A 67,127-nucleotide genomic window follows, 5' to 3' on the forward strand; every position below is an offset into this window, starting at 1 on the left:
CTTGATGACGTGGATGGCCTCCAGGTTGCCGGAGCCCTTGAGCCGCATCACGGCCTGCACCGCCAGCCGGGCGAAGTGGTCCTTGTGGTGCGTCAGCAGCTTGGAGGAGAGCGTGGTGCGCGCGATGTTCAGCAGGTCCACCTGGAACTTCTGCTCGTCGTTCCTGAGGAGACACACACACACACTTACACACCTGCTCACACGCTAGGGGCGGATCGCAGTCGATCATGTGATCGCCACACGTGTGATTCGCAGATTAACTGCTAAATTTAACCATCATAGAGGGAAGTTTATCATTTGGATGCGTTGCCTTGCCAATGTACACATCCAAACGCAGAACACGAGGTGAAAATCAGGACTTGCGCGCACACACACACACAGCATTACCCATGATCCACCGCTGCCTCCCTCAGGGCGTCGCGGGCCGCTTGCGTGGCCTTCCTCCAGCCGGAGATGATGATCTGAGGATGGATCTTCTTGGCGATCAGCAGCTCTGCTTCCTGAGACACAAACACACACACACGATCAAGCTTGTGCCACGGCCGGAGGGAAACAGTGTGTGTGTGTGTGTGTGTGTGTGTGTGAGAAAGAGAGAGAGTCGTACCCGCAGCAGCTCAGCGGCCAGAACCGTCACAGAGGTCGTGCCGTCGCCCACCTCGTCATCCTGAACCTTCGACATGTCTGTGTGTTCATCAGCACAGGTTACACACACACACACACACACACACACACTACTGTGAGCCATCAAGTACGGTTTGTTTAGGAAATGGCAATAACAGTACTTTACAGGAATTAATCTCTGCTATTGCTCGTCATTTTAGTCGAGAAAAAAAGTATATATATTTAAAAAAAGAGAAAATCTTAACCTCAGAGTGTTACACACACGATGTTGAAAAACCAGTCTTAGATCATCTCTAAATATAAGCCCATAATTAAAGCCAGTACTTGTGTCGGCACCACTGTTCTCAGCAGCTAAACTGGCAGCATCTACTGGTGTAGCTCAACAGCTGACAGATATTCAACATAACTCATCCGAGAGACCGTCTAAGTGTGTATTCACACCAGGAAAGTCCACTTTGTGTAAGTGAACCACAATGTGTACACCAAACCACACGCGTGCTAAAGTCGTCCATTCACTGGACAGACGTTCTCAAGCAGGAAGTGCAGACCAGCATGGGGATCTTCCGCAGTGCACTATTGATCCTCTTACTGATGTGGTGTTATCAGCTACTAACGCAATATGAAGAAACCTCATATCACACAACGTCTTCTATAGGATGTTGTGATTGCGAAGACGAAGACGGCTCTGGCGGAGAACGCTCGCTCTCACTGACACAGTTCACACGTTACTAAACTAGTGAACAGTCAGTAATACAAGAAGAACAAACAAATACAAGCAGAGATGAAAACAATCATCAACGATCAAACTTACAAAGACCCGCCCCCCCTTAGTTACTGTTGCTATGTCCGACAAGCTACGCCGCTCTCACGCCACAGTAGTGTTGTCACGGTAACAAAATATCAGTATTCGGTACCAATACCAGTGAAAATCCACGGTTCTCGGTACCAAAGCTTAATTTAGGTTAATTTTACATATATTAAAGTGTGTATCACAGTTACAGAGATGAAAACTGTAGTATTAAACACACTTTACAATAGGATCCCATTTGTTAGATAACATTAGATAAAAGGACCTAACAATAAACAATAGTTATAACAATTATTCTCCTTGGGGTCATTTAAAAATGTACTAATGCATGTTTAAAATCAAAAGTTTTGTGTTCACTATTTAATGCACAATTGATGAAGTGAACAAACATGATCAATCAAGTGTTTGTATTAACATTCACACACATTAATGAATGAAAGAGTAAAATATATTGTTCACTCAATGTGTTGATGTTAGAAAAGCATTAAGTAATGCTAATGAATGCTATCTTATAGTGATCGACCGATATTTGAAGCATTTCCCATAATCGGGTATCGGTTTTGTAATATCGGATTCACGATAAACGGCGCCATCTTGTGGGTGTTTTGAGAACATTGCAGCATCCGCGCGTGCGCCTCATGAAGCGCATGCAAGACTTTTTTACCTCATCACAGCTTTTATTTTTACACAGACACTTTAGTAACAGTGCACTTCATGTTCTGCCCTCAGACCCCTCTATTTATTGGTGTATAAATATTATTATTTTTTGTATACAGGAGGGAGTGATTGTAAATAAAATGGCTTGTTCAGTTCAGTTGTGTTGTAATAATTGTGTCAAAAACAGAAGTATAACAGTAAATCAATATCGGTTATCGGGCACATAAATATGCAAATAATCTGTATTTAAAAAATCAATATCGGTCGATCACTAGTATCTTATTGTAGTGTTAACCTTTCCGTAACAACATGGCCGAACAGCTCGGCCGAACAGCTGATCATCGATACTCATGGAGAGCGCAGTGTGCACCGCTTTCTCCTTACACAAGCGCGTGCTTTCTCGTTGCGTCTGCAACAAGCGGCAACCTCCCTGTTTCTCTCTTGAAACCAACACGGAAGTGAATTAAACGGCAGTTCATCGACTGGCCGCTTGAGGCTGGCTGCAGAAGGGAGTCAAATCTGTATCTCCCGCATGTTAAAATGCGAGCCCCTGTGCAGTCGCAGACTTGGTACTGTGAGTAGCATATAGCATTAGCTCCCAAGCCTGAGCTAACCATGGAGCTAACTCCATAACGTCGCGCTAGGTGGGCGTGGTTTCAGATAGCCCGGCTCCTCAGCTCCGCCTCTTTGCCAATATTCTGTTATCCGGGAGTGACGAGCGGTGACGCGAGGCCAAGATGGCGACGGCCGGCTCCGCCCACTTTAGGCTTCAAAAATGCTCTTCAGAAACCTACGGGTGACGTCACGGACACTACGTCCATATTTTTTTACAGTCTATGGTCTGCAACCATGAACGGCCCCTTATGGCAACGTGATGTTAGCCTATCCAAAATATTCACACCTGTGGCTCTTTCCTCCTTAACAACAAGTGGAGTCAGAGCCGTCGCATTAGGACTGCGCATTAATAACCGGATTAACCCGGTACTAAGAAAAGCTGGTACCGTAACCGTTTCATTTTTTTTTTGTCCCGAAGTACCGGGGCTTTTGCCAACACTACGCCACACCATGTTCTCGTGGAGCAGAGACAGACATGGCGGATGGCGAAGTATGATTGGTCAGATCACCTGTCACTCAAGCTCCCTGCGAAGGGTCAATTCTGGCACAGAAATTAATAATGAAGCCTAAATGTAAAATAACACGGTTTGTTCACTGTAGACATCTTTGATAAAGCTGTATTTTGTTGCTTTATTAACATTAATGGCACAGACAACAGCAGAATATTAGTTTCTGCTCGGACCGAGAAAAAGTGACAAACATCTGGTTTCTTTTTCAACTATGACATCATAACCGAGAGAAGACTTGCAGAGAGTCTAAGACGAGTCCGTCTCAAGGAAACACAAGAGAGAGGAATCAGTTCAGTGTTCGAGTAATTATAGTATAGGATATCTCTCTCTCTCCCTCCCTCCCTCCCTCACACACACACACTCTCTCTCTGTCTCTCTCTCACACACACACACACACACACACACACTCACCCACGAGCACTTTGGCGGCGGGGTTGTCGACGCCGATGGCCTTGAGGATGGTGGCGCCGTCGTTGGTCACGGTCACCTGACTGTCCCTGCCGCCGCCCAGCAGGATCTTGTCCTGTGAGGTCAGAGGTCATTAATGAGCAATATTCACCGGCTATGATCGCAGCGGAGCGGCCGGCACACGTACCATGCCCTTGGGTCCCAGAGTGCTTTTCACCAGATCCCCGATGGCAATGGCGCCGATGAAGGAGGACTGAAAGCAGAGAGAGACATCTCGTTAGCCATGACCACGGTTATTAATAATCACGGTTATCAATAATCACGCTCACCAGTCGAGCCGTCTCGGCCTTCTCCTCGTCCGCTCCTTGTCTGAAGATGTTCATGGGGGCCATCGATAGAGACGCCTGCACACACACACACACACACACACACACACACACACACAGTTATGTCGTATTATCATGCAGCTCATCTGAATGATTCAGTCAGTGTCCCTCAGAAACTCTTCATAACAATAATGCTGGAAACCCCATTATAGACACGTGACTTCATGCTGATTTATTATTCATATCTTCATCTCCATAAGTATATTAGAAAGCTTTCTAGAGAGATTCATTCTAGTCATTGGGATTTTTATTATTATTAATTTCGTTATTATACTAATATATTAGACACTAAATCATGATACTACCATCTTTTTAATAACGATCCGTGTAAATGTAACGGCGCTCTCGTATCAGTGACGTCAGAAGCCACGCCCTCCACAGAAAGCGCTAGAAGAACTCGCTGATGATGATCCGCTATTGTATGTACACCATCCATCACAACACAAACTATCGAAACACACACGGGTGAACTCCTCGCACAACAAGCAAATCAAGGAGATGTGTTAGTGAAGGCAAACGCGTCCATTAAAGCATCTTAACGCAGTCGGCTGAACTCATTGTTCGTGTTCACGCGCATGCCGCGCACAAACCCTCACTCGTTCAGCGTGAACAAAGTGCGAACGCGGCGGCAGAATCAAACTGCTGTCAACGACCGTTACACGCGCTGCACTGCATCATATCTCGCTCATTAGATCTCCGCTGAATTATGATTTAACCACATAATCGCTCACCATGATGATTTTAGGATGTGCTGAAGAGACGCGCACGAGACAGGAAGAAGTGAGCAGGGAAGCGCGCGACAGATCAACCGCTTCCTGTCTGCTCTGCGCGCGAACACCTTTCAACTTAAAAGTCCCTGCAGTGCGCTTACGTTTGAGCCGTTTCAAAACAGTTTTAATTAGCTATACATAATATTTTATAAATGCTTTAATAAGCTATTTTGATGATTTAATAAACGTATTTTCATGATAATAAAATGAAAAGAGAAGTATTTCGCGTTAAATAAGTCGTTTTTGACTATTCCATTGTTCGGACATATTACATATTACAGACAGTTAATAATTTTAATTATAGGGCTATAATTCATTGTATAATTGACCTAAATAGTTCTGCTTCAGATATTGTGCAGAGAAGCCGTGATCATCCTACATCCTAGTTAACACATTCCCCTAACGTTAGCTTTTGGTTCTTTTTGGGGAACCAAAAAGGCTACTAACGTTAGGTTAACGTTCTTTATAGGTTTTATTGTATGTAAAATAAAACAAAATAAACAATCTAAAAATAACTTATAAAGACGAACGTTCCCTATTGGTTGTTTTTAAAGTAATGTTGTTTTTAATGGTTGTTATTATGTAACTATAAAACAACGTTCACAGAGCGTTGCTAGAAGGTTATTTTTTGAATAACCTAAAAACAACTTAAAAATAACCATTACTATTGTACTAGACGATAGATAAATGTGGGAAAATAAATACTCTGAACCCCTAGTAGATTTACACAAACTGAGAAAGTCACAAATCAATGAATATGGTTATACGATTATGATCTTAATCACATTAGTTAGATCGAACTAATATTGTGTTTACACGATTAAGTTAAAATTTAAATCGCAATATTGCCAAAATCCCATTATAATCGCATTATGTAAACGCACTCAATGTGTAGGCCTAAAGAAACTGGTTTATACGTAAGGAACAATCGACCAAAGAAATGAAAATAAGTCTAGTCGCATATTTATATGAATTTAATTACTGAAATATATAAGGGAGAGAATACTAAACCATGAGCGTTAATATATAGGCCTATTCCGCACTCAAGCGCACGTAAGGCTTTCCACAGAGAACCGGCAAAGGTAGATTTGTAGACAAAAAGATTGTGCATGAGACAAGGAGGTTTCAATAACCGTTCAATAAGGTGGTTTCACCAGAGAATGTCTAGTAAGGGGAGAAGGTTCACTCTCGCTACACTTCCGGCTTCTGACTGGCTGCAGTTCCACTCTGGCTCCACATGAGGGCGCTCACAGGACGAGTGCAGAATGAATGGAGGTCTATGGAGCTATACCCCTCAAAATCCACTTTTCTCAGGATATAATTTTTTGTCTAGTAATTTGAATTAAAGTGAAATGAGCATTTGCCTTCTCCTCCGCCAGCAGAGGCTGGACCTGCTCCACACTGAGAGATGAAGATGAGAAGCAGATACACACTGATGACCAAATAAAGTGTGAATACTTGGTGTGAATAAAGTGTGAATCTATTGATAAAAACATGTAAATAAATACTGAGAGTCAATGTTCAGAAATTATTATTTTGATTTGAACTATGCTGTATAGTTGTGTTTTCCGGTGTGTTTGTTGTCAAACTCAAATTTGTTCAAATTAATTTTAAAAGTTAATAATTGTATTTTATTGAGAAAATATTTTGGTTTGACTTATTGACTATATTTTTCAAGCAGTCATATGGTGATGTTACAATGTGCCCCACCTATGGGGAAGGACATAAGACATGAGACATGTTCGCCAAGCAGGGCAGCGAAGCAAGTGCATTCTGGGAGTTGTTGTCTTTCATCCACATGAGCATTAAAATACATTTTCTGGCTTTTCTCAGTCTAGAAGGCACCAACTTCTAAAATAATTTCATATTTCTACTACGTACAGTACACGACCCAAATGAAATACACATTCATCTTGCCAGCGGTGAAGTATCCCTTTAAATACAGACACTAACTCATCCTCTAACTGTGTGTGTGTGGCAGATATACACATATATTGGGTGTCCTCCATTAGAGTATATAGAGTATATAGAAGCTGATAGAAGTTAACACACAACGCTTCGAGTCAAACAGAAGTTGCGTGACGTCATGTGAATGGGGCTATTGGTGCAGGTGTGTGTGTGTGTGTGATCCGAGTGTGAGCGGGAGACTGTTGCTCGTCAGAAATCAAATACTGCCATGTAAAAAAACACCCAGTACACTAACAGAGTTGTGATTGCAATCCGTCTAAATTCTCATCTTTGTCGCTTCTTCTTCTGGTGTGAGCGTGATTTGAACTCGAATAACATCCTGTCGTCCAGTAACTTCTTATGGGAAAAGTTTAATGTAACAAAATTACCTGGAAAAATATTACACGGTAAAAAAACTGTCGCTCCAATATTGCATAAAAAAAAAAACTAACTAACGGTCATTCCCGGAAATTACATCACAGTAAATATTGTTATGGAACACAGACTCGGAAGCAGTGAGATAAAGATTGTTTTTGTCATTATTTTTTTTCTTATTTATGGACATTGTTTGGTCCTTGTGTATACACATTTTAAAACTCATTGTAAAACTCAAGAAAATGTCCCCATGGGGATAATGAAGTAAACAACAACAACAAGATGATCACCGGTAAGTGCTTTACTGCATCCTGCATTGTTAATTAACTCTGCACCTATATGAGATTAATCAGATACACACCAAATAGCCATAATATTACAGCTTACAGTGGCACAAAAGGCTGCGAATCCACATATGTTTTCTTAAAGTAAAACACACGTTGTTATTGAAAACCCTCAGATCCTTGACATGTCCTCATTACCAACTGTTTAGATACTACACAGTATATCATAAAGTACACAAAGTTGTTGGTTAACAATCAAAATGACATTGTTAGTTATGAGTCAGTCGGCCTGGCTACTGTAAGGCTGGAAGCTTACGCTGCTATTTTGAACCAATCATCGCAACAAAAGACAGTTGAAGGATGACGTTGTCACGATCCACACTCAAGGAAACAGGGGTAGATCCAAGTGCAGTGTTTAATGGGTCATCCGTAATCATAAACCAGTCCAGGCAGGGGTCAAAACCATAAGGACAATCCAAACATAAAACAAGAACAGAACAAGAAACCAGGACTCCGAAATGGCGTGATAATGGACAAGGACTCCGTCACACATACTAAAACAGACAGGGTATAAATACACAGGGAATAGACAATGATAATGGGGAAATGGCTGAGTGCAATGATCAGTGATAAGGAACCAGCCGAGTGCAATGAGAAGACAAGGATCGTGGGAAATGTAGTTCACTAGTGTGATGGACACCGTGAGGAAGGAGGACATCTAGTGGTGACCCAAGGAACATAAACCAGACACTGTGACATAATCCTCCCTCTACGGAGCGGCTACCAGACGCTCCAAGACCCACAAAAAACACACAAAACAAGAGTCCAGGCGGGAGGTGGCATGGTGGAGGATCAGGGGGAGGGATGGAGGGCCAGGACCATGAAGGGGAACAGGAACAGGGGATGACAACTTAATCGGCGGCCGTGGCGAAGCAGACAGTCCATCGGGCGGCCAGGGCGGAGACGACAGTCCATCTGGCGGCCAGGACGGAGAGGACCCCTCGGGCGGCCACGGCGGTGAAGACCCCTCGGGTGGCCACGGCGGAGACGACCCCTCGGGTGGCCACGGCGGAGACGACCAGGGTGAAGCCGACCACTCGGGCGGCCATGGCGGTGAAGACCAAGGCGGAACAGAGACAGACCCTGGCTCAGGAACTGCAACAGACACCACCGGCTCAGGAACTGGAACAGACACCACCGGCTCAGGAACTGCCACAGACACCACCGGCTCAGGAACTGCAACAGACACCACCGGCTCAGGAACTGCAACAGACACCACCGGCTCAGGAACTGCAACAGACACCACCGGCTCAGGAACTGCAACAGACACCACCGGCTCAGGAACTGCCACAGACACCACCGGCTCAGGAACTGCAACAGACACCACCGGCTCAGGAACTGCAACAGACACCACCGGCTCAGGAACTGCAACAGACACCACCGGCTCAGGTACTGGAACAGCAACAGACACCACCGGCTCAGGAACTGCAACAGACACCACCGGCTCAGGAACTGCAACCGACGCCACCGGCTCAGGAACTGCAACAGACACCACCGGCTCAGGAACTGCAACAGACACCACCGGCTCAGGAACTGCAACAGACACCACCGGCTCAGGAACTGCAACAGACACCACCGGCTCAGGAACTGCAACAGACACCGGCTCGGGAACTGGCTTGACGTAAAGCTCAGGCTCGGCAGACGTGACGTGAAATCCAGGCTCGGCAGACGTGTGTCCCCTCCATGCATGCAGTACTGCCAATGTATAGAAAAGGAAAACAGCCCTCTTGGCCATGGCAGGACTTACGGGAACAGCGTCTGGCACAGGAACCGTCTCTGCATCGGCAGACGTGACGTGGACAGTCTCTGGAACGGCCGACGTGACGTGGACAGTCTCTGGAACGGCCGACGTGCTGTGCCTCCTCCACGCATGCAGTACCGCCACCGTATAGAAGAGGAAGACCGCTCTCTTGGCCGTGGCAGGACTGATGGTGGGCGGCTCCGAGACAATCTCCGGGACGACAACGGGCTGCTCGGAGGGGACGGCCTCCGGGACGACAGCGGGCTGCTCGGAGGGGACGGCCTCCGGGACGACAGCGGGCTGCTCGGAGGGGACGGCCTCCGGGACGACAGAGGGCTGCTCGGAGGGGACGGCCTCCGGGACGACAGCGGGCTGCTCGGAGGGGACGGCCTCCGGGACGACAGCGGGCTGCTCGGAGGGGACGGCCTCCGGGACGACAGCGGGCTGCTCGGAGGGGACGGCCTCCGGGTCCTTGGGGAGGCTGAAGGTCTTCCTCCTCCGCCGTTTCTGACGAAAATGTGCCGGCTCTGGACTGGACGGGCACCACGGCGAACAGAGCTCTGGGCTGGGCGAAATCAGCGGTGGGTGGAACTCTGGGCTGGATCTCACCAACCCAGGGCCGAAGGGGGGCCAAGGTGGAGGGTGGTGTTGGCCTTGTTCTCGACCACCTCCTCCTCCTCTGTGACCTCCCCGGGTCCCACGAAAAATAACCAGACGGGTCCCCTTAAAACAATCCCTCCTCTCCCGCTCGATGGCTGGGGAAGAGAAGCTGGAACTCATACTGCTGGATCTAGGCTTGACGGAGTCCTTCTGTCACGATCCACACTCAAGGAAACAGGGGTAGATCCAAGTGCAGTGTTTAATGGGTCATCCGTAATCATAAACCAGTCCAGGCAGGGGTCAAAACCATAAGGACAATCCAAACATAAAACAAGAACAGAACAAGAAACCAGGACTCGGAAATGGCGTGATAATGGACAAGGACTCCGTCACACATACTAAAACAGACAGGGTATATATACACAGGGAATAGACAATGATAATGGGGAAATGGCTGAGTGCAATGATCAGTGATAAGGAAACAGCCGAGTGCAATGAGAAGACAAGGATCGTGGGAAATGTAGTTCACTAGTGTGATGGACACCGTGAGGAAGGAGGACATCTAGTGGTGACCCAAGGAACATAAACCAGACACTGTGACAGACGTGTATAATTCAAATAATTATCTGACACCAATATAATTAATTTGACTCCATTAAAGTTGTTGTTATTCTTTAACCTCTTATTCTTTAAAGGTCTTTCTTCGAACTGATAGGAAAACGTAGGATTTAATCTGATCGTTTAGATAACGAAAGTTATAATCACTTTAGCTTTAAACATCATCAGTGATAAAAGGAAAGATTCTCAAAGCCTTTAAAGCAGGCAAAGTTATTTATTAAGTTACATGTTTAAATATACAGACAGAATAATGGAACAACATACTGTATAGAAAACTTAGTTGTAACAAATAATGCACGTTTGTGCAAACGAGGCCGTAAAAGCCTTTCTCATAGTATGAGGTTACGCACATCAAAATATCATCATCTGAAATAAAAAATATAAAAAAATAATCTGGTTTTGTATAAACGAGATTGGGGACTCAGACGGTAGCCAGATTTTCACTGTTTTCTGAGCAAAGCATTGTTAACCCTCTGGGGACGAATTGGGCGGTACCGCCCAAAATGGCATACTTTTACAAATGTGCAATTATCTTCAAAACTATTAATGATAGAGAGGTGCGGTCTTTTTTGCCGTCTTCCTCAGATTCCGCTGAAAACAGTGATGTCCCGTTTGTATTAGACACACACTTCGCTGTTGCGCAATAACACTGCATAAAAAGGCCAATGAAATCGATGTTGTTAGGCAAACTCTACCAATGGAAAAATTGCCGCTGGGAGGATTTTTTTTTTTTACCCAATCAGAGGAAGGTTACCATGACGTATTCTAGCCAATCAGAGGACTCTGTAGCCTTCAACATGTACAAACAAACAGCGTCATGTGGACGGAGAATGAGACAGATAGCGAACGGAGCGGAGTATTACAGAGCGCACAGAGATCTATATAAGAGAGAGACAGAAGAACTTAAATAGCATTATTATTGTATTGTTTTAGCACTTTTATGATGGCAAGCAGAAAGATTTACGGCAAGAACAAGCTCTGGAACAGTTAGTGGAAAGTAAATCTGCCAGGTTGTGAGTGTGTCTGTTCTTCAGAGCAAGCAGTTCTCATTTAGTTCGAAGCAGACGCTTTTTCACGCCTGGGACTGTTTGTAAAAAAAGTTCCTCATTTCATTGTTCTTAAAACATTTGATTAAACAATTACAAGTGGCTGTCAAGCAAAGGGTTTGACAAATATTTTTTTGGTTCAATAACTGTTCACTATTGTTGTGTGAGGTGTGATTTTCAGTAATAAATGACAAAAATCAAATTTTCGTTTTTGAAATTCTCTCGGTTATTGTACATTTTTCACTCATACTTCCTTTATAAACACATAACATGCATTATTATGTTAGCTTAGGGTCTTCTGAATCCATAGATACTAAACACATGGTGTTCCATCTCCATTACATATGGTTCATAAGCCCAAATGTAAAAATAGAGAAAACGGACCAAAAAGGGCTTAGTCTCCAGAGGGTTAAACATGAGTGGATACCAACACCGAAACCGACCGACAGGAAACCAAAAGATGAGGCAAATGGGTGGAGATCAAGAGGAGGAGAAGAACATTAACATTCTCCTCAATGCATGTTTAAGCAACAGTACCTAGATTGTACATTAGGATACTTTAATATCTCTATTAAGTTCACCACCATACATTTCAGTTTATAAGCTGTCCAAACATGGCATAGTTACATGTTAGAAGACACACTAGTAAATAAACAGTATGTAGTTGAAAGCATACGTCATGTGAAGCAAGTGGTACAGACGTGTCATTGAGGTGTACACGACTCTGTCTCTCCAGAAAGAACCGTCCTCTACCTGGAGTCTCCAACACTCCTCCATCCGCATATTGATGAAGTCCATTGCACTAGATAGGCATTAGCACACTGTGGTGATGATGAAGTCCACTGTGCCATGTTTAATTGTATAATGTCCTTTAAAAGGATTTGTGAAGTACTAAGGCAATAAGAGTTCTGCCCATATTTGCTCAGCCCTACACTACCAAGCTGTCGATGACATGAAACTGCCCACCAACATCACAATCAAACCTACGCCCTTGACCATTAGTATTCATGCAGTGATTTATTACATATTTATTACATAGAAAAGACTCAAATATTATAAAAAAATTTGCCTTAACCTCTACAGAGAATGTGTGAATCATACATTATGATTACAATAAGAGCTCAACATGGCAATACATTGGTAACTATTATGATTAAAGCTAAGATTAATATTTACTGTAGATTATAAGTAAGCATCTCTTTTAATTACACACGTAAGGCTGGAGACAGATGTAGTTTTTGCCATTGAAATCTTGTGAAGTCTGCACTGTAAACCAGCAGAACTAGCAGACTTTTATTTTGTACTTAAACATTTCAAGTTAAGAACAATTAAAATGTATGAGTCCACTAATTCATACAATTAATTTAAAACTTTCATGTAATCTCAATATGATCACTTTTATTAGTATAAACTTAGCTAGCTTTAACAAGCTAATCCACTAACATGCTAATTTGTTATCATATTAGCAATAGTATGTTATACAGAAGCAGTTGCTGTATGAGTGCAATAATATAAAGATTATATTTGCTCTCAAATGAAGCTGCATGCACCACTCGTCACCATGATGGTAACTAAACACATACAGTGCAACCAGTGTACTCTGATTCACAAACAAATCACTCTTTTGAGGCAGTTCTGTTAGTGAATTATTCAGACAGACTGTTTGAATCACTCAAAGGACACAAATCCTTCACTAATTCAACTCACTGAATCTGTCAGAGACGCTTTGGAAACATTGTTGGATCTCCTCAGTTGTTGTAAAACCAATTCATAAATAAAGCAAATAGAGATTGTAACTGAAAACATCCAAATGCATCATAATCAAACCAAAGTTACTCAAAGCGTTTGAGTTGGAACCGAACTGAATTGGTAAATGTGTATGAAGTGGTAGTGCTAGTTGTTGTAGCTGTAGTGCTAGTTGTTGTAGCTGTAGTGCTAGTTGTTGTAGCTGTAGTGCTAGTTGGTGTAGCTGTAGTGCTAGTTGTTGTAGTTGGTGTAGCTGTAGTTCTAGTTGTTGTAGTTGGTGTAGCTGTAGTGCTAGTTGTTGTAGTTGGTGTAGCTGTAGTGCTAGTTGTTGTAGTTGGTGTAGCTGTAGTGCTAGTTGTTGTAGTTGTTGTAGCTGTAGTTCTAGTTGTTGTAGTTGGTGTAGCTGTAGTGCTAGTTGTTGTAGTTGGTGTAGCTGTAGTGCTAGTTGTTGTAGTTGGTGTAGCTGTAGTGCTAGTTGTTGTAGTTGTTGTAGCTGTAGTTCTAGTTGTTGTAGTTGGTGTAGCTGTAGTGCTAGTTGTTGTAGTTGGTGTAGCTGTAGTGCTAGTTGTTGTAGTTGGTGTAGCTGTAGGTCTAGTTGTTGTAGTTGGTGTAGCTGTAGTGCTAGTTGTTGTAGTTGGTGTTGCTGTAGTGCTAGTTGGTGTAGCTGTAGTGCTAGTTGTTGTAGTTGGTGTAGCTGTAGTGCTAGTTGGTGTTGCTGTAGTGCTAGTTGTTGTAGTTGGTGTAGCTGTAGTGCTAGTTGGTGTTGCTGTAGTGCTAGTTGTTGTAGTTGGTGTAGCTGTAGTGCTAGTTGTTGTAGTTGGTGTTGCTGTAGTGCTAGTTGTTGTAGTTGGTGTAGCTGTAGTGCTAGTTGTTGTAGTTGGTGTTGCTGTAGTGCTAGTTGGTGTTGCTGTAGTGCTAGTTGTTGTAGTTGGTGTAGCTGTAGTGCTAGTTGTTGTAGTTGGTGTAGCTGTAGTGCTAGTTGTTGTAGTTGGTGTAGCTGTAGTGCTAGTTGTTGTAGTTGGTGTTGCTGTAGTGCTAGTTGGTGTAGCTGTAGTGCTAGTTGTTGTAGTTGGTGTAGCTGTAGTGCTATTTGTTGTAGTTGGTGTAGCTGTAGTGCTAGTTGGTGTAGCTGTAGTGCTATTTGTTGTAGTTGGTGTAGCTGTAGTGCTATTTGTTGTAGTTGGTGTAGCTGTAGTGCTAGTTGGTGTTGCTGTAGTGCTAGTTGGTGTTGCTGTAGTGCTAGTTGTTGTAGTTGGTGTAGCTGTAGTGCTAGTTGGTGTTGCTGTAGTGCTAGTTGTTGTAGTTGGTGTAGCTGTAGTGCTAGTTGGTGTTGCTGTAGTGCTAGTTGTTGTAGTTGGTGTAGCTGTAGTGCTAGTTGGTGTTGCTGTAGTGCTAGTTGTTGTAGTTGGTGTAGCTGTAGTGCTAGTTGGTGTAGTTGGTGTAGCTGTAGTGCTAGTTGTTGTAGCTGTAGTGCTAGTTGTTGTAGTTGGTGTAGCTGTAGTGCTAGTTGGTGTTGCTGTAGTGCTAGTTGTTGTAGTTGGTGTAGCTGTAGTGCTAGTTGGTGTAGCTGTAGTGCTAGTTGGTGTTGCTGTAGTGCTAGTTGTTGTAGTTGGTGTTGCTGTAGTTCTAGTTGTTGTAGTTGGTGTAGCTGTAGTGCTAGTTGGTGTAGCTGTAGTGCTAGTTGGTGTTGCTGTAGTGCTAGTTGTTGTAGTTGGTGTTGCTGTAGTGCTAGTTGTTGTAGTTGGTGTAGCTCTAGTGCTAGTTGGTGTAGTTGGTGTAGCTGTAGTGCTAGTTGTTGTAGTTGGTGTAGCTGTAGTGCTAGTTGTTGTAGTTGGTGTAGCTGTAGTGCTAGTTGGTGTTGCTGTAGTGCTAGTTGTTGTAGTTGGTGTTGCTGTAGTGCTAGTTGGTGTAGCTGTAGTGCTAGTTGGTGTTGCTGTAGTGCTAGTTGTTGTAGTTGGTGTTGCTGTAGTGCTAGTTGTTGTAGTTGGTGTAGCTCTAGTGCTAGTTGGTGTAGTTGGTGTAGCTGTAGTGCTAGTTGTTGTAGTTGGTGTAGCTGTAGTGCTAGTTGTTGTAGTTGGTGTAGCTGTAGTGCTAGTTGTTGTAGTTGGTGTAGCTGTTGTGCTAGTTGGTGTTGTTGTAGTGCTAGTTGTTGTAGTTGGTGTTGCTGTAGTGCTAGTTGGTGTTGCTGTAGTGCTAGTTGTTGTAGTTGGTGTAGCTGTAGTGCTAGTTGGTGTTGCTGTAGTGCTAGTTGTTGTAGTTGGTGTTGCTGTAGTTCTAGTTGTTGTAGTTGGTGTAGCTGTAGTGCTAGTTGGTGTAGCTGTAGTGCTAGTTAGTGTTGCTGTAGTGCTAGTTGTTGTAGTTGGTGTAGCTCTAGTGCTAGTTGGTGTAGTTGGTGTAGCTGTAGTGCTAGTTGTTGTAGTTGGTGTAGCTGTAGTGCTAGTTGTTGTAGTTGGTGTAGCTGTAGTGCTAGTTGTTGTAGTTGGTGTAGCTGTTGTGCTAGTTGGTGTTGCTGTAGTGCTAGTTGTTGTAGTTGGTGTTGCTGTAGTGCTAGTTGTTGTAGCTGTAGTTATGGTTGTTGTAGTTGGTGTAGCTGTAGTGCTAGTTGGTGTTGCTGTAGTGCTAGTTGTTGTAGTTGGTGTTGCTGTAGTGCTAGTTGGTGTAGCTGTAGTGCTAGTTGGTGTTGATGTAGTGCTAGTTGTTGTAGTTGGTGTTGCTGTAGTTCTAGTTGTTGTAGTTGGTGTAGCTGTAGTGCTAGTTGGTGTAGTTGGTGTAGCTGTAGTTCTAGTTGTTGTAGTTGTTGTAGCTGTAGTGCTAGTTGTTGTAGCTGTAGTTGTAGTGCTAGTTGTTGTAGTTGTAGTTGTAGTGCTAGTTGTTGTAGTTGGTGTAGCTGTAGTGCTAGTTGTTGTAGCTGTAGTTATGGTTGTTGTAGTTGGTGTAGCTGTAGTGCTAGTTGGTGTAGCTGTAGTGCTAGTTGTTGTAGCTGTAGTGCTAGTTGGTGTAGCTGTAGTGCTAGTTGTTGTAGTTCTAGTTGGTGTAGCTGTAGTGCTAGTTGTTGTAGTTCTAGTTGGTGTAGCTGTAGTGCTAGTAGCTGTAGTGCTAGTTGTTGTAGTGCTAGTTGGTGTAGCTGTAGTGCTAGTTGTTGTAGTTCTAGTTGGTGTAGCTGTAGTGCTAGTTGTTGTAGTTCTAGTTGGTGTAGCTGTAGTGCTAGTTGTTGTAGTTCTAGTTGGTGTAGCTGTAGTGCTAGTTGTTGTAGTTGGTGTAGCTGTAGTGCTAGTTGGTGTAGCTGTAGCGCTAGTTGTTGTAGTGCTAGTTGTTGTAGTTGTAGTGCTAGTTGTTGTAGTTGGTGTAGCTGTAGTTGTTGTAGCTGTAGTGCTAGTTGTTGTAGCTGTAGTGCTAGTTTTTGTAGTTGGTGTAGCTGTAGTTCTAGTTGGTGTAGCTGTAGTTCTAGTTGGTGTAGCTGTAGTTCTAGTTGGTGTTGCTGTAGTTCTAGTTGTTGTAGTTGGTGTAGCTGTAGTTCTAGTTGTTGTAGTTGGTGTTGCTGTAGTTCTAGTTGTTGTAGTTGGTGTAGCTGTAGTTCTAGTTGGTGTAGTTGGTGTAGCTGTAGTTCTAGTTGGTGTAGTTGGTGTAGCTGTAGTTCTAGTTGGTGTAGCTGTAGTTCTAGTTGGTGTTGCTGTAGTGCTAGTTGTTGTAGCTGCAACAGACACCACCGGCTCAGGAACTGCAACAGACACCACCGGCTCAGGAACTGCAACAGACACCGGCTCGGGAACTGGCTTGACGTAAAGCTCAGGCTCGGCAGACGTGACGTGAAATCCAGGCTCGGCAGACGTGTGTCCCCTCCATGCATGCAGTACTGCCAATGTATAGAAAAGGAAAACAGCCCTCTTGGCCATGGCAGGACTTACGGGAACAGCGTCTGGCACAGGAACCGTCTCTGCATCGGCAGACGTGACGTGGACAGTCTCTGGAACGGCCGACGTGACGTGGACAGTCTCTGGAACGGCCGACGTGCTGTGCCTCCTCCACGCATGCAGTACCGCCACCGCATAGAAGAGGAAGACCGCTCTCTTGGCCGTGGCAGGACTGATGGTGGGCGGCTCCGAGACAATCTCCGGGACGACAACGGGCTGCTCGGAGGGGACGGCCTCCGGGACGACAGCGGGCTGCTCGGAGGGGACGGCCTCCGGGACGACAGCGGGCTGCTCGGAGGGGACGGCCTCCGGGACGACAGCGGGCTGCTCGGAGGGGACGGCCTCCGGGACGACAGCGGGCTGCTCGGAGGGGACGGCCTCCGGGACGACAGCGGGCTGCTCGGAGGGGACGGCCTCCGGGACGACAGCGGGCTGCTCGGAGGGGACGGCCTCCGGGACGACAGCGGGCTGCTCGGAGGGGACGGCCTCCGGGACGACAGCGGGCTGCTCGGAGGGGACGGCCTCCGGGTCCTTGGGGAGGCTGAAGGTCTTCCTCCTCCGCCGTTTCTGACGAAAATGTGCCGGCTCTGGACTGGACGGGCACCACGGCGAACAGAGCTCTGGGCTGGGCGAAATCAGCGGTGGGTGGAACTCTGGGCTGGATCTCACCAACCCAGGGCCGAAGGGGGGCCAAGGTGGAGGGTGGTGTTGGCCTTGTTCTCGACCACCTCCTCCTCCTCTGTGACCTCCCCGGGTCCCACGAAAAATAACCAGACGGGTCCCCTTAAAACAATCCCTCCTCTCCCGCTCGATGGCTGGGGAAGAGAAGCTGGAACTCATACTGCTGGATCTAGGCTTGACGGAGTCCTTCTGTCACGATCCACACTCAAGGAAACAGGGGTAGATCCAAGTGCAGTGTTTAATGGGTCATCCGTAATCATAAACCAGTCCAGGCAGGGGTCAAAACCATAAGGACAATCCAAACATAAAACAAGAACAGAACAAGAAACCAGGACTCGGAAATGGCGTGATAATGGACAAGGACTCCGTCACACATACTAAAACAGACAGGGTATATATACACAGGGAATAGACAATGATAATGGGGAAATGGCTGAGTGCAATGATCAGTGATTAGGAAACAGCCGAGTGCAATGAGAAGACAAGGATCGTGGGAAATGTAGTTCACTAGTGTGATGGACACCGTGAGGAAGGAGGACATCTAGTGGTGACCCAAGGAACATAAACCAGACACTGTGACAGACGTGTATAATTCAAATAATTATCTGACACCAATATAATTAATTTGACTCCATTAAAGTTGTTGTTATTCTTTAACCTCTTATTCTTTAAAGGTCTTTCTTCGAACTGATAGGAAAACGTAGGATTTAATCTGATCGTTTAGATAACGAAAGTTATAATCACTTTAGCTTTAAACATCATCAGTGATAAAAGGAAAGATTCTCAAAGCCTTTAAAGCAGGCAAAGTTATTTATTAAGTTACATGTTTAAATATACAGACAGAATAATGGAACAACATACTGTATAGAAAACTTAGTTGTAACAAATAATGCACGTTTGTGCAAACGAGGCCGTAAAAGCCTTTCTCATAGTATGAGGTTACGCACATCAAAATATCATCATCTGAAATAAAAAATATAAAAAAATAATCTGGTTTTGTATAAACGAGATTGGGGACTCAGACGGTAGCCAGATTTTCACTGTTTTCTGAGCAAAGCATTGTTAACCCTCTGGGGACGAATTGGGCGGTACCGCCCAAAATGGCATACTTTTACAAATGTGCAATTATCTTCAAAACTATTAATGATAGAGAGGTGCGGTCTTTTTTGCCGTCTTCCTCAGATTCCGCTGAAAACAGTGATGTCCCGTTTGTATTAGACACACACTTCGCTGTTGCGCAATAACACTGCATAAAAAGGCCAATGAAATCGATGTTGTTAGGCAAACTCTACCAATGGAAAAATTGCCGCTGGGAGGATTTTTTTTTTTTACCCAATCAGAGGAAGGTTACCATGACGTATTCTAGCCAATCAGAGGACTCTGTAGCCTTCAACATGTACAAACAAACAGCGTCATGTGGACGGAGAATGAGACAGATAGCGAACGGAGCGGAGTATTACAGAGCGCACAGAGATCTATATAAGAGAGAGACAGAAGAACTTAAATAGCATTATTATTGTATTGTTTTAGCACTTTTATGATGGCAAGCAGAAAGATTTACGGCAAGAACAAGCTCTGGAACAGTTAGTGGAAAGTAAATCTGCCAGGTTGTGAGTGTGTCTGTTCTTCAGAGCAAGCAGTTCTCATTTAGTTCGAAGCAGACGCTTTTTCACGCCTGGGACTGTTTGTAAAAAAAGTTCCTCATTTCATTGTTCTTAAAACATTTGATTAAACAATTACAAGTGGCTGTCAAGCAAAGGGTTTGACAAATATTTTTTTGGTTCAATAACTGTTCACTATTGTTGTGTGAGGTGTGATTTTCAGTAATAAATGACAAAAATCAAATTTTCGTTTTTGAAATTCTCTCGGTTATTGTACATTTTTCACTCATACTTCCTTTATAAACACATAACATGCATTATTATGTTAGCTTAGGGTCTTCTGAATCCATAGATACTAAACACATGGTGTTCCATCTCCATTACATATGGTTCATAAGCCCAAATGTAAAAATAGAGAAAACGGACCAAAAAGGGCTTAGTCTCCAGAGGGTTAAACATGAGTGGATACCAACACCGAAACCGACCGACAGGAAACCAAAAGATGAGGCAAATGGGTGGAGATCAAGAGGAGGAGAAGAACATTAACATTCTCCTCAATGCATGTTTAAGCAACAGTACCTAGATTGTACATTAGGATACTTTAATATCTCTATTAAGTTCACCACCATACATTTCAGTTTATAAGCTGTCCAAACATGGCATAGTTACATGTTAGAAGACACACTAGTAAATAAACAGTATGTAGTTGAAAGCATACGTCATGTGAAGCAAGTGGTACAGACGTGTCATTGAGGTGTACACGACTCTGTCTCTCCAGAAAGAACCGTCCTCTACCTGGAGTCTCCAACACTCCTCCATCCGCATATTGATGAAGTCCATTGCACTAGATAGGCATTAGCACACTGTGGTGATGATGAAGTCCACTGTGCCATGTTTAATTGTATAATGTCCTTTAAAAGGATTTGTGAAGTACTAAGGCAATAAGAGTTCTGCCCATATTTGCTCAGCCCTACACTACCAAGCTGTCGATGACATGAAACTGCCCACCAACATCACAATCAAACCTACGCCCTTGACCATTAGTATTCATGCAGTGATTTATTACATATTTATTACATAGAAAAGACTCAAATATTATAAAAAAATTTGCCTTAACCTCTACAGAGAATGTGTGAATCATACATTATGATTACAATAAGAGCTCAACATGGCAATACATTGGTAACTATTATGATTAAAGCTAAGATTAATATTTACTGTAGATTATAAGTAAGCATCTCTTTTAATTACACACGTAAGGCTGGAGACAGATGTAGTTTTTGCCATTGAAATCTTGTGAAGTCTGCACTGTAAACCAGCAGAACTAGCAGACTTTTATTTTGTACTTAAACATTTCAAGTTAAGAACAATTAAAATGTATGAGTCCACTAATTCATACAATTAATTTAAAACTTTCATGTAATCTCAATATGATCACTTTTATTAGTATAAACTTAGCTAGCTTTAACAAGCTAATCCACTAACATGCTAATTTGTTATCATATTAGCAATAGTATGTTATACAGAAGCAGTTGCTGTATGAGTGCAATAATATAAAGATTATATTTGCTCTCAAATGAAGCTGCATGCACCACTCGTCACCATGATGGTAACTAAACACATACAGTGCAACCAGTGTACTCTGATTCACAAACAAATCACTCTTTTGAGACAGTTCTGTTAGTGAATTATTCAGACAGACTGTTTGAATCACTCAAAGGACACAAATCCTTCACTAATTCAACTCACTGAATCTGTCAGAGACGCTTTGGAAACATTGTTGGATCTCCTCAGTTGTTGTAAAACCAATTAATAAATAAAGCAAATAGAGATTGTAACTGAAAACATCCAAATGCATCATAATCAAACCAAAGTTACTCAAAGCGTTTGAGTTGGAACCGAACTGAATTGGTAAATGTGTATGAAGTGGTAGTGCTAGTTGTTGTAGCTGTAGTGCTAGTTGGTGTAGCTGTAGTGCTAGTTGTTGTAGCTGTAGTGCTAGTTGGTGTAGCTGTAGTGCTAGTTGTTGTAGTTGGTGTAGCTGTAGTGCTAGTTGTTGTAGTTGGTGTAGCTGTAGTGCTAGTTGTTGTAGTTGGTGTAGCTGTAGTGCTAGTTGTTGTAGTTGGTGTAGCTGTAGTGCTAGTTGTTGTAGTTGGTGTTGCTGTAGTGCTAGTTGGTGTAGCTGTAGTGCTAGTTGTTGTAGTTGGTGTAGCTGTAGTGCTAGTTGGTGTTGCTGTAGTGCTAGTTGTTGTAGTTGGTGTAGCTGTAGTGCTAGTTGGTGTTGCTGTAGTGCTAGTTGTTGTAGTTGGTGTAGCTGTAGTGCTAGTTGTTGTAGTTGGTGTTGCTGTAGTGCTAGTTGTTGTAGTTGGTGTAGCTGTAGTGCTAGTTGTTGTAGTTGGTGTTGCTGTAGTGCTAGTTGGTGTTGCTGTAGTGCTAGTTGTTGTAGTTGGTGTAGCTGTAGTGCTAGTTGTTGTAGTTGGTGTAGCTGTAGTGCTAGTTGTTGTAGTTGGTGTAGCTGTAGTGCTAGTTGTTGTAGTTGGTGTTGCTGTAGTGCTAGTTGGTGTAGCTGTAGTGCTAGTTGTTGTAGTTGGTGTAGCTGTAGTGCTATTTGTTGTAGTTGGTGTAGCTGTAGTGCTAGTTGGTGTAGCTGTAGTGCTATTTGTTGTAGTTGGTGTAGCTGTAGTGCTATTTGTTGTAGTTGGTGTAGCTGTAGTGCTAGTTGGTGTTGCTGTAGTGCTAGTTGGTGTTGCTGTAGTGCTAGTTGTTGTAGTTGGTGTAGCTGTAGTGCTAGTTGGTGTTGCTGTAGTGCTAGTTGTTGTAGTTGGTGTAGCTGTAGTGCTAGTTGGTGTTGCTGTAGTGCTAGTTGTTGTAGTTGGTGTAGCTGTAGTGCTAGTTGGTGTTGCTGTAGTGCTAGTTGTTGTAGTTGGTGTAGCTGTAGTGCTAGTTGGTGTAGTTGGTGTAGCTGTAGTGCTAGTTGTTGTAGCTGTAGTGCTAGTTGTTGTAGTTGGTGTAGCTGTAGTGCTAGTTGGTGTTGCTGTAGTGCTAGTTGTTGTAGTTGGTGTAGCTGTAGTGCTAGTTGGTGTAGCTGTAGTGCTAGTTGGTGTTGCTGTAGTGCTAGTTGTTGTAGTTGGTGTTGCTGTAGTTCTAGTTGTTGTAGTTGGTGTAGCTGTAGTGCTAGTTGGTGTAGCTGTAGTGCTAGTTGGTGTTGCTGTAGTGCTAGTTGTTGTAGTTGGTGTTGCTGTAGTGCTAGTTGTTGTAGTTGGTGTAGCTCTAGTGCTAGTTGGTGTAGTTGGTGTAGCTGTAGTGCTAGTTGTTGTAGTTGGTGTAGCTGTAGTGCTAGTTGTTGTAGTTGGTGTAGCTGTAGTGCTAGTTGGTGTTGCTGTAGTGCTAGTTGTTGTAGTTAGTGTTGCTGTAGTGCTAGTTGGTGTAGCTGTAGTGCTAGTTGGTGTTGCTGTAGTGCTAGTTGTTGTAGTTGGTGTTGCTGTAGTGCTAGTTGTTGTAGTTGGTGTAGCTCTAGTGCTAGTTGGTGTAGTTGGTGTAGCTGTAGTGCTAGTTGTTGTAGTTGGTGTAGCTGTAGTGCTAGTTGTTGTAGTTGGTGTAGCTGTAGTGCTAGTTGTTGTAGTTGGTGTAGCTGTTGTGCTAGTTGGTGTTGTTGTAGTGCTAGTTGTTGTAGTTGGTGTTGCTGTAGTGCTAGTTGGTGTTGCTGTAGTGCTAGTTGTTGTAGTTGGTGTAGCTGTAGTGCTAGTTGGTGTTGCTGTAGTGCTAGTTGTTGTAGTTGGTGTTGCTGTAGTTCTAGTTGTTGTAGTTGGTGTAGCTGTAGTGCTAGTTGGTGTAGCTGTAGTGCTAGTTAGTGTTGCTGTAGTGCTAGTTGTTGTAGTTGGTGTAGCTCTAGTGCTAGTTGGTGTAGTTGGTGTAGCTGTAGTGCTAGTTGTTGTAGTTGGTGTAGCTGTAGTGCTAGTTGTTGTAGTTGGTGTAGCTGTAGTGCTAGTTGTTGTAGTTGGTGTAGCTGTTGTGCTAGTTGGTGTTGCTGTAGTGCTAGTTGTTGTAGTTGGTGTTGCTGTAGTGCTAGTTGTTGTAGCTGTAGTTATGGTTGTTGTAGTTGGTGTAGCTGTAGTGCTAGTTGGTGTTGCTGTAGTGCTAGTTGTTGTAGTTGGTGTTGCTGTAGTGCTAGTTGGTGTAGCTGTAGTGCTAGTTGGTGTTGATGTAGTGCTAGTTGTTGTAGTTGGTGTTGCTGTAGTTCTAGTTGTTGTAGTTGGTGTAGCTGTAGTGCTAGTTGGTGTAGTTGGTGTAGCTGTAGTTCTAGTTGTTGTAGTTGTTGTAGCTGTAGTGCTAGTTGTTGTAGCTGTAGTTGTAGTGCTAGTTGTTGTAGTTGTAGTTGTAGTGCTAGTTGTTGTAGTTGGTGTAGCTGTAGTGCTAGTTGTTGTAGCTGTAGTTATGGTTGTTGTAGTTGGTGTAGCTGTAGTGCTAGTTGGTGTAGCTGTAGTGCTAGTTGTTGTAGCTGTAGTGCTAGTTGGTGTAGCTGTAGTGCTAGTTGTTGTAGTTCTAGTTGGTGTAGCTGTAGTGCTAGTTGTTGTAGTTCTAGTTGGTGTAGCTGTAGTGCTAGTTGTTGTAGTTCTAGTTGGTGTTGCTGTAGTGCTAGTTGGTGTAGCTGTAGTGCTAGTTGTTGTAGTTCTAGTTGGTGTAGCTGTAGTGCTAGTTGTTGTAGTTCTAGTTGGTGTAGCTGTAGTGCTAGTTGTTGTAGTTCTAGTTGGTGTAGCTGTAGTGCTAGTTGTTGTAGTTGGTGTAGCTGTAGTGCTAGTTGGTGTAGCTGTAGCGCTAGTTGTTGTAGTGCTAGTTGTTGTAGTTGTAGTGCTAGTTGTTGTAGTTGGTGTAGCTGTAGTTGTTGTAGCTGTAGTGCTAGTTGTTGTAGCTGTAGTGCTAGTTTTTGTAGTTGGTGTAGCTGTAGTTCTAGTTGGTGTAGCTGTAGTTCTAGTTGGTGTAGCTGTAGTTCTAGTTGGTGTTGCTGTAGTTCTAGTTGTTGTAGTTGGTGTAGCTGTAGTTCTAGTTGTTGTAGTTGGTGTTGCTGTAGTTCTAGTTGTTGTAGTTGGTGTTGCTGTAGTTCTAGTTGTTGTAGTTGGTGTAGCTGTAGTTCTAGTTGTTGTAGTTGGTGTAGCTGTAGTTCTAGTTGGTGTAGTTGGTGTAGCTGTAGTTCTAGTTGGTGTAGTTGGTGTAGCTGTAGTTCTAGTTGGTGTAGCTGTAGTTCTAGTTGGTGTTGCTGTAGTGCTAGTTGTTGTAGCTGTAGTTCTAGTTGTTGTAGTTGGTGTTGCTGTAGTTCTAGTTGTTGTAGTTGGTGTTGCTGTAGTGCTAGTTGTTGTAGTTGGTGTTGCTGTAGTTCTAGTTGTTGTAGTTGTTGTAGCTGTAGTTCTAGTTGTTGTAGTTGGTGTTGCTGTAGTTCTAGTTGTTGTAGTTGGTGTAGCTGTAGTTCTAGTTGGTGTAGTTGGTGTAGCTGTAGTTCTAGTTGTTGTAGTTGGTGTAGCTGTAGTTCTAGTTGTTGTAGTTGGTGTTGCTGTAGTTCTAGTTGTTGTAGTTGGTGTAGCTGTAGTGCTAGTTGGTGTAGCTGTAGTGCTAGTTGGTGTCGCTGTAGTTCTAGTTGTTGTAGTTGGTGTTGCTGTAGTTCTAGTTGTTGTAGTTGGTGTAGCTGTAGTTCTAGTTGGTGTAGCTGTAGTTCTAGTTGGTGTAGTTGGTGTAGCTGTAGTTCTAGTTGGTGTTGCTGTTGAGATCGGGGAGAGGTGTGGAAGGTGCTCTAAGAAACAAACAAAAATACTATTAGAGTTTGTATCATCTGTGATGCGTGTCTGATGCTGGGATTGAACTCTGGTCTTCAAGTCAACTGAACTGCTTAGTTCACTTTGAAATAATTTTTTTATATGTTTTAGCTTACCTCAAGGGCATCCAAGATGTAGGTGTCTTTGTTTCCACAGTATTTTCAGTTTTGATATTTTTAGGTCAAACCGTTGTTGTCTGACAGTCATATCATGCAGGTCTATGGGGTCCACCTCAAAGAGCATGCACAGAGAAGTCTTGGACGTGGCTGTGTTACAAGAGGTAAAAACGATATAAATACTGTTCGTTTTCTCACACAAACCGCTCGTTACGTGTCTTAGGCCATCAATGTGTACTTACATTTACGAGTCATTAAGTCATGTTTAATTTGGACTTCTCTGTGCATGCTCTTTGAGGTGGACCCCATAGACCTGCATGATATGACTGTCAGACAACAACGGTTTGACCTAAAAATATCAAAACTGAAAATACTGTGGAAACAAAGACACCTACATCTTGGATGCGCTCGAGGTAAGATAAAACATATCAAAAATTAATTTCAAAAGTTAACTATCCCTTTAAATAGGCCAACACAAACAAGCTAATGAACCCCACAGGTGGGATAAATCAAATACTAATGAGTGGCAACAATGCATTTTACAGAAGCTGGGGCCACCTAGGGAGTCATTACAGCTCAGCACCAACTAGAGGCAGGGAGAGTCATTACAAGCTGGAGCCTTACATCATCAGATGCATCAGTTTAAGATACAAAAAATTGCTATTTTTGCTTATAACTTCGGAATGATTTGTCCAAAGTTCAAATGTGGTCTCGTTAGATTTGGGGCATCATGCCGAGTCGAATGATATCCAATGTTTCCATATGGCCCAAACCCCTCGCTCTTTGGGCCACGCTGCTGCTTTGGGTACAGTCACATCCTCATCCAATGCCCATGTGGGCTTGAAGGTTTCTTTCTTTGGTTGATATTATTTTGTTGTTTGTTTAGATTTGTTTTGTACTACTGTCGCCAACCTCAGTCTCTTGACTCTTACTGTTATGTAACAGTGTCCATCGATTGTATTGATTTAGTGGTTTCAGCCATTTTGCAATATTATGACCTGTAATTATCTCTGAGTTTTGTATGATCGTTATACTTTTGTGACAGTATAATTCTTTGTTTCTGTCTTGAAAGCGTACGGTTCTGTTCTTTTGTTTATTTTGAGTATATTGTCATTTGTGTTCTCCTTGGTTTTTGTTTTGTTACATTTGATTATTTAGTTTGATTTATTTTCTTTCTAATGTAAATTCTGAATTAACATGCACTAATTGTCACAGTGTCTGGTTTGTGTGTTCCTGGTGTCCACTAGATGTCCTCTTCCCCACGGTGTCATCCACATTCTCACTACATTTCCCATGATCCTGTCTGTCACTTAGTGTTCATTGTGTTCAGCTGTTTCTTGTCACCTTAATTAGCACTTGTGTATATATACCCTGTCAGTTTCAGTGTTTGTCACGGAGTCCTTGTTTAATGTCCCCACACTTCCGTTCCTGTTGCTGCCCGTTTGTTGTTCATATTTTGTGTCTTTGGATTGCTCTACTGGATTTTGACCCTTGCCTGGACTGGTTTTGTGAGTACGGATTTCCCCTAATAAAGAACTGCTCTTGGATCTACCTGTTCCTGTGTGTGTTCGTGACAGAAGGACTGTCTTCTGTCACGATGGAACAGAAGTGTTCCACTTCTGGAACACTTCTGTCCAAGTGTTCCGTCACAATGCAAGGATCCAGCGGTATATGTTCCAACTTCTCTTCCCCAGCCATCGAGCGGGAGAGGAGGGATTGTTTTGAGGGGACCCGCCTAGCTATTTTTCGTGGGACCCGGGGAGGTCACAGAGGAGGAGGTGGTCGAGAACAAGACCAACACCACCCTCCACCTTGGCCCCCCTTCGTCCCTGGACTGGTGAGGGACGGATTAGAGCCACCATCTCGCCATCGCGGGCGGAGAAGGGGAAGACGTACGTCCGCCCATCCAGAGTTTGTTCACGTCCCGTCTGCCCAGCCAGAGTTTGTTCACGTCCCGTCTGCCCAGCCAGAGTTTGTTCATGTCCCGTCTGCCCAGCCAGAGTTTGTTCACGTCCCGTCTGCCCAGTCAGAGACTGTTCACGTCACGACTGCCCAGTCGGAGACTGTTCCAGGGCCGGAGCCAGTGTCTGCTGTTCCAGGGCCGGAGCCAGTGTCTGCTGTTCCAGGGCCGGAGCCAGTGTCTGCTGTTCCAGGGCCGGAGCCAGTGTCTGCTGTTCCAGGGCCGGAGCCAGTGTCTGCTGTTCCAGGGCCGGAGCCAGTGTCTGCTGTTCCAGGGCCGGAGCCAGTGTCTGCTGTTCCAGGGCCGGAGCCAGTGTCTGCTGTTCCAGGGCCGGAGCCAGTGTCTGCTGTTCCAGGGCCGGAGCCAGTGTCTGCTGTTCCAGGGCCGGAGCCAGTGTCTGCTGTTCCAGGGCCGGAGCCAGTGTCTGCTGTTCCAGGGCCGGAGCCAGTGTCTGCTGTTCCAGGGCCGGAGCCAGTGTCTGCTGTTCCAGGGCCGGAGCCAGTGTCTGCTGTTCCAGGGCCGGAGCCGGTGGTCCCGGAGGTCGTCCCCGTGCATCCTGCTGTCATCCTGGAGGTCGTCCCCGTACAGCCCGCTGTCGTCCCAGAGGCCGTTCCTGTGCAGCCCGCTGTCATCCCAGAGGCCGTGCCCGTGCAGCCCGCTGTCGTCCCTGTGCAGTCCGCTGTCATCCAGGAGGCCGTGCCCGTGCAGCCCGCTGTCGTCCCTGTGCAGTCCGCTGTCGTCCCGGAGGTCGTTCCCGTGCAGCCCGCTGTCGTCTCGGAACTGCCCACCATCAGTCCGGCCACAGCCAAGAGGGCGGTGTTCCTCTTTTACGCAGTAGCGGTTCTGCATGCATTGAGGAAGCACACGTCTGCCAAACCTGAGCTTCACGTCACGCCCGCCGAGCCTGAGCTTCACGTCACGCCCGCCGAGCCTGAGCTTCACGTCACGCCCGCCGAGTCTGTTCCTGAGCCGGTGCCCGCGTCTGTTCCTGAGCCGGTGCCCGCGTCTGTTCCTGTTCCTGAGCCGGTGGTGTCTGTTCCTGTTCCTGAGCCGGTGGTGTCTGTTGCAGTTCCTGAGCCGGTGGTGTCTGTTGCAGTTCCTGAGCCGGTGGTGTCTGTTGCAGTTCCTGAGCCGGTGGTGTCTGTTGCAGTTCCTGAGCCGGTGGTGTCTGTTGCAGTTCCTGAGCCGGTGGTGTCTGTTGCAGTTCCTGAGCCGGTGGTGTCTGTTGCAGTTCCTGAGCCGGTGGTGTCTGTTGCAGTTCCTGAGCCGGTGGTGTCTGTGGCAGTTCCTGAGCCGGTGGTGTCTGTGGCAGTTCCTGAGCCGGTGGTGTCTGTGGCAGTTCCTGAGCCGGTGGTGTCTGTTGCAGTTCCTGAGCCGGTGGTGTCTGTTCCAGTTCCTGAGCCAGGGTCTGTCTCTGTTCCGCCTTGGTCTTCACCGCCATGGCCGCCCGAGTGGTCGGCTTCACCCTGGTCTTCACCGCCGTGGCCGCCCGAGGGGTCTTCACCGCCGTGGCCGCCCGAGGGGTCTTCACCGCCGTGGCCGCCCGAGGGGTCTTCACCGCCGTGGCCGCCCGAGGGGTCTTCACCGCCGTGGCCGCCCGAGGGGTCTTCACCGCCGTGGCCGCCCGAGGGGTCGTCTTCGTCCTTGTCGTCGCCCGAGGGGTCTTCTCCGCCCTGGCCGCCAGATGGACTGTCGTCTCCGCCCTGGCCGCCAGATGGACTGTCGTCTCCGCCCTGGCCGCCCGATGGACTGTCTGCTTCGCCATGGCCGCCGGTTAAATTGTCATCCCCTGTTCCTGTTCCCCTTCATGGTCCTGGCCCTCCATCCCTCCCCCTGATCCTCCACCATTCCACCTCCCGCCTGGACTCTTGTTTTGTTTGTTTTTGTGGGTCTTGGAGCGTCTGGTAGCCGCTCCGTAGAGGGGGGATTATGTCACAGTGTCTGGTTTGTGTGTTCCTGGTGTCCACTAGATGTCCTCTTCCCCACGGTGTCATCCACATTCTCACTACATTTCCCATGATCCTGTCTGTCACTTAGTGTTCATTGTGTTCAGCTGTTTCTTGTCACCTTAATTAGCACTTGTGTATATATACCCTGTCAGTTTCAGTGTTTGTCACGGAGTCCTTGTTTAATGTCCCCACACTTCCGTTCCTGTTGCTGCCCGTTTGTTGTTCATATTTTGTGTCTTTGGATTGCTCTACTGGATTTTGACCCTTGCCTGGACTGGTTTTGTGAGTACGGATTTCCCCTAATAAAGAACTGCTCTTGGATCTACCTGTTCCTGTGTGTGTTCGTGACACTAATGCTACATTTTTCTAAATGTCATAATCATTTTAACAAACAAGTATTCATTACTTCAACGAGCTCATTGTTTCTGCATTAAATTAAAACATTGTTGAAATTAATACATTTTTAGCTAACTGTGATTAAATTATAATGTGGACTCATGAACTTTCTGTAAAGCTGCTTTGAAATGATGTGTATTGTGAAAAGCGCTATACAAATAAACGTGAATTTAATTGATGTGATCTTTTTTGTAGGTGCTTCCTGAAGCGGCTTGTTCTTTGTTTGACATTGGGCTTAACTTCACCAAGGGTTAGCATTATTGCGGTATCATTATTTGCAGTGAACTTTGTGTGTCCTTTTCTGCACCTGGTGCTGTCGAATTGCCCGCTCTCACACATGAAGCCTCAGCCATTGCAACGATTGTTCATTTTCCTTTTTTTTCGGTTGCTAAATATCGAGCCGCTTGCTACGTACGTCATGCTTCACCTGCTTTTTGTTATTATTATTAGTTCAAAATAGAAGATGTGACTATATTCACCCAATATAGCATGTTCTCTCCTAGATTATTTCTTAAACAGTGTTTATTTTAAAGTACTTTTACATGTTATGAACCATTGAATAAGAGAACAACAGAGGATAAAGGATATTCACCTTGAGGCACACGGTCCCAGCCGCTGTGCACTTGCGTCAGTAGAAACGTTGAAGTTCTTCACTGTTGCTTTAGGGCAGGGCAGAGAGTCTTTCTGAAGAAGCCCCGAGATATCTGGATTGGTACAAAACATTTATAAATATACTTTTAGAAAGTGAGACACAATGGAAATATCATTCCTGCTCAATCATCACTCTAATAACGCCCAGTTTGCTCTTAATACAGCAGTTGAACTGGTTCTCTGTTACTTCACAAATCTTACCTTGCATGGTGAAGAGAAGTATGATGTCACCACCCTTGATAAACTCTCTTCTAGCGAGATCATCTCTTGTTAGGAGAACAAAAGAGGCCTCTCCACCCACAAGTACAGACTCACCGCCGAAGTACAATGGAAATCCACTGTTTCGAGGATTGTCCCAGTAATAGCTGCCATCTGTTAGAACACAACATGGCTTTTAAAATAAGCCTAAAAGCTACAGATAATAACTGTCATCCAAGTAAAATGATGAATATAAACACATGAAAAATGACAGAAAAATAATCATATTGCATTAAAGATCTAACCATCATAAGTCAAATCAGGGTCAGTGGCGATGCTTTGCTCAAAGGACATGCGCTTCTGTATGTGTGGATTCTGGTCAAGGATCTGGACGGTTATTTGTCTCCATGGACAAGGCCACTGCAACTGCTCATCATATGCACCAGATACCAAAGAAACAAATACTGAAATTTGATTCCCTAAAAAACCTAACACAGCCCCAAAGCGATAACCATCACTGGAGTAATACAGTGGACTCTCAATATTGCCAAACCCACTGTCCAGAATCTGCTCAATGTCCCTTATCTGCCATGTGAGGGGACACTCGGTCTCTGAAACATTGATATCATCCAGTGAGAATCCTCCGCTGGAGTTTCCAGCTCCTTTACGGCCTTCAAACACAACTTGGAAAGATGTATTTGCGTTCAGTGGCACATGATGCAGCTTCCAGTAATTACCAGGGGTCTCTGCAAGAAATGAAGCGGTCAGTAACACTGAAACACAGGCCTATATGACTTGTAGTCTGTAAAGTTCTGCTGGAAGAGACGGACCGGTGATCTGATCCATAAGTCTGAGAGTTCCTCTGCTGTCTGCTTCATCCTGGTACTCTCGGATCCAGATGTTGAGCTGGTCAGACTCAATCCCGCTGTGATAGTAGAAGAACTGCAGGCACTGGACTTTGCAGTCTCTTGTAGGGGTCAGTGTCTTGCTCTCTAATATGGCTGCGTCCCCCTGGTTTCTGCCCTCAGTGCTGAAGTGCATGAAGAAAGACGTCCCTGCAGGCATGAACACAGGTGTGTGGTTTGGGGAACTGGGAGGTACAGTGACTGCAACTGTGGATGGAAGTGAAGTGCATTTCTTTTAATAGATCTCACCGTTCTTCTCTTTGCCCAAGTAGGTGTGGTCAGTCACATTGAAGCCACTCACTGACTTCACTCTCTGCCAGCCATAATCAAAAGCAGAACAAACACTCATCTGACACAGAGATTCATCATCAAAACTACAGTGGTCAAGGAAAGAGATGGAGGAATCTGCAATGCAAACAAACAAACACTGAGACTAAATCAATTCACTACCATTTCAATTCGTCACAATGGTCCTTTGTCTCTCCTGCATCAAATATTGGTCCGGGTGAGATATCCAGCAACTGCAACTTCATTTCAGTCTTACATATGTAGCCGATGGTAGTAATCACGTATTTTATTTGACCTATAAAGGCAGCTTTGGGTCTCTTAGGAATGTGCGTCTCATAGTCATAGTACATATGCTGTACTTCTGAAAGCTTGTATTGAACGGGGTTTTTATCTACTCATTTGGCTCATTTCTCTCTAGTGTGGACTGAGGAATCCTGTGGTAAATTGTTGCAACGCGTGTTGTATTGGATTGTTCTAACGTCCTGGAGTTTAAATCCCCTGTGTACCGCAAGCAGATCAAACTGGTAGGTTGTTTTAATTAATTATTGTTTGTTGGATTGATCATTCTAAATCTCTTGTCCTTATCTTTTCAGTTAAAGGACATAGAGAGAGAGACGTTGCAGTGGGTTTCTCATCGGGGCTTTGGCGGCTGTATTCTCGCATGCGGACGTTTATATTGCTGATTCTCGTTCAGCATTGGGCTGCAGACGGTCTCGTTATGCGGCGCTGCGCAGGCCAGACTGCCAAATTGGATGTGTAGTATCCGTGGACTGTATCAGCGTGCGGCGGTGTGGTACTTGCTTTATGATCATGTGTTCATTTCGACGCCGGACACTTTGGACATCAGCTGAATGGTAGCCTGGCATGCTAGCACTGTGGTCTAATCTTTCTCCGAGGCCTCGAATGGTCTGACCATCCAACAGCTACTGGTGATCTGGTTTTTTTTTTGTGTGTCTTAACGCTTTATAAATTGAATTGGTTTATTTGCTTATTTTGTGTTTTTTTCCTTTGCTTATGTGAACCAGTAGCTTTAAAATTAAAATTTTCTTTTGTTTTAGATCAGTTTCTGTGAATTGATCATTATTATTAGTTATTGTGTTAACCATGTTTCTGTGAATCTGTTATTTACAATCCTAATTTTTCCTTTGATCAGTTTTGTGAATCTGTATTTTCTTTTTGCTAGTCAAGGTGTTTGTGAGCTTGTTTACGATTGTATGTTATACATATTTTGTTTTCAATTTATTGAGTATCAAATTTTATAAGTGTGTGTATACGGTTGTATGTCTAAATTGTAGTTCTGCTTCCTCTCCAGAAGTTGGGGTGACCAGGATTCGTGTGTGTGGACGAGCCCTTCTCTGCTTGGTGGTGGTCTCTTCTGTGTGCAGTGTTCCACATTTGGGGTTGAAGTGTGAGTGCATGTGTGTTTGCTGTGTTTTTTGTAGAAAATAGGCGAGCAGTCCCCAGCCCTAGAGTGGAGGCAGAATTGTGTGTTCCCTTTTTATACTCAGATATTTATACATGTTGTTTCATGATTTCCAATAAAACTGCTTTTCTGTATTTCACCTATGTTTTGAGTCCTGACTCAGCCGTAATCGAACCTGTGTGCTTTAGTGATTATTATAAAAGGCGATTTCCCCGGTAAATTTGCCTCCGGGGTGGCGTAGTCGGGTATCTTAGAGGTGTAGATTTTGGGTCTGCCCTCTGGATGTGGGTTGCCAGTATAGGCAATTCTCTCCCTGGTGTAAGCTTAATTTTTCTTGTCCAACCATCATGTCGCCACACATAGAATCCACAAATTGAAAAGAAACAAATCATTAAAGGCCACAAAGGAAAACTGTCAAATACTTACTGCATTTATAGAGTTTGTTGAGCTCAATCGCATCATATTCACTCATTTCCATTAGTTGTCCGATCACATCTTGAAACTCAGGACGCTTGGTAATGATCGTGGATCCATTACCGTTGCTGAAGGCATTTTGATCAAAATGCATCACTGAGTTATAATCATATGGGGTGCCGGACATGTTCTCACTGGATTTATTGAAATAACTCTCATACCCTGAAAATAAAGACTATTTCAGTTATTAAGGTGATTGTTCAGAAGGAATGGCTTATATGAATGAATGAATGAATGAATGAATGAATAGTTTTTATTATTGTGTCTTTCATACTACTGTATACCCAGCCCTAATGGGCTTGTAAGACACCAAAACCACCAATAAAAGAGCAGTTATCAGACAGTAGGCACAGACTGCCGCCTCATCCAGGCTTTACAAACAAAAGTAGCCAATTTAAACAATATGAATAAAGTATAAGGAAATCATACGGCAACCTTTGATGATGTTTTCATATCTGATTGTCACATAATCATCTCTGTCATATCTTGTCTGCTCATGGTAGAATCCCAGTGCATGGAGAAACTCGTGCTCAACAATGGCTTTTATTCCACAGCCATTCCCAATGGAAAGAGTCTGGCCTCCAGGAGATGTGCGTCCGATATATGACCAACACCTGAGGAACAAGTCATTCACACAACACACAGTCGGATAAAGCTACCATTCTAATTATACTGCCTACATGTTATAACAACAAAGATAATAAAAACTACACTTAAAGCAACACCAAGTAGCTTTTGCTCTCGGGGTCCCCCTACAGTTGGGAAACAGTATTGTCTTCTAATACTGTCGCAAAATCTGTCATGGTTACACCAGGGGATATACGTGCATTTGTTGACAAGTCGATACCCCCGAACTCTGCAGAAGGAGTCCTCACGTCTTGGGCAGATTGTTGCGTTGCGTGTGAAATGTCTTCATCCCAGGTACAGTGGCATATATGTCAGGATGTCAGCATTATGAATATAATTTCATGGGTTTTATTTTTTTCAAACGGCAAAAGATCGCGTAGCTCACGTTTACAAGCCAGCGTCATTATAGTACCCTATTGGCTACTGTTTTACATAATGGATATGCTAATTCAATTCAATGTTTGTGTGCTAGGTAATAGCCATATATCGTCAATATTATAATATCAAGCTACCATAGATGAATCTGCACATTTGAAAAATCGATTTGCATTATAGCCTGAGGCAAGACACTTTCACCAGAAAAATAAATAAATAAACAAAAATGACTATCAGCCTGCAGTCATTAGGATAGTTATCCTAAAAGATGATTTTCTCAGTCTAATCATGTAGCTATTACTAGTCCGACAGCATGACGGCCAAGTCAGCATCGGTCCCTCCTTCTCCTCTAGCTCACGCCAGCGAGTGAACGCTCGACCAATATTGATCCTCGTCCGGCCTTTGATTTTATCACTCTCCCTTTTTCTCTTCCTAGTCTCCTCCGACAAAACCTCTGCCTTCTTCGGTTTAACGTTAGTTGCTGCTTCGGCCGTGACAACAACATACAGACACTATACCAGCCGGCAAACAAACTATTTGGGCTCTCACGTCCGAATTTGAGGAAATGGGGGTGGTGGGGGAAGTGAGGTATGCCGTAAAGCAGTCGAATATTTTAGTTCTTTTTGTGCTCGGGTTACTACCCAAACCCCGAAGTTCCGTAGTGCCAGAAAAAGCCATACAGACCCCGTCAGGCTATGGCAGACGTGTCATTCAACCGATTGTAAGTCGATGTACCATCACAAGGGGCTTGGAAATATATTATGAAGGTTGAAAAACTACTTAGTGTTGCTTTAATTTCCAGATACAATAATGTCTCAATGTTGTATTTCTGTCCAATCTATGTCGTATTAACTGTGTGTGTGTGTGTGTGTGTAAATGTGTGTGTGTGTGTGTGTGTGTGAACCTTCTGCCCGTCTTCGATGTACCAGTATGATTTATATTGTGAGTAAAAGTTTGCATTGGAACTTTTGATTCTTCTTCGTTTTCTTCCTGCCACACACCGTGACAGAAGATCAGACCAGCCCAAATGGACGACAGGGCTATATTTGTCGCTATAGCTCAAGAGAGCACGGAATTCTTTTCCTTCGCGGAGAAGTTTGTTCGTCGAGCCGTCAAGGGGCCAATTTCCGGGGCGATGGACTGAACTGGAGGGAAGCTATTGGCTGGTGTTGTGTGAGAGTCGCCTCCTGATCCAGAAAACAACCACCATCACCAGCAGCCGACGAGACCACCCTTCCAGAGTCTCGTCCCGCTGAGACCACCCTTTCAGAGTCTCGTCCCGCCGAGACCACCCTTTCAGAGTCTCATCCCACCGAGACCACCCTTTCAGTCTCGTCCCGCCGAGACCACCCTTACAGAGTCTCATCCCGCCGAGACCACCCTTACAGAGTCTCATCCCGCCGAGACCACCCTTTCAGTCTCGTCCCGCCGAGACCACCCTTCCAGAGTTTCGTCCCGCAGAGACCACCCTTCCAGAGTCTCATCCCGCCGAGACCACCCTTCCAGAGTCTCGTCCCGCCGAGACCACCCTTTCAGAGTCTCGTCCCGCCGAGACCACCCTTCCAGAGTCTCATCCCGCCGTAACCACCCTTCCAGAGTCTCGTCCCACCGAGACCACCCTTACAGAGTCTCGTCCCGCCGAGACCACCCTTACAGAGTCTCATCCCGCCGAGACCACCCTTTCAGTCTCGTCCCGCCGAGACCACCCTTCCAGAGTTTCGTCCCGCAGAGACCACCCTTCCAGAGTCTCGTCCCGCCGAGACCACCCTTCCAGAGTCTCGTCCCGCCGAGACCACCCTTTCAGAGTCTCGTCCCGCCGAGACCACCCTTCCAGAGTCTCATCCCGCCGTAACCACCCTTCCAGAGTCTCGTCCCGCAAAGACCACCCTTCCATTGTCTCGTCCTGCCGAGACCACCCTTCCAGAGTCTCGTCCCGCCGAGACCACCCTTCCAGAGTCTTGTCCCGCCGTAACCACCCTTCCAGAGTCTCGTCCTGCCGAGACCACCCTTCCAGAGTCTCGTCCCGCACAGACCACCCTTCCATTGTCTCGTCCTGCCGAGACCACCCTTCCAGAGTCTCGTCCCGCCGAGACCACCCTTCCAGAGTCTCGTCCCGCCGAGACCACCCTTCCAGAGTCTCGTCCCGCCGAGACCACCCTTCCAGAGTCTCGTCCCGCCGAGACCACCCTTCCAGAGTCTCGTCCCGCCGAGACCACCCTTCCAGAGTCTCGTCCCGCCGAGACCACCCTTCCAGAGTCTCGTCCCGCCGAGACCACCCTTCCAGAGTCTCGTCCCGCCGAGACCACCCTTCCAGAGTCTCGTCCCGCCGTAACCACCCTTCCAGAGTCTCGTCCCACCGAGACCACCCTTCCAGATTCTCGTCCCGCCATAACCACCCTTCCAGAGTCTCGTCCCGCCGAGACCACCCTTCCATTGTCTTGTCCCGTCAAGACCACCCTTCCAGAGTCTCGTCCCGCAGAGACCATCCTTCCAGAGTCTCGTCCTGTCAAGACCACCCTTCCAGAGTCTCGTCCTGCCGAGACCACCCTTCCATTGTCTCGTCCCGTCGAGACCACCCTTCCAGAGTCTCGTCCCGCAAAGACCACCCTTCCATTGTCTCGTCCCGTCGAGACCACCCTTCCAGAGTCTCGTCCTGCCGAGACCACCCTTCCATTGTCTCGTCCCGTCGAGACCACCCTTCCAGAGTCTCGTCCCGCAAAGACCACCCTTTCATTGTCTCGTCCTGTCGAGACCACCCTTCCAGAGTCTCGTCCTGCCGAGACCACCCTTCCATTGTCTCGTCCCGTCGAGACCACCCTTCCAGAGTCTCGTCCCGCAAAGACCACCCTTCCATTGTCTCGTCCTGTCAAGACCACCCTTCCATTGTCTCGTCCTGTCGAGACCACCCTTCCAGAGCTTCTTCACGTCATGCCAGTCAAGCCTGAGCTCCTTCACGTCATACAGTATGACCACCAGGTGGCGCAAAGGGACATTGTGCAAAACAGCAGCAATTGCCGTATTTTGAAATGTAAGTTGGGTTAATGTCAATTAATAGTAAGGATGAAAATCTAAATTTCATGATTAACTAACTGTATTTTTGTATGTATATTTTTGAAATGCATTTTCTGTAAAGCTGCTTTGAAACAATGTGTATTGTGAAAAGCGCTATACAAATAAACTTGAATTGAATTGAATTGAATGAAATACTATAGAAAAAATGATTAGGACAGAAAAATAGAATCAAAAGTTAAAAATAGAGACGAGAACAATACAACCTATATTTCATATTGTATGCCTAGACGTCGGTGGGCGACATAAGCCTATTGCCTGCGGGGAGCAGCGTGATAAAACAAACAAAAAAACAAAAAATTAATAACAAAAATAACAAACGAAAATAAATTAGTTCCAATGAAGCTGATTATTTTTACTATTCTATTGAGGAATGAGACGAATGAAGAGCACTTCTAGCTCATGTGAGCGAACACACACTGGAGAAACTAACGTTTTGGGCATTTCTCAGTGAGTAAAGTCATGGCCGAGTGGTAGAATTCACGTCTTGATCATTAGATGATACGGGTTCAAATCCCTATTGAAAATTGTATCAGTGGCTCAGTGGTTCATGTATGTTATCTACAAACCGGAAGGTTGGTGGTTCTATCCCCGGTTCCACCTGACCAAGTGTCGAGGTGTCCATGTGCAAGACACCTAACCCCAACTGCTCCCGTCAAGCTGGATGGCGCCTTGCATGGCTGACACCACCGTCGGTGAATGAATGAGTGAATGTGAGGCAATATGTAAAGCGCTTTGGTGACCATGGGTCTGTTAAAGCGCTATATAAATGCAGTCCATTTACCATTTTATAATTATTAATGTAGAGAGATTTGTCTAGTTCTAAAACTCTGTTACACCATATTGTTTTTTGCGTATATTTATAAAATAAAATTACCATGCATTTCCATTATACACTAAGGAACAAATATTATCCAACAGAATGACTTTACATCTGTATAATAATTCCAATCGTAATTTCAAAAGCAGTTCTGTTGGGTTCCCTGTAGCCTACATAAAGAGTTTGTAAAAACATGGTTTTAAGCAAGGTGTGATTTGCCAGGGGGGACGGGGATTTCCTTCTGGTCTAAACATCCCTGCTTCTGCTAAATTATTTGAATCCTCCCTCCACAGTAATCAATGCTATAAATTACTTCACCAATAGACCATATAAAATAAAGATATGCAACAGGCACGTTTAAACGACAAACAATAAAATCAGAACCAGTTTCAGTTACGTTCATGGTTCCAGTGGCCTTAATGCAAGCACGGCTTTCAAAATGTCACAAAGCGTTTTGAGATTATTTTGAATGAAATATTGAAGTTTATAATTATAAACTAAAATATAAGTATTCTGGCATGTTGAATTAGTGTTTGACAAACGCGGTGGCGCGTTCATTTGGATTTATTTTTCTCATAACAGCTAAAATAACCTAATATGCTACTCTGTAGTTTTTTAGTCATACAGATAAGAGTAGAGTAGCCTACATCGGTCAAAACTGTAAACTTTTATTCATATTACGCTAACGACAAAAGCTTGTCTGTCGTCTCTGTCTCCGGGAACTGCGCGGCACAAAAATTAACTGAAAGTCTTTCGTTCATTTGTCCCGTTATTATCATCATCATCATTCATGAATGACTCATCACTAGTACCAGTATGATTTATATTGTGAGTAAAAGTTTGCATTGGAAATTTTGATTGGATCGTCTTCTTCTGCCTGCATCACACCGTGATGTTTAAATACCTTATTTGACAAAAGCCTTTACAAGGAAAAGTAAAGTGTCCAAACTGTTGACTGGTAAATAATAAACTCAAATATGAATCTACAGATTCATAATAGCATAGTCCACATCAGACCAGTCTGTAATATATGACTAACCCTTCACGACTCTCCACAGAGATGTAAAACTCTTCTGCTGCTCTGGGCTTAAAGTCAATGCATGATTTCAGTCTGAACTGCTCAAAGGCTCTCAGAATGACTCCTCTGTAGTTCATACCTATAAACACAATCAAAACTGAGTGGAAAACAATATAAAAGTTACATTAAATATGTAAAAGTTGATTGAAGCGTAAGTGAGGAATCTGAAATCTTACTGAGATTTGCACTCAGCTCATAGGGGACGGGAAGATCCCAGCAGGACCGATTCCCTGGAATGGCGCTGCCTTGCCTAGGCTTTAAACAGATCATTTCTAATATCCTGATTTCATTTATATATATAGACTTACCTGCATATATATATATTTACACAGACTTACCTTCATGATGTCTCCTTCTGTGAGATTTAAACCTAATACCACAAGAGTGTTCAGTTCACAGTAAATATGCTTGAATGAGTAAAAGTAATAACTTATCAACAAAAATAGATCAGAGTTATCTTATTGCTTATATACATGTATTTGTGTTCTTGAAATACTATAATAGTTTTACCTTTGTTTATATCCGGAATGCTCTTCCATTTCTCATAAATGCCTTGGAGGAAATTATATTGAAGTCAACAAAAGACACAGAGGGGGAATGAGCATTGAGTGCATTGACAAAATGTAACTTTAGTGAATCCGTATGAAAGTAAGATGATAAACGAGCAATCACATCATCAGGCAGTAAATGAGCAGTTAAAACAGGATATTTCATCCTGGAAACATAATATAATCACTTTACAACAGATTAATGTGACGGTACTGTACTCACGAGGTGGATCCTGAGAACATGAGATATAAAAAGAAAAAATAGATTTAGCCTAAAATAATAATACACAGCTGTATATTGCTTTAACAATGACAATGACTGTCCACTATCTAACTTACATCTGATGCATGACCAAGAGCCAAAGCCAAGCTCAGCAGAAGAAAAGCACATAAATGCATTGTCTCTGGAAATCACAATGAACACATTTGATTGATAAAGTTTCATCTTATCACTTATTAACCTGCAAGCAAATTAAGTGAAATGTAACAATACATATATTTAATATTAATTAATGATTAGAAGACCATTAACTCAGGAAACTAAAAGAGGATACATACCAGTTTGCAGTCGGTAATGAGGCTTTATGTGTTCAAATGTGAAGCGAGAGTCTTTTAAGCTTTATTAGCCCTGCAGCAATGCCTAAAACACACCCTGAAAATTACTGGAAAAACCAGCTAGACTGAAATATTTACATTTGGGACACAAACTAATGTGGTGCTAGTTGTAACACACTTGTTTTAAATACTTCCACACATGCTAACATGACGAAACTTTGTGTATTTACTAGTTGTCATATCAACATTATATAGAAAAAATATTGCACCAAAATTCAGAAATCTTTGGAAGATATCACTGAACATTTATTTAACCATAGCAAAAGTAAAGTTCTTACTTGTGTAAATTTTATTTTTGGTGTTTATTTTAAATTAGACAAATCTGATATTATTTTAATCTTATATCTGTTATTTAACAGTTGAGAACGTTGTTTAATTCTGATCTAACTAGCAGAAGACACTCGCAGGGTTTAAATCCTAGTTGTGCAGGTGGGGCATGTTGTCACACTGCGTTACAATGAGCCCATATTAGAACTATATGCTATTCGATTCTTTTATATACTTTTATGAATTATATTACCATTGACAAAAATGTGAATAAAGACTGAGAGTTCATGTTTAGAAATTATTCATTATTATTATGTTTTGTACTATGTTGTATAGTTGTGTTTTCCGGTGTGTTTGTTGACAAACTCAAAAATGTGTTGATTTTTAATTATAAAAAATGGCATTATTTTATATGAAAAATTTTATGAGAAAATATTTTAGTTTGTCTTGAATGTTTTTTGATTAGATCATATAACATTTTAATCTATCATATATGGTTATGTTACAATGTACCCCACCTGTGGGGCATGTTGTCACATTTCACTTCTTTCGGGGTATATCAAGAAAAAAGTATACACTGTATTAATAAAACAAAACCACATAATTCGTATAGAGGTTGCAAATCAAAATTATGCATGTTCAGCTGTGAGTAGACTTAGAGGAATTTATCTTTAGCTTGTCAAGAACTAGAAGACAGAGCCATTATATCATACAGAAACTACAAGATGCACAGCAGCCTCTGGCAGCGGAAATAGCTGTAGGGATATTTTAGCTGTTGTAAAATCACTGTAAACCACAGCTTCACATGGCTTGTTTTTTGTTTGTTGACGCATTTGGCAGATGATTTTATCCAAATTGACGTACTGTCATGTTTTGAGTTTATTTGTTCCTATTTAGAGTTTTTTTTTAAAATCTCTTTTCCTGTTCTGCTCATGTTTGTATTTCTTTGTAAATCTTCAAATCTGTTAATTGGTTCAAATCTCCACCGCCCCCTGTCAGTTTGTTTCTATGGTTACTGTTTGAGTTAGTTCAGTTCATGTGTGTCTAGTTAAACGACCTAGTGTGAGTCTAGTTAAATGACCCTCTCTTGTTTGCTGTGTATTTAAGCCCCATGTTTAGTCCTGTTCAGGGTCTGTTGTCGTCTATGTCAACCCTTGGCTATTTCCTGGAGCCGTTTCAATAAGGAGGTTCAACCAACTTTAAAACTTGAACTCTTTTTGCTTGAACTCTGACTTGACTTGCCGTGAGATGGGAAACTGAGTTTTCGGTTACAGAACAGGTGAAATTAGTCTGTTCAATCAACTCTAAGTTTACTGACTCCAAGTTATGCGCCATTATCAATGGCCAATATTATGCGCCAATATTATGAGCCATTATCAATGGAGCGCAGATATTATGAGTCACCATGGCAACAGCGCTAGACAAAAAGAGGTCTGCATATTTCTCACCAGCAGAACTTTGAATGTTTAAAATGTACGTGTTTATCCTTGAATGTGAATGTACAAATCGTCATTCACGTGTGAATCGCATCGGGTGTGTGTGTTTTTGAGACTTTACTGGCAGAACTCTCCACCGCTCCTCAGGTCTGTCGTACTCTTTACCCAATCAGATGCGAGCTTACCATTCAACCAATCATATATTGACTCCGAAAGGGGATGAAGCAGTAGCGTAGCCAGAAAAGAGACTCTGGGTGTGCATCTGAAAAACTGGGTGTGCCACATTTATTGTCAGATTACTGTGGAAAAGAATTAACGAGAGGCTAGTTAGTGTTTCTGTGAGCATGGTTGCTCTGTTGCTGGATTTGATTATGTTCACTGCTGTAGGGAAATATTTGAATTTTGAAAGATATTATGAACCGGAAGGACGGAAGAATACCCATATATGGGAAAGGATGACGGCACCAGAGGCCTCCTTGACTGAGGCAATAAAAGGAGGAGCGATTGTCACAAAAGTTAGTTCCTCTGGAAAAAACCCCATGAAATTGCATAGGAACAATGTAAACCAGTTCCGTATAAAATATGACTGCTTTTTGACTGTTGGTTGTTGCATTTTTTATTTTGTTGTCGTGTGCAAATGATAAACACCTGTGTCTGATTAGAATAGAATAGAATAGAATAGAATAGAATATACTTTATTGTCCCCTGGGGGAAATTTGTTGTGGACTCAAAAGTGCTAAGTGCCATCGCTGCCGTTACAGGCAATAAATACACATAGAAATAGAATAAATACACAACTACACATACACAAATATAATAGCTAAAAATTATAAAATACAGCACACAGCGTTATTGCACATACCTCAGGCCTATCTCATACAAATCACCACACAACTTCTAATTTAGATTTTGATTTAAAATTTTGGTGGAAACTGGTACGAAGGAGTATTTATACCGATTCAATCTAGTTTTAGGTATTCTGTACCTTCTACCAGAAGGCAGGAGCTCATATTCTGTTCAGAGAATGTGGGACGGGTCCGACAAAATTCTCTGCGCCTGCCTAAGTGCAGACTGCTCATAGATGGACTGAAGGGAGAGCTTTTCAGTCCTCCCCATCACCTTCATAGCGGTCTGTACCAGGCGCTGCAACTTTGATTTTGACTGTGTAGAGAGGTTGCCGAACCACGCTGTCATCCCATACCTGATGATAATTTCTATCACTGCCTGATAAAATAAAAACATAATGTTCTGACTGACACCAAACACCCTTAGTCTGCGTAAAAAATACAGTCTCTGCTGTAAACGGGAACATACATAATCCACATGGTCCCTCCAGTTTAACTGGTTATCCAGGTGGATGCCCAGATACCTGTATGAAGTGACCTGTTTTATATCCTCTCTGTGAATGGTCAAGGGGGTATGATCCCCCACAGACCGAGGGTCAAACAACATCTCCTCTGTTTTTTTGTGTTAATTGTAAGATAGTTTTTGTCACACCACAAAACAAATTAGTTAACTTCCGTAAATTACAGCGATGGATCTGAGTATGTATGAAGTAGACTAAGAATGGCAGTGTCATCAGAAAATTTAAAAAACAAGTTGCCCGGGAAACTATTGGTGCAGTCGTTAGTATAAATGGTGAACAGGACGGGTGAACTTACACAACCCTGAGGCGCGCCTGTACTGATGCATTTTGATTTAGAAAAAGAGTTGTTAATCCTAACAGTTTGAGTTCTCTCTGTTAAAAAAGAATAAAACCATTTAATAATAAAAGGATTAACATTCATCTGACTCATTTTCTGTAAAAGCAGGTGGGGCTGTAATGTGTTAAAAGCAGAGCTAAAATCAATGAATAAAAGGCGTACATAAGCTTTAGGCAGAGGTGGGTAGAGTATCCAAAAACTGTACTCAAGTAAAAGTACAAGTACTTCTAGAAATATTTACTCAAAGTAAAAGTAAAAGTAACAATCTTAATAGTTACTTGAGTAAGAGTAAAAAAGTATCCAATGAGAAAACTACTCAAGTAGTTAGTTACTAGTTACTTCGGATCATAGGCCGATATATATGATATAGCCTATATATAAAACATGATATGATTTAGATATTTTTTATTTAAATGACTATTATTATCATAATTAGTATCCAATGAGAAAAGTATCCAATGAGAAAACTACTCAAGTAGCTATAGTTAGTTACTTCGGATCATAGGCCTATATATGATATATATATAAAACATGATATTATTTAGATATTTTTTATTTAAATGACTATTATTATCATAATTAGATAGGCTATCTTTGCCACAAAAACAGAAGAGACAAGCATTATTTCTGCCATCTGTAGCCCGAAAATCATTGCCTGTCCTTTGGTTTGTATAATAGTAACTTATACAACTACAGTTGGATTATTAGACAATGTCGAAATATAGTGAATCTGCAGAGTTTTGCATTTAAAGGCATGTAAAGGGAAACATTGACACAGAGAAGAAAGAGTTCAAACTCTTCACATGTGCTCGCGCTGACCGCTACTGAACATCTGAACACAAACGACGATCAAACGCACATCGACGGATCTTCTTCTGTCTGTTCTCCAAAATGTAATCAAATGTATATTTCTGCATGCATGTTTAAACTGGTCAACAGTGTCTAAGGCAGGCAAAGGCATTCGTTTTCAAGTTGAGTTCGCACGCGACTGCGCAATACACACACATTACCGCGGGATGGCGGGTGTTCATTTCATATGTGGACAATGGTAGCTTATTTATTGTATAAAGTAATGTATAGGCCTATGTCCAAAAAAACGGGTAATGTCATACTTTGAAGTAGTGCTATCATATTGTAATAATCTGTTTGGTTGTAAAATGTATTACCTGAATGAAATTAAATCGAATATCGTCCTGTGGAACGATATTCGTTCCACAGGATATATCGTCCTCAGCATACGAAGATAATAGAGATCTTCATCGCTGGCAAAAATTATGCATTTGCAGATTTGCTTTCACTTGACTGTACTGTAGGTCCACAGCCACTTCATCCAGCTTTCTTAATGTTCTTAAATCTTCCTGTTACGACTCCGAGTCGAGTGTGAATTGAAAGCGCTTCAGACGATTCAGTGCGTGTAGGAAACTGAACAGATCATACAAACTGATTCGCGAACCGATTTAGACAGATCTGCCCACTTGTTTGATGAAGTCTTTGAACAGAATCGACTCAAAAGAGTGATTCATTTGTGAATTGAGCATCGCTCATGCCCAGAAAAAAGATACAGCGCGCTTGGAATAAACTACGCATTTAACAACACTTACTGCATTAAAATAAAGTAACGAGAGGAACGTCGCTCAACGTAACGAAGTAAAAGTACCGTTTTTTTATTAGAAATGTACTCGAGTAAAAGTAAAAAGTACCCACATTTAAATCTACTCTTAAAAGTACAATTTTCCCCAAAAAATACTCAAGTAAATGTAACGAAGTAAATGTACTTCGTTACTACCCACCTCTGGCTTTAGGATCCTCCAGGTGTTTTAGAGTTAGGTGGGTGATGCTATTAATTGCATCGTCTGTACTCCTCCCCTGCCTATACGCAAACTGGAGTAGATCTAGTTCTGTGTTAACTTCAGCTTTCAGTAAAGATACCATATATTTTTCAAAACATTTCATGACAACGGACGTTAAAGCCACCGGTGTATAATCGTTGTTTTACATAGGACAAGGTTTCTTAGGAATGGGAACGATGATGGATTTTTTCCAGAGGGCAGGGACCAAATTGGAATCTACAGACCTCTGAAATACAGGGCACCATGCAGGGGTTAACTCTGCAGCAAAAATTAAGGAGGAAAGCAGAAATAACATCCGGTCCTGCAGATTTCTTTTTGCATACCTGGCTAAAAATTGACTGAATTATGAGGGGATCAATTATTAAATTAGAACGCAAATCACTTGTTAATGACTGTAATACATTATTGCATTCCAATGAAAAATCCTGTGTATCAAACCTCAAAGTTCATCTGCTTTACTCTGCTCATCATATGTTATGAGCCCCTTTTTATGTGTTGTCATATTTGTTGCGGATTTCATGGAAACCCAAAGTTTTTTAGAGTCCATAGAGGCAAAGTTCTGTTCTATGACATTTTTATGTTTCCGTCTTGCATCCCTTAATAACGTATTGAGCTCCCTTTGAACTGATTTCACCCCCAACCTGTCATGATTTCTAAAAGCCATTCTTTTCCGATTGATACAGATTTTTAACTCTCTGGTTATGTATGGCTTATTGTTAGGATATATTGTAATAACCTTCTAGTTGGCCACACAATCCTCACAAAATTTAATATACTCCGTAATAGTGTCAGCGGCCTCATCAATGCCCAGATCATGAAAAATGTCCCAGTCAGTACAAAGAAATGAGCCCTTCAATGTCTCAATGCTGTCATTCGACCATACAGTCACTGTCTTAGTTACTGGTTTGCTGCTCTTCAAAACAGTCTTATATGTAGGCAGGGTCCGAAATTAACTTTTTGGCTCACCTGCCACGGGGACTGGTAGATGAAAAAATCCACCAGCCAAGCATATTTTTTACCGGCCAAAATAATAAACAGCCTTTTTGTGTCACATATACATTAATTTCAGTACATTTAATTGAGATAATAAGGTATTATGTTGAATACAAACATAAAAAATTGTCCAGAGCAAAATTTGAAATGTAGGCTATAATATTTTTTTTATTTTTTATTTTACACACACACACACACACACACACACACACACACACACACACACACACACACACACACACACACACACACACACACATACACACACACACACACACACACTCTTAATCTCTCTCTCTCTCTCTCTCTCTCTCTCTCTCTCTCTCTCTCTCTCTCGTTTTTATGTTGAAAGGAATGGCTACTGTTCATTTAGCTGTTCATAATCTGTCCATTACTGTTCACACACATTTCTGTCATTTTCTATCTGAAGCTATTGCCTGCAACATTGAAAACTCCGGTCAACTGTTTTGAGGCTTGGCACCAGTAAATATCCAAAAACCAGGAGGGTTTCCAAAAATCCAAAGAGTCCAAAAACGCCTGGACTTTTTTTTGGAAAAATGTAAATAGTTTTGGTTCTGTATAAGTTCTCATGTTTATTCCTGAGTTCCAGGACTCCAAAGACATGAACAATTGTCTGTGCACAACAGGGTTGATGTTTTACAAGCTTTTTTAGTAAATAAAACCAGACGGAAAATTAATTGTAAAAATACTCTTAGGTCTTAAAGGGTTAAAGACAAAACATTCTTGGTGTTTCTTATGCCTGGGATGCTGTGTTTAAGTATTGTTTTTTTGCCACAATAAGGGGATTGGGATCAGGATCATTTTTAATGAAACTTGGGAGGTGGATGGCCGTTACTCTTTCACGTATCTTTACATGTGGTGTGTGCATTTGTATGTGTGCGTGTATGAAAAAAAGTGTCCTAAATGAAAACTGTGCAACCCAATGTCACAAAAAAGACTGTATTATACTTCATTTTTCAACTTTAAAGTGTTAGTTTCTTTCGTTCGTGATTTTTCTGTTTTTTTTTCTAAATAAAAATCGGAAAATTGATTCTCGTTTTTTTTTTTTGTCTATTAAAATTCTATTTACAAACTCACCACACACAATAATGGTCAATAACTGTAATTTGTTGAAAGCTAATCTTTTCTGAAAAAGATGACATCTTGCACATGAAGATAGCACATTGTTTTGGAATTTTACAGTCAAAAAATCTAAATATGTGAAAAACACCCATTTTAGCTTCAGGTTCTAAAGGGTTAATGGGCGTAAGAAAGATAACATATTTCCAATATAAATTTCTTATAGAAAGAACTAAACAAATGAAGGACTAAACAGACACATTTTAGCTCATGGATATTGGAGAAATAAATATTATCTGCCTATGATGAAACCATCAGAACAGCGGGTTGCAAAATGACAGAATATAAAGTGATGATGGCTTCTTTTAAATTCGATGTTAAATCGAGCCCTTTTTCGAGAAACAGTCTGAGGCCCGAACATTATGTACAAGACTGCAATAGGACAAGGTCAAGTATATGGAATATGGGTTTAGGTAAGTTTGAATTCAGACATAACGAGGAAGTTAAATATTTGTGGTTTCCGGCTAAGGAGCAGTACTGCACCGCCGACTCATGGAAAGTTAAAACGCCAGGCTCACTATTTGTCAAGTCCTTCGTCTTGTTCAACTTCCAAAGGACACAAGGACAACTCAAATTTCCAACTCAAATCACTTTTCTTTTTCTTTTGACTTTGTCAGTTAATTTATCTGTTCAGTGAATTAGGTTGTAAACCGACAGAGAACAAAAGTTACTATTTTAATTAAACATTTTAAATGAATTTGTGATTCATTACTACTTAAGCCTTTTAAATTTGAATAAAGCAGTATTTCAAACACCATGAAAATAAATAAACATTTCAACCAACCATTGGCATCTTTGGACTGAACCTACGAGTGAACTTGGAGCGTCTTCTCTCTGAAGTTTGTTTGCCTGAATGACTGAGGAACTCAATGGGCCCTATTTTAACGATCTGAAACGCAAGTGTCAAAGCGCAAGTAACTTTGTGGGTGGATCCCGGCGCTGTTGCTATTTTCCCGGCGGGATAAATGCCTCTTGAGCCCGGCGAAATCTAAAAGGGGTTGGTCTGAAGTAGCTTCATTATTCATAGGTGTGGTTTGGGCATAACGTGAAATAAACCAATCAGAGCGTCCTCTCACATTCCCTTTTAGAGCCGGCGCGCTTGTTCCATGGCGGATTGCTATTATAACGGCGGATTTGCCAGCACACGCCAGGAGCGGTTCACAGCCGAGGAGACCGACATTCTCGTCATGACCGTAAAACACAGAGAAGTGACAATGAGGATGATGGAGAAACCCACCCAAATAAGCTTCGGTTAAACAGGCGAATAATTTGGGTAAATGTGTAGCCTAATCTATAGATTTAGATTTTTTTCACATCTTCATGGACACAACAATGATTTCCCTCGTGTGTTAATATTTTTCCTTGTAATAATGTATGATTTGCAAAAATGAAAACTGCTGCGTCTGTTTATATTAGAGAATAAAAGTGTATGCGCGTTAACATGCTACATTATGCCCAAGTACGCGCCCTTAAAATACCATATCACTAACGCGCAACGCGCCACTGTCTTTAGACTGGGTTTTTCCTGGTCAGTGGCGGAATTGCTTTTTAAACCTGGAAAATAGCACCAGGGAACTTTTGCGCCGGAACTCGCCGAACCACCGCCGCGAGCGCAAGTTCATTCCCTAATTTACCGACGTGCGTCTGTGGAGGGATAGTCCGCTGTGCGCGGGTGCAAAATAGGAATGATACATGCGTCGGTGTACAAAGTCAATTGCGCTGGGTGCAAGATAGGGCCCAATGTCTTAACAGGCGCTCCAAATCAGTGACAATGACAAGCAGCTGGTTTGCTGCTGCTGGTGCACTCTGGGAAATGTCTCTTTCTTTGTGACTCATTCCTGAGATTCAGCTCAACACCTCCCACTTGAGCTCCTGGTTTTTTCAAAACCAGAGAGGTCACACAAGCCCTTCACACCTCTGCTTGTTCTTCAGTGGGAAGTAGAATGACAAGGCGTCTGACATCTCTATGAAGAATTGTGGCTAGGATTTTGGTTTGGAGCCTCTTGGTTCTTTTCCTACTATCTTTTGTCTTCTTTGCCGTTCGCCGTTGTGATGTGAACAGGATAGCTGGGGAAAGTTTTCACAAGCACATCTCTTACGATGCCTTTGCTGTCAGCATTGACACCGACCATTCAAGCAAGCTTGTACTATCCTCTCAGGGCGTTTTGGCCAGCTAACCAGACCACATCTCCAACAGCAACATTTCGCTCTTTGGTGTGCCATTTGTTCCTTATGAACAGATTAGGTCCAGCCAATTGGCTCCACTTCTTCCAGAAATTGCTTAATTCTGCCTGAATATGTTTAAGACTTTTGTAAGGGTAGCCATGAAACTGGAAATCTCCAGGGTCTCCCTTTGGATTGGCACATCCTAAAAGTAGAGAATTTGGGGTGATGTACTCTACACAATCTTCTCTGCTTTGAGTTCTTGCATCGATGGGTCTCTCATTTGCAAGGTTGGCTGCCATGAAGAGAAAAGTTTGGAATTCTCCCCATGTGAAAATACCATCTCCACCAAGGTAGCTTAACGCTCGCTTCACTACTTTGACAGCTGCCTCTGCTGCACCATTCCTATGGGGAGAGTCAGCAGGGTGGATCTTCCACAACCATTCTCTACCATGCTTGGCAGCTGTGTCTTCAAGTTCAGACATGTTTAGTCGGTTAAGGAACTTGTGAAGCTTCTCCAGTGCAGGTCTGGCTCCCACAAAGTTAGTGCCATCGTCTGACCAGAGTATTCATGGGGTGTCCTCTCAGTGAAGTGAACCTTTGATAGGCTAGCAGGAATCCTTCAGTCACTCATGTCACTCACCACTTCAGTGTGTATGGCTCGGGAAGCCATGCAACAGAAGACTATTCCCCATACTCGGAGTCTAGTTCTCTTCTTGACCTCATCTTTCACTTCATAAGAGCCGAACAGGTCCATAGTGGTGAATTCAAAAAGTGCAGCTGGGGCTGTTAGCTCTAGAGGCAGGTCAGCCATGATTTGTTGACACGGTTTTGCCTTGTTTTTCCTGCAGACCACACAGCTGTCAACCATTTTCTTGGCAAGTCTACGGCCTTTTATTACCCAGGCTTTCTTCCTTATCCGGAGAAGGGTTCCTGCCACTCCCTCGTGGTTTGCTTTGTGGGATTCCTGTGCCAGCAGTGTAGACACCCATGCTTCAAATGGTAAAACTGGCACTGCTGTCTTATCTTCGTTGAATGTCTGAATTCTGCCCCCACAAACTAGCAGTCCGGAGTTCACATCATTTTATACTGCCAGTCTGCTTAGAGTTGTGTCTAAAAAAAAACTGTACCTGTCTTTAAGTGCATCTTCATGTTCTTTGACAGTCAGCACAGCTTGCATGGGTGATCTAACCTCCCACTTTGACTGTTTAGGGGCCCGGCACTTCCCCTTCATCCACTGCTTGGCAGCAAGACAAACCCAGACAACGACTCTCACCAGTTTGGACAGGCTGCTGGATCTTCTTACTTCCACTTCTTAGAAGAAGAGTTGGGTTTACCACAGGTATTTCCTCTAGAGTTTTACTCTTTCGACTTTCCGAAGTGCCTCGTAGATCTTCTTTCTGCTGACTACTACTTCTTGCTTGAGCTCTTGTTAACCCTCTGGGGTCTGAGGGTTTTCTGGGTCCTGGAAGTGTTCTGACATGCTCTAACATTTGTCAGCAGCATGTATGTAAAAGTTTGTAGTTTTGAGATAATAACATTTATGCGTGGTTTGTGAAAATGACAAAAAAAGTCACAAAAAATGGCAAAAAAACACATTATTTAACACACTGAACTAAAGACAGAGACTTAACCAGTCACACACATTTGTGCCATTCCTGAAACATAGTGCATACCTGTCATTTCCCAGGTGTTTTGATTTTTCACTTTACCATGTTCTGCTCATGTTGAAGTCAGCAGGACTATACCTAAATAAATAAAAAAAGCTGTGAACATGCTGATATCAAGAGAAACTACGGCTGCACGATTTTGGGAATACATTTTAGATTTGTTCTGGTTAAAATGGCTTTTTTAAATTTATAAACTACACACACACACACACACACACACACACACATACATATATATATAAAAATGAACACCAGGTTTGTTGTGCCTTGTAGGCATACAGTATACGTGCAGGGCTGCATAAAATAATAACATAGTAGGCTATAGCAGGCATCGTTAAAAAGGAACACTTCAGTAACACTACACTAGAGAAAAATATATTTATTATCATGTTACTTAAAATATTTACATCAACTTTTTCAGAGGCTCCGACCTGCCGTCAGCCCTTCACCCCGTGGACGAACGTCAGCTTTCTATGGGCCGGAGTGCCCTTAGAACGAGTTTCCAGGCATCTTGTTGTCTCAACGGATGCCTCCTCCACGGGTTGGGGCGCCATGTGCAATGGGCATGCTGCCGCGGGTTCCTGGACAGGACCCCACCGCTTATGGCATGTCAATTGCCACGAGTTGCTGGCAGTACGTCACGCTCTGCACCGCTTCCATGCGCTGCTCAAGAACCAGCACATACTAGTCCGATCAGACAATACCGTGACAGTAGCGTACATCAACCGACAAGGTGTTCTACGCTCCCGCCGTATGTCGCAACTCGCCCGCCACCTCCTCCTATGGAGTCAGAAGCATCTGAGGTCGCTTCGAGCCATTTATATTCCGGGAGACCTGAACTGTGCAGTCCCACTGCGCCCAGTTTTACTACTTGACCGAGGGCACGCTCGGCACGGACGCACTGGCGCACAGCTTGCCGCGAGGCCTCCGCAAGTATGCGTTACCCCAGTGAGCCTTCTTGCACAGACCCTGTGCAAGATCAGGGAGGACGAGGAGCAGGTCATATTGGTTGCGCCGCACTGGCCCACCCGAACCTGGTTCTCCGAGCTTGTACTCCTCGCGACAGCACCTCTCTGGCCAATTCCTCTGAGGAAGGACCTCCTTTCTCAGAGACGGGGCACCCTTTGGCACCCTCGGCCCGATCTTTGGAACCTCCACGTGTGGCTCCTGGACGGGACGAGGAAGGTTTGAGTACCCTACCACCAGCGGTGGTGGCTACCATCACTTCCGCTAGAGCAGGGGTGTCCAAACTACGGCCCGCGGGCCGCGGCAAATTTTGAAAATATAATTGAATATGGCCCATACAAGAAGCTTGAGCTCAACTCTGTTAGCAATAAAGCAAAAAGCAGCGCGCGTGTGACCTAGTACCACGGACATCGGTGCCGCGCAGAGATCTGCCACATGAACGCGTTTCCCCCCGGGGGCGAGCACTGTGAGTTGGTTGTTGCGCGAGTCTTGCTGCACCTTCCTCGTTGTCGCTTTTGAATTGTGTGCGTTAGTTTTGAAGTATTTTTTATTTGTGAGAATTGTTCTTTAGGCGAATTAGCAGTCTCTTGAAATTGCCTCAGATTATTAGTCTGACAAGTCCTGCTAAATATGGTAAACCTTACAGTTTACACATGTTCATGTTTTCATGTGCCACCTGCAGGCCTGTCGTTCCAGTGCACGAGCAGTGCAGTTCCAGTTATTAACCTACCTGACTCTTTGCAAACACACACAACTGACATTGTATTTAATTCATACCACACTTTTTACTTTAATAATAAACAGTTCTTTATTCATTTTAAATTTTAAAACCTAAACTGTTTGTTCCTGTTCCTTTTTATGTTGAGACCTTGAGTAACAAGCCAGGTCGTAAAAATGCAGTATTCATGTGTCAATATAGTGTGTGGCCCGGCCCTTTGTTTATTTTTCTGTATTTGGCCCTCACTAAAAAAAGTTTGGACACCCCTGCGCTAGAGCATCGTCCACTAGACATGCCTACGCGTTGAAGTGGAACCTCTTCGTCTCATAGTGCTCTTCTCACTCAGAAGACCCCAGACGCATCACGATGCAGTCGAAGGTAAGTACGTGGGAAGCACGACCTGGTCATCAGGTTCCTGAGAGGGACCTCTCGTTCCCTTTTGGGACCTCTCAGTGGTTCTAACTGCCCTGCAGAGTGTTCTCTTTGAGCCTCTCTGCAATCAGTGGAGCTTAAGTTCCTGTCAATCAAGACAGCGCTCCTGGTTGCATTGGCCTCCATCAAGAGGGTAGGGGACCTGCACGCATTTTCTGTAGACGAAGCGTGCCTGGAATTCGGGCCGGCCTATTCTCACGTGATCCTGAGACCCCGGCCTGGATATGTGCCCAAGGTTCCCACCACTCCCTTCCGGGACCAGGTGGTGAACCTGCAAGCACTGCCCCTGGAGAAGGCAGACCCAGCCTTGCTTACGTAGACAGAACGCAATGTTTCAGGACCTCAGACCAGCTCTTGTCGGTTATGGTGGAAAGCTGAAGGGAAATGCTCTCTCCAAGCAAAGGTTGTCTCACTGGATAGTGGATGCCATTGCTTTGGCTTACCAGCAGCAAGGTCAACCGTGCCCCCTTGGTGTGGCGGCCCACTCCACCCGGAGTGTGGCCTCCTCTTGGGCTCTAGCGCATGGCGCCTCGCTAACAGACATCTGCAGAGCTGTAGGCTGGGCGACACCCAACACATTCGCCAGATTCTATAATCTCCGAGTGGAGCCAGTGTCCCCCCGTGTACTCGCTTCAACCAGCCGGTACTAGGACCCGCTCAGGTGTCTTCGCTTGCTCGCCATTCCACTCCACAGACTGGATATGTGCCCTGAATTCCTCCAGCGCTGTTGACGTCAATGCCAGAGTTATGCCTCTGGCAGCTTTCGCGTTGGCTAGGTGCTGCCATGTGCATGGTTCCCCCTCTGGGCGACCCCCACGTGTGTATTTCCACTGTAAGCCTCTCTCGAGCATGTGTCTTTCCCTTGGCAAGCCAGTCGGCCACCCCTGGGGTTGAAATATTTCACCCTGCGGGCTGGACACCCCAGTGTTCTCTGTATGCACCCCCCTCCAGGTCATATGTGTATTCTTAAGTCCCCCCCCTTTGGGCAAGCACTGATTGCATATTTCCACTGAGATATGCTTTCCAGTGTACCTTGGTATTCCTGTGTTAAGTAGGAGTCCTTCGTCTGTGCTAGTCTCAAGACAGGGAGCTCAGACTTACGCAGGGCACTGGAAGACAGCCGAGGTGGCGTGGTTGGACTGGGAACCTCACTTCGTCATCCGATGTAACTCGAAGTGACAACAAAAGGGAGCGTCTCGGTTACGGGTGTAACCCTCGTTCTGTGAGTAGGGAACGGAGACGTTACGTCTTGCTGCCACTTCCGCTGTACCGCTGGAACAGCCTGAGTTCAGTCTTGGCTCCTTCAGCGAAGAAACATATCTGCATGTTACTGGCGCACTTCCTTTATACCCACGAGGTTGGGCGGAGTTACGCTATGCAAATTCAGCAGACCCATGGCATTTGCTTGCCATTGGCTCGTTTTATTACTGTTCGAAGAGGATAGGCTTCTAAGCGAACCCCATTTCGTCGTCATTCGTCATCCTACTCAGGGAACGAGGGTTACATCCGTAACCGAGACGTTATGATGTATGGGCATTTTTTCCCTAGTTTTGATCTTTAGTAAAAGTATGACTGACGAAGCGGTTTCTGCTGGAGCTGCACCTCTCTGACACAATATATAGCAGAAGCAGTATGGCAGAAGCAGATTATTTTTGTGCCTTTAAAATTGAATGTAACTTTTCAAGTAATTAATGAAAATATAAATTGAAGCTTAATAAAATGTCTTTGAAACCGGAAAAAAAAATCACAGGCATAATTTTTTACTTTGTTTTTAATACACTGCATGTTTTACTTACTGTTTTTTTCTTTTTCTGTTGCTGATCTGTACTTACAAATGCGCTTCCAGAGTTTTCATTTATGCTTCTGAAGTTTTCGTTTATGCTCCCTGAGTCTTCATTTGCCTTTCAGGCACAGAACTCTCGTGGGGGCAGGGCTAACAGCGGTGTGTTCTCATTGGCTACTGAGTTTTTGATTGACAGATTCTTGACCTGGAAGTGAAGACGTCAGTGTTGTGTTTACATGTGAGCGTCTGTAAGCGGCTTCCCATTTTATTTTAATGATATAAAGTTAGGAGTTTTGTTTTTTAATTGAATCTGTATTTATCTACTGCTACTATGTCAGCATAAGTTTTTCAGGTCAGGAGCAGTATTTGTCTGCGCGAGAGAGAATTAATGTCTAGAGGTCTAATTGTAGTACATTAAAATACTCTATAATAATGAATAATGTCCAATGCTTTCAGAGAATATGTGTTTGTTCCTGATAATGTTAAAGGGGTCATATAATGGTACATGCACTTTTACAAGTTGATTGCAGTGAAATGTGTGTTGGCAGTGCCTGTACACTATGGTGGCAAATCAATGACAATAATAAACGAGCGCACAGCTGATGCTGGCGCGCGCGGTAAATGACTTTCGCGAGCGAATAACAGATCTACACGCGAGGAAACGGGAACTCGCGAGCTCATTCAAGCCCTGCGCGCGCGCAGACATCTCAGCAGTTTTGAACTTCAGCACTGCAGAAAGAGCTGGGTCTGGGCAGTGCTTAACGAACATCATGGTTACCTCTTTACTTGGATCTTCAAGGTTGCGTCCCTGCCTCTTCAAACACTCCTCTGCCACGTCAACAGCTTTATTCAAGCGAATCCAGTAGTCCATCGCGTTTTCTCCCACTGTAGGTAGGATATTGTAGAAGTCAGCGAGTGGCATTGAAGAATACGTCAGTTCACTAAAGTGTTGCTTTAGTATATCAATAATAACTCTTGGGTCATCTCCAGGTTTTAATGACGGGTTACTGCGTAATGTGATTTTGATTATGTCTCTTGCTCTCCCTCCAAGTCTTGACATAATTTCCTGAGCCTGCTCTCCAGTGGGCACACCTCGCTTTCTTAAATAGATGTCAATCTGCTCTTCCCACTCGTGGATAGAAAGTTTATCTGTGCTATCTCCGCGAAAGCTTGGTGGCTCTTTCACATCAGATTGCATCACCAATTTTACACCAGTCATAGTTAATGAATGAGGGTCAGCAGAAAGTGGTTCTAAACCTACATTTTGGCTGCTAGTCATTCTCTCCTCATTCTCACTTCCCTTCTTTAGCTGCGCTGAAATGGACTGTCCTATTTCATGAGTTAACTGTGTAATGAGGTTGCTTAAATCAGCGGAAGTTGTGTCTGACCTGGGAACCTGACTATCAGTTCTTATACGTGTGGAGCAAAACACTGGGGAATCAGCAATACCTGTGGCTCCAGGAATGTGAGCCATATCTCTAAAGAACTGTCCTCTCCCACCACCAATGTATACTTCATCCTATGCATCTTGTGCATCTTCCACAACATAAGTATAGGACATTGTTACAACAACAGTTAAAACAATATTACAATGAAAGTTTTTTTTTCCTTTTTTTTTTCTTTTTTTTTCGTTGGATTGTAATACTCAGTCTTTGTACCTCTCTCTCCAGCAGATTAGAAGGATAAGAAGAATTCAACCCAGTTCGTAGGATGAAATATGTAGTACTCAGCAACAACCGGCGGTTCAATCTGACGTTGATCCTTCTGGGAATCCGGGTCACGGCACCAATGTAGCCGGTTCGGGCTCGCACGTCTCTGCTACTACGACTCGGCTATCTCTCTGCGTTGTGTTGTGTTGTGAATAAAAACTGGAGTCCAATTGCTGGTTCAGAGGTTCTTTATCTGCATGAGTTGAAAAATGCAGTAATTATTTGTTGCATTCAATGAAGTGCATGTTTAATCAGCCTTCTCCTCGCTCCGCTCAGACCTCCCACGGACTGAAGCGAGCTCACAATGCACAATTTACAGTAATAAAGAATATAAAGAAAATAGTAATAATTCATATGACATCAGGTGTATCAACGGTCAGTGAAATAATACAATATATCTCTAAATATACATGGACACTAACCAAACTAAAATATACATCTTTAAATCACCCACATTCCAGCATTTTATAGAACCAATTTGGTTGAACACATGTAACAAATAAATCATAAAACAATTTATAACCATACCTGCATGAGTTGAAAAATGCAGTAATTATTTGTTGCATTCAATGAAGTGCATGTTTAATCAGCCTTCTCCTGTCAAACATTTGAACATAGAAAAGATATCAGCAGACGTGCTTCACAGGCCAACTTTCACACTAGCATACAACACAACGTGATACTGCATTCACTCGGTTAAACCTTCACTTATGCAGGAAAAACAGCTTTAAGAGGGATGATCACATACTTGTGCATACTCATTTACATTTTAACGAAACCGATCACTTAATTAGTGATTATTTTTCACTTATGACACTCTTTTGAACAGGAGTGCACAGAATACATACCTCGCTCCGCTCAGACCTCCCGCGGACTGAAACGAGAGCGCGCAACGCGCCAATGACGTCACAACTGCGATGAACGCAAAACTCATAAAGACATAACAAATAAATGATTTTATACATACATATGTAGCGAACAAACTTGGATTTTGTGTGAATTTAAAATAAAACACAAGTTATAATTAATACCTGTTACACTAGCATGCTTCAAAATGAATGCGGCTAATGTTTACACTAAGGGTACATTACGGCATGTTTTCTATATACGACGTTCTCAACATAATTCATAATCCCACGTTTATAATGAGACGCGTTATAGTGTTATTAAAAAATGTGTACACAGGCGTTAAAGTTAACGTGGTAATACTACACTAAGCTTACTTTTGTATATGGTTTATAACGGTGTCTGTTACTGATTAAGAAGTAATGTAAAAAAACAAACAGTTATAACTGCATGAAGATGAATGGATACACAATACCTACAAAATACTGTTTACATCCTGCAAATCCATATGATTCAAGACTATAAATACTCTAATTTATATTTTTCAATATTATGCCGGAATAAGTTATGTAATCTGATCACTTATTTGCTTTTGTATAGGCAAGCATGTGTGTTGTGTCAAACGTGGGGCGGGGTGAGTACAGCACATTAGCATTTAAAGACACATGCACAATGGCGTGCTGAAAACAAAGGTGTTTTTGACCAGGTAAAATTAGTGTTTTCTTACAATACTAATGAGAATTTTTAATTAAAGTATATTACAAACTTTCAATTTAGACCCTAAATAATCATATTAACAAAAATGGCATTATATGACCCCTTTAAATGTTATTTTGTATGCATTGTAGGCTTTGATTAGATACTGCTAAATACTCAAAGTTAATTTGACTTAACCAATTAGTTTAATTTAAGTTTGTCCTACTCAAACCCATTAATTATTTTGAGCGTTGGGGTTTACAGTGATTTTGTTTATGGAAAAGTTGCTCAACTCCCTGCAAAATGAGAAAGGAGAAGTATTATACTAGTCTAACAATCAAACTGCACATAGCAAATTGAAGACTTAAACTATCAATTTTAAACAAATTAATTGATTTATCAAATAGCCTGTTTCAAAAGGTTTTTAAAATAAAAAGGTTATTAAAAATGTCACACATGATAATAATTCTATTAATTACTGAACATGCTTATGTTCTTAGGTTTTGTACCTATGAAAAAGCAAACATTATGTAATCGAAGAAAGACTGTGTAATTGTATGCAGATAAGGTTGTGTAATGAAGGGCTAAATAAAGTCAACACTGCTGTATAATGTTGTGCGCTCTCAATGAGCTATAAAATATATCTCCACATATATCTCTACCTTTTTAACAAAAACAAATTACTGACTTACCACGAGTCTCCAGCATGTCCATTATCCTGATAACGACGATTGATGATATAATGATGATATTATTTGTCTGTGATATTTCTAGGAACTCATCTCAACCGTGTAGTGTAGCAGTAGATAAATACAGATACAATTAAAAAACAAAACTCCTAACTTTATATCACTAAAATGAAATAGGAAGCCGCTTACAGACGCTCACATGTAAACACAACACTGATGTCTTCACTTCGAGGTCAAGAATGTCTATCAAAAACTCAGTAGCCAATGAGAACACACCGCTGTTAGCCCCGCCCCCACGAGAGTCAGGGAGCATTAACGAAACTTCAGAAGCATAAATGAAAACTCTGGAAGCGCATTTGTAAGTACAGATCAGCAACAGAAAAAAGAGAAAAACAGTTAGTAAAACATGCAGTGTTTTAAAAACAAAGTCAACATTTTAGCCTGCAATTTATTTTTTTCTGGTTTCAAAGACATTTTATTAAGTTCCAATTTATATTTTCATTCATTTCTTGAAAAGTTACGTTCAATTTTAAAGGCACAACAATAATCCCATACAGCACCACCCTCATGTTTGTCTTGTCTAGTTGTCATGTATTGGAGTAAGTCAAGTTTTTGATCATGGTTTTCTTTCATGTTTGAGATTTTGATTATTGTGTTTCAGCACCATTACAAAATGCTTGCCTTTGTGGAAGTGTTTTTAATTTGTGTCTGGGTAATGTTAGTATTCGCTGCTTTTATTTAATGCTTTAAGTGTTTTGTTCTACTGCCATCTGCTGAGTTTTCATGCTGTTGTTTGTGATGTTTGTATCTCATGCCTTCATTGATATGTTGTACAAGATGTTGTCAGAGAGTCAATGGAAAAATGAACTGGGAAGAAAAAAGTGATGTGCTGACTGTTCTGACAGTGAAAGTCAAGATTACTGTAGTTATAAAGGTTTGTCAAAATATCAGCAAAGCAGAGAAACACATTTGACAGTCACTTTAAAAAAAAGAGAGAGTGAATTGTGTCACAGTTGTGACTTGTGCCATTAAACTACTCACAACTTGACATTAAACTTAAACCACAGTTGATTTTCTCAAATGATCATTATGTTGTTATCAGCATATGATTATGTTATTCCTCACTTATTTTATACATAATGTGTGCCATTTGTTCACATGCAGACAAGTAGCAGCTCCACCAAATGCCACTAGATGCCGCCACAGTCTCATTTGCAGGAAATTGCAGCCAAACCAGTGTACATAGACTAATATTCATGATAAACTCGGACAGTTGGCTGTTTCAGAGCTAGCAAATTCTTTCATTAGTAACATTTTTTGGTTTTGAAAGTAAAATAAAGAGCAAGGTACGGGCTGTGACATCTGATCTAATTTCATGATGAGCCTGAACATCCATGTCTGCTGTTTTTCAGTCCGAGAGTTTTAGGAGAGAGCCTCCCAGAAATCATCTGCATCAGGACTTTCTGATCAAATTCATAGCAGTACTTTGTTCTTTTGGACATGCCAAATTAAGCACATAGATTGCACCCAGCACCAATGCACAGGCTTGTGCAACAGGTTTGATCTGCTCAAGAATCATTACTCCAACCACAACAATTCCAATATCGGCATAAGTCTCCAAGAACTTCTCCATCCTTTTTATTCACTTATCAAGTCATCTCTTTAACTGTCCTGCATTTATATATAAAGAGACTGCTATTAGACATTGTTTTTGATTCATAACTGCTCGATAAGTCTATACAATCAAGGGCAGTTGCCTGTCTATCAATGGGAGGAAGCCATGCCCTATTTTGGAGCTCTTAGCCCTATTGGGAGATCTCCAGACTGCAGCTATACCCTTCTCAATTGATGGCGAGTAAAGCTTTTGATTTCTTAAAAAACCATGTAGGAAGACGTATCATGGCCGTATTCCAGGATGACAATGCCTAGATTCATCAGGCTCAAATTGTGAAAGAATGGTTGGGAGGTATCATGAAGAATAATTTTCACACATGAATCGGTACCTCTGACTCCAGACCTTAACCTGTTAGGCTGCACCCCCACTTTTGAAAACCCCCCAGAAATGGCAGTGTTACGACCGCTAGGGGTCAGCCGCAACAGGAAAAGGAAGAGAGTCACACTACCAGAGAGATAACGAATAATTTGAATTTTATTGACCATAAAGGGTTAACGTCAGGGGCAGACAAGGCCAAAAATAACAAACAAAACAATCTTCTTTTTAGAACCTAAATTACCTTTAACAAAAGAAAGAAAAATGAAAATACAGTTTTAACTTACCTAACTCCCTTACACATAAACAAAGTAAAAGAAATAAACAAATACAAATAAATAGGCGTCAAACCCCCTACCTCCCTTAATATGGTAACAATTACAAGAAAGCTTACACACATTTAAAAAGTAGGTTGACAAGTTAGAATCGGTATCCAAAGACGTAGTCAATCAGGCAATAGTCAGATATAGAGAAAACCAGAAGTAGGATTACATTCAACAAACACTTACTCAGTTTCAATAAACATTAATAATCTCTCTGGCACGACACTCTTACTCAATTAAATAACGGCGAAACAAACAAAGCTGAAGAGAACCACTAAACGGTACGACCGCGAAACACAAAGGCATAAAGCACAAAGTCAGCGAGGCTCAAAGGCAACCATGCTGTGTCAGAGGCGGTCCTTATATCCAGGTCAGGTGCATAGCTGGTCCAATCACAGTCTTCCACAGATTAACAGAGGTAACGCCCATCTGAAACAAGCTTGTCAACACACAAAGAGAAAGAGAGCAAGACACACCCACACAAGGACGATTGATACATACACACAAAAATATCTCAAAATCCTAACAGGCAGACACAGTTCAACCCTTTGTACAAAAAGCACAAGTATGATATCATTTGAAAGCTGACACCTGGCAGTTTGTTGTAAATTTAGGCCCCGTTTACACGATGGGAAAACGCAGATATTTCTCTGCGTTTTGGCCTGTCATTTACACGAAAACGTCGTTTTTATCCCAGAAAACGATTATTTCTAAAAACTCCGGCCAAAGTGGAGATTTCTGAAAACGCCGGTTATGTGTTGTCGTGTCAACTGGGAGAAACGGGGTTTTAGGTTCTCTCTTGTCGATTCTGAGGATTCTGATTGGCTTGCATGGCTTTATCCTTCTCCCTACACTGCCGCCCATAGGTTTGGCATAGTTATAAAGGCGCTCGACGGCGTATTTATGCGGGTTGTGTGCACGATGTTATTATTGAAAACGGAGGGGGGGAAATATTTGTTTCTCTAAATACCCGGCTATGTGTAAATGTGGCCTTAGAATTAATTATTGTCATAAGAAAAAAAAAAAAGAGTTATAAAGTTATTAGAAATTGATTTGTATGAAACATCTTCATGAAAATAAAATTGAAGTTGGCATTGTATCAATCTAGAAATGCACTGCGGATAAAGCCACATGTCTGACTAGCCTGGCTAACGCCAGACCCAATTCTCGTTGAGACTTTGGTCTGGGAACCACATGCGCATTTTCTCGTATTTGAGGCGTGGTTTACGAATGCCCGGCGCCGTTTATTGGGTGCAAAGAATGTCTATCAAATGCGCCTGTACGTAGCTCATAGCCAATCGTTTCCATTATACCAGATGACGTATGTAGAGACGCCAAAAGCTGACGCCAAAAACTGCTCTTTTTTCGAAATAAACTTGCGTTCTAAACTACTTAGAACAATATCTAAGGCTGCATCAAAAGGTAGCTTCGCGTCTGCTGCCATGTTGAATCCATAAACAAACTGCTTAGTTGTGTCGCATAGATGTCGTCATCGTCTTGCTGCTCCCTCCCCGTTCTGTGATTGGTTCCCTAAACGAGGCGAAAATCAGGTCCATGGTTTCCAGACTGCCTTTTAGCGAGAATAAAATCGCGCTGCGCAAAGGCAGTATGGGGAAACCCAGGCTAATGTCTGACCATGTTATATTTAAAATCTGAAGATGATAAGTCTAAAATTCTATATTTAGTTAAATGTTTTTCAAGATCATGTCATATGACTTTATTTTGATTGGACTCTAAAATGCAAACTGAGTTTTTTTGGGGCAGAGTTTCATGCCCCTTCAATATTATGTATGTTTAGATTATATTTTTACTATAGTGTTTATGCTGCCACATTATCAATGAAGTGTGTGCTCGCAAATATCTGTTGTAAATGTGTATAAATGTGCTGAAATGTGTAAATGAGTTGATGAAGCGCGCACATGTGTTAATGTTTGCGGTTTGCTATCTCCGGTAATGGCACATTGACACGCAAATTGTTCACCATTATTCACATCAGTTATTCATAAAGGCTAATGGTAATATACTTTGAAATATTTATGTAATTATAGTTTTCCACTTAAAAAAGAAAAAGGAATGTAGCTGCAGCATCACTACCTTCACCTGCTACTCGAAGGACACGCAGCAACACAGTTGGAAATCAGAAAGAGCAAGTACATATTTACCCACTATTTTACAGATTTTAGTTCAATTTTGTTTATATACTTAGTGATAATACAATATGAGCCTGTATGACTTTATTACTTAAATTTGGAGGTTGGTTGATAATGTTACGTGGTATGTTTGCTTTGTTATCAGCATGCTAATGCTCATCAGTTATGCATGTACTAGAATGGTACTCTGTAAAATATATGATAATAATAGTTTTCAACTTTTTTTGAAAGGAATGTAGCTTGCTCACTCTCACCATCAACTGGAACTCGGTGTCACGACACACACAAGAGAAAAGGTAAGGTCCAGGCGCAGTATTTATTTGAGGGGTAATCCGTACTCACAAAACAGTCCAGGCAAGGGTCAAAATCCAGTAAAGCAATCCAACAGACACAAGAAACAGGCAGAAACAGGAACGGAAGTGTGGGGACATTAAACAAGGACTCCGTGACAAACACTGAAACAGACAGGGTATATATACACAAGTGCAAACAAGGTGACGAGAAACAGCTGAAGGAAATTAACAATCAGTGACAGACAGGATTGTGGGAAATGTAGTGAAAATGCCTAGACACCGTGAAAACTGAGACCTCTAGTGTTAAACCCAGGGAACCACCAGACACTGTGACATAACCTCCCCTCTACGGAGCGGCTACCAGACGCTCCAAGACCACAAGAAACAAACAAAACAAGAGTCCAGGCGGGAGGTGGAAAGGTGGAGGATCAGGGGGTGGGGGGCCAGGTCCATGGAGGGGAACAGGAACAAGGGGGGAACGGCTTAAGCGGCGGCCAGGGCAAAACAGACAGTCCATCGGGCGGCCAGGGCGAAGCAGACAGTCCATCCGGTGGCCAGGGCGGAGACGACCCCTCGGGCGGCCACGGCGGTGAAGACCCCTCGGGCGGCGACCAGGATGAAGACGACCCTTTGGATGGCCACGGCGGTGAAGACTCCTCGGACGGCCACGGCGGTGAAGACCCTTTGGATGGCCACGGCGGTGAAGACTCCTCGGACGGCCACGGCGGTGAAGACCCCTCGGGCGGCCACAGCGGAGAAGACCCCTCGGGCGGCCACGGCGGAGATGACCAGGGTGAAGATGACCACTCGGGCGGCCATGGCGGAGACGACCAGGGTGAAGACGACCACTCGGGCGGCCATGGCGGAGACGACCAGGGTGAAGACGACCACTCGGGCGGCCATGGCGGTGAAGACCAAGGAGGGACAGGGACAGACCCTGGCTCAGGAACAGTCACAGACACCACCGGCTCAGGAACTGCAACAGACACCACCGGCTCAGGAACTGCAACAGACACCACCGGCTCAGGAACTGCAACAGACACCACCGGCTCAGGAACTGCAACAGACACCACCGGCTCAGGAACAGCAGACACTGGCTCCGGCTCTGGAACAGCAGACACTGGCTCCGGCTCTGGAACAGCAGACACTGGCTCCGGCTCTGGAACAGCAGACACTGGCTCCGGCTCTGGAACAGCAGACACTGGCTCCGGCTCTGGAACAGCAGACACTGGCTCCGGCTCTGGAACAGCAGACACTGGCTCCGGCTCTGGAACAGCAGACACTGGCTCCGGCTCTGGAACAGCAGACACTGGCTCCGGCTCTGGAACAGCAGACACTGGCTCCGGCTCTGGAACAGCAGACGTGAAGTGGACAGTCTCTGGAACGGCAGACAGCCTGTGCCTCCTCCACGCATGCAGTACAGCCACCGCATAACAGAGGAAGACCGCTCTCTTGGCCGTGGCAGGACTGATGGTGGGCGGCTCCGAGACAATCTCAGGGATGACAGCGGGCTGCTCGGAGGGGACGGACTGCGGGACGACAGCGGGCTGCTCGGAGGGGACGGACTGCGGGACGACAGCGGGCTGCTCGGAGGGGACGGACTGCGGGACGACAGCGGGCTGCTCGGAGGGGACGGCCTCCGGGACGACAGCGGGCTGCTCGGAGGGGACGGCCTCCGGGACGACAGCGGGCTGCTCGGAGTGGACGGCCTCCGGGACGACAGCGGGCTGCTCGGAGGGGACGACCTCCGGGACGACAGCGGGCTGCTCGGAGGGGACGGCCTCCGGGACGACAGCGGGCTGCTCGGAGGGGACGGCCTCCGGGACGTGAACAGTCTCTGACTGGGCAGACGTGACGTGAACGAACTCTGGCTGGGCAGACGGGACGTGAACAGTCTCTGGATGGGCGGACGTACGTTTTCCCCTTCTCCGCCCGCGATGGCGAGATGGTGGCTCTGATCCGTCCCTCACCAGTCCAGGGACGAAGGGGGGCCAAGGTGGAGGGTGGTGTTGGCCTTGTTCTCGACCACCTCCTCCTCTGTGACCTCCCCGGGTCCCACGAAAAATAACTAGGTGGGTCCCCTCAAAACAATCCCTCCTCTCCCGCTCGATGGCTTGGGAAGAGAAGTTGGAACACATACCGCTGGATCCTTGCATGACGGAGTCCTTCTGTCACGACACACACAAGAGAAAAGGTAAGGTCCAGGCGCAGTATTTATTTGAGGGGTAATCCGTACTCACAAAACAGTCCAGGCAAGGGTCAAAATCCAGTAAAGCAATCCAACAGACACAAGAAACAGGCAGAAACAGGAACGGAAGTGTGGGGACATTAAACAAGGACTCCGTGACAAACACTGAAACAGACAGGGTATATATACACAAGTGCAAACAAGGTGACGAGAAACAGCTGAAGGAATTAACAATCAGTGACAGACAGGATTGTGGGAAATGTAGTGAAAATGCCTAGACACCGTGAAAACTGAGACCTCTAGTGTTAAACCCAGGGAACCACCAGACACTGTGACACTCGGACTAGGAAGGCACGCAGCAACACAGACAGAAATCAGAAAGAGTAAGTACATATTTACCCACTATTTTACAGATGTTACTTCAATTTTGTTTATATACTTA

General features: G+C 43.5%; 2 protein-coding genes across 2 annotated transcripts in view; both read right to left on the reverse strand.

Moving 5' to 3' along the window:
• Positions 1-4,879, reverse strand: part of cct2 (chaperonin containing TCP1, subunit 2 (beta)) — a 12,026-nt gene extending 7,147 nt beyond the window's left edge. The window contains exons 1-7 of the mRNA XM_079622906.1: positions 4,736-4,879; positions 3,948-4,022; positions 3,806-3,871; positions 3,622-3,733; positions 605-681; positions 388-500; positions 1-163 (exon numbers count right to left, since the gene is read on the reverse strand). The exon at positions 1-163 is cut by the window's left edge and continues 40 nt beyond it. Of these exons, the coding sequence (XP_079479032.1) occupies positions 1-163; positions 388-500; positions 605-681; positions 3,622-3,733; positions 3,806-3,871; positions 3,948-4,022; positions 4,736-4,738 (609 nt within the window). The 5' untranslated portion in view covers positions 4,739-4,879. The remainder of the gene's footprint in view (positions 164-387; positions 501-604; positions 682-3,621; positions 3,734-3,805; positions 3,872-3,947; positions 4,023-4,735) is intronic.
• A 20,241-nt stretch (positions 4,880-25,120) lies between these two features.
• Positions 25,121-40,128, reverse strand: LOC307004557 (meprin A subunit beta-like; the record flags this gene model as incomplete). The annotated part of the gene is made up of 12 exons (XM_079623874.1): positions 40,028-40,128; positions 39,856-39,887; positions 39,694-39,772; positions 39,479-39,596; positions 33,984-34,162; positions 33,501-33,710; positions 31,613-31,768; positions 31,289-31,513; positions 30,764-31,204; positions 30,462-30,632; positions 30,202-30,313; positions 25,121-25,166 (listed from the first exon to the last, which is right to left on the reverse strand). The coding sequence occupies exons 2-12, from the start codon at positions 39,859-39,861 to the stop codon at positions 25,121-25,123; spliced, it is 1,743 nt and encodes a 580-aa protein (XP_079480000.1). The 5' UTR covers positions 39,862-39,887; positions 40,028-40,128.
• Between the last annotated feature and the right edge of the window lie 26,999 nt (positions 40,129-67,127).

This window comes from Phoxinus phoxinus, assembly GCF_949152265.1.
Source record: "Phoxinus phoxinus genome assembly, chromosome: 9".
NCBI classification, from domain to species: Eukaryota; Metazoa; Chordata; class Actinopteri; order Cypriniformes; family Leuciscidae; genus Phoxinus; species Phoxinus phoxinus.